Genomic DNA, 72,089 nt, shown 5'->3' with positions numbered 1-72,089 from the left:
GGCCGGATAGGATTGGATAAAAGAAGAGGGGTGGGGTGAGGGGGGGCTGTTGCAAAAAAAAGTTTTAAGACCAGGACCCTGCCATCTGCTTTTGTGGTGTTGAGCATCAATGCCTGAAGGAACCCTGTTGGGTCCCTCTTTCAGATGGCCATCCTACATATGGGCTTCATATTTCACCAGGACAGACAGCCAGCAAGGCCCATTGGGCCACAGCCGAGGCCACTATTCTGTTTCCCCGCATGGTTTCCAGCCTTTGAGAAGAGCAGCAAGATTACTTTTATTTCTCCTGAGAAATGTGGCTAATAAATGACCAGGCTTGGCCCAGAGGATTTGGGCTTGCATCCCCCCACATCACTAAATGAAGGTATGGAAGGAGAGTGGCTCTGTGGGAATGTTACTGTTGAGAAAAAATGATAGAGAAATGGGTCAGTGCATGGCTTCAACGACATGCCCCCAGGGTGATTAATTATTGAAGTGACTAATACTACATTTGCCTGGCAGCACTGAGGGCTTTAGTCCACATTGATGATACAATACAATAATCAGCCCTGCTGTATCTTTTATCTATCTACCCCTCGTCACTTCTCCCTGTCTCCCTGACTTCCCCTTAATTCCCACTGTTTCTGTTATTTTGCCTTCTGTTTTCCTCTTCTGTCTCTCCCACTTGCCAAATGCAGACCTAATTATCTAATTATGTCTTTTCACTCAGTCTCCCTATCTCTTGCCCTTGCTTCCTCTGCCTCTTTCAACCCCTTCTCTTGTTTCCCCTCTGTCAGTGGCATAGCCTCTGTCCATAAGTGTGCCCCTTGATGAGAACTGTTGAAGGCCAGACACATAGTGCTGATGGAAACCAGCCACTCTTGTCTTACTCTGCTTCTCCTCCGCCTTTTGCTAGACTTTGCCTGCCTCAAGGTAGCATATGGCATTCTCTCAGACTGCTGGACTTGTTGGCCTCCCACACAACAGTGTGCATCCATCTCTCCCGCACTCACAGCTCCTTTATGGGTTCTCCAAGAGTTTTTTTCTCCCATACCCCTCTCCCCTGATACTGTGCAGAGCCACATCCCTCCACATTCTATTTCACACAGCCACACTTCAGTGACGTTCACTGCAGAGATGGCTCAGGTCTGGCAGTTGGTGAGAGGAGGGCGGTCGAGTCTGGAAGGCACAGTCATTAGTTAAATATTAGCCAGACTGTGCTCTATTCCCCCAACAACCAGGGGAGGGGTGCAAGAGTCATACCCTTCCAAAAACAATGGGCCATAAGGGGATGGCTTTGTGCCCTCATGCTCAGATATATGAGCACACACAGTCACACACACACACACACACACCCACACACCCACCCACACACACACACACACACACACACACACACACACACACACACACACACACACACACACACACACACACACACACACACACACACACACACACACACACACACACACACACACACACACACACACACACCCACAAACCCATACAGATGGCGATCTCTTTGTTATATCTTGTACATAAGGTGCAGCACATCATACCCCCTGAGAGATGTGTTAACCTTACCAAGGTATAAGCAGAAGGTGTAACAACAATGAAGGTGGGGTCTCAAACAACAATAGACAAGGCCCACAATTACACAGGAAACCCTGCTAGACATGGTGGATATGTGTTGAGACTGCAGATATGGAGGTGAGGAAGAAAGTTAGGTCCCACAGCAAAGTAGAACAGATGGTTACACAAAGTGAACGTTATAGAAGCACATATTTACAGCCACCTTTTTTTATACTATGTCAAGGGAAACAGTCATTTTCTACCAGGTAAAAGTCACAGTCAAGTAGCTGATGCCTACATGGATGTACTGTAGCTATTGCTTGCTTGGGTATTTCTGACATCAAGCAGTGGCATCTTTTAAATTACTGCCGGGCAGCTGTTTTATGTTTCTGTGCAGACCATAAGGAGCAGCATAATCCTCGAAATGATCGGTCTAAATGGAAAAAAGTTTTAAAGATAAAGAGGATTCCTGTGTATGGTTTTTGTTGCCTCCAGATTGAGATGAATTCTTTGGTGATTATAATGAGAGCACTGTTGACACCATATCGGTCAGAGTTTGAGGTCTTGCCAGGAGCAATGCTGTGTGTGTGTGTGTGTGTGTGTGTGTGTGTGTGTGTGTGTCTCTCCTAGGCATGGTGTGTGGGAGCCAAAAAGCGCACACATGCAGTGCAAAAGAGTCATACTGTTTGTGTGGAGAAGGGTGTGTGGAATTCATGCTGTGAGACTCAGAGATCATCTGTGCTCTGCCCAGGAAGCCTCTGGTCAGACAACAGCTATCTCGGCACACGCGCTCTCTTCACATTTTCTTTATTTTGCTCATTTTCACCTCCTATTCTCTCTTTGCATATCTTCTCTCTATTGTCTCCAAATGTGAAGACAACAACATTCAACATGCGAAAACAGTAAATGAACGAGCTTGGAAAAAAGATAATTATGTAATGCTTGCAACATTTACACAGATAGCTGTGAAAGTAGCTGTTGTCGCTTCATGGAAAAGGTTGGCTATGTCAGCCTTAAAGGGATAGTTCACATCAAAAACAAGAAGATATATTTTTCCTCCTACCTGTAATATTTTTATCAATCTTGATAGTTTTGGTGTGATATGCCCAGTGTTGGAGATATCGGCCATGTCTACCTTATCTTGAATATAATGGAATAAGAGGGCACTCAACTGGTGCTCCAAATGCCTTACCCTGTTTCTCAAGATAATCTACAGTCCTGGGTGTGAGCAGTTTCATGTGGGAACTTTTTTCTTTCTACCCAACCACCACACAGAAGAAAACATTCTATGACATAGCTTATGTACATGAGCTAGCTAACATTATAGCTCAGCTGAGAAGGACACCATTAATGTTTACATCTGCCGATCATGCAATGTCAACAGCATGAGCTTCTCCTCCATAAAACTTTTACTTCTGCACAGTGATAGGGCGGTTGGTGTAGTTCGTTTGAAAGCAAATCTTTCCTACTTGAAACTGCTCACAACCTGTGGATTAATAACTGAGACATTGCTATCTAGTTCATCCATCTTCAACCGCTTCAAACAACCTGTAATGGGACTCTGCTTGAGGCAGGGTACACCCTGGACAGGACGCCAGTCTATCACAGGGCACATAGAGACGGACAGAGACAAACAACCTACGGGCAATTTAGAGTAATCAATTAACCTAACACGTGCGTGTCTTTGGACTGTGGGAGGAAGCCGGAGAACCCGGAGAAAACCCATGCAGACACGAGGAGAACATGCAAACTCCACACAGAAGGGCCCCAGCCCGGATTTGAACCAGGAACCCTCTTGCTTTGAGGTTAAAGTGCTAACCACCACACCGCCATCTGGTTTTATTATATTCAAAATAAGGCCGATATCTACAAATCTGGAAACTCACAACAAAACTGTCTAGAATGATAAATAGCGCTGCCGTAAGAGGAAAAATATGTACTTTTGATTTTGGGGTGAACTGTCCCTTAAGTAACAGAGCCCAATTCCTTTAGGATTTCTGTCTGAGCTGATATATTGTCCATCATGTGGTGCTCCACTTTCGGGTAACTAAAAACAGACCGTGCTATGAAAAAGTCTGATTCATAACTTAGTAGTCCAAAGTCAATGCTTTATTTCTGGCTGCACCTAAGCAGTCACCCCATGTCTCTTCTAGTCTTTTTGACAAAATAGAGGTGGTTTAGGTTGGGTATTTGATATATTGATATATTTGAGCTGGTGACAAAACAGGCCACTTACATTTGCCAGCTTTCAGAACCACAGTGAGCAAACCTTACACTTCTGAAGGCACAAACCTCCTGTTACTGACTGGAACCCGACACTGTTAAACACCCTTTCAAACACATCAATATAAATGAATAGACTTTTGGATAGATTATGATCTGTAAACTTTAACTCCTGTTGCCACACCCATATGTTACTAGCTTTACTCTTTACAGTTCCCTAGAATCCCCAGCAGTCCAGGGCAGGCACAGGTGTGAGCAATTAGTCAGATATAGTAATGTACTCGTCTGCTCTTAGCTCTTTGCTCTCCTGAGTCCCAGACGGGGCCCATTGGGCAGGCAACAGTGCAATTAGTTCAGTTTGGTAGCGTAGATTCATCCAGCAGCATCCCCCAATGCACATTCTCACTACAATAAAACCCAACAGTACTGTATGAAATAGGCCTAATCCTCACTTTGGCACAGAAGTTTTGCATCAAATTGAATGTATCCACAGTGTCAGCCTAAAATACATTTTCAGTCTGGAATTGTCTTTCTTGTTTTGAGAGAAAATAGCTACAATTGCAGATACATTTATATGATACATATCACCTGTACAGTGCAAAAAGACTTGATGTAAGACGCTATTGACTGCCAAAATCTTCACTGACTAATTTTCTAATAATAAATGTGTTGTAATGGGATTTGGGTTGTTTTAATTCAGCACCTAACAGACTGTATTTCAGGTTTATTGTCAAGATATACATATAGGAAACAGTTTGAAATTTGAGGAAATTCGCTTATTTGCTTTCTTGCCAAGAGTTAGATGAGAAGATCGAAGCACAGGAGATTTAAGCTTAGCTTAGCATAATAACAGGACAATCTATCAGTCAATCTTACTCACATCACTTTAATACAACAAAAACAGATAACAGTTTTGAGTCTTTTCCTAGTAAATTACATTAAAAAAAATTCTTTTTTCTTTTTAACTGAATTGACCTCATCTGTGAAGTCAAGTCAAGCTTATTTATATAGCACAATTCAACAGCAAGGCAATTCCAAGTGCTTCACATAAAACATCGCAAAGAAACACATGAAATTGCATTTAAATCACATATACAATTGCATTCAAAAAAAAAAAAAGATTAGGGCATTTCTGAAGAGGAATTTTCATCTGCCAATTACATGTAAGGTGCATTGCAATCAGTTAAAATGATTTACTGGAAGCCAGTGGCAAACAGAAAAGCCCTCCATCTTGATTTTAAAAAAACTAAGAGTCCCAGAAGAGCTGCAGTTTTCTGGAAGTTTGTTCTAGATATGTGGCTGTCCCAGACGATCTGAGATGATAGACCAGCTGTAATTTATCAGTATCTATATACCTGCATGTATGTATGTATGTATGTATATGTATATATATCACCTAATTGGTAAACTATTATTTTCCCTTTTAGCCTATGTTTATATGTATGTCTTCTTATCTACACATGATCAACGTAATACCAACATACCCTTGATGTCTGGCTTGCTTGAAGTAAGTTAAAACTCCTTTTTTTTATCAGCCCATTTATAGTTTAGCTTTTTCATTATATTGTGATGATAATATACTTTGTAGCAATGGGTATAAAATAATGTTGTAGCAACGGGTTTAAAATAATTTTGTAGCAGTGGGTAATAGAAATCCCAGAATGAGTGATTTCTCAAGTCAGTGGCCTCCGTCCTTATGTTGAAATATTTGGCATGACTGATTGGGAGCCAACAATATCCCAAACCTGTGAAGATTTAAGCATATTGCACATGAGCCAAAGAGGCAGCACTGATACATAGCACACTCACCCCATTCACAGTAATTGAGGTGCAATCCCTCTCCCATATGGCGTATATTTGCCACGCTCACATGCACACTCAATAGCCTCTCCATACACACATGTTCATAACCCTTTAATCAATTAGTCTGTAGATTGCATGGGAATGTCAGCTGGTAGCACTCAGGAACTCCTCCAGTTCTTCACACACGCACACACACACGCAAACACACGCACACACACGCACACACACACACACACACACACACACACACACACACGCAGATTACAATAAAACTCCAATCCTGTCCCCGACATCCCCTGACTCTTCTGGATTCCGTCTATGAGTAATATTTACATTGGTCCTAAAAAGTGACAAAAAACATAACAACAAAACACAAATTAGCATTTTGCACAAAATTAGCATATACTTGTAAATGCCAATGCTTTATTAACTACGCTTTATGCTTTTTGTTAATGCAAAATAATTAATGTTGTTTATTAAGACAGTGTTTAAAAATCTGCGTATTCCTTCGCATGTGTGGTCTCGTAAGATGCATATACGCCACTTGAGGTCACAACTGCCAGTATATGGACCCTAACCACCCACCCAGCACACCCCCTCTCATCACACTGCGAGATGAATGCATAGCCTGTAATGTTCTTTACTGTTTGCACTGTTTATGCAGCCTGCACTCATTTAAATAACCTTGATTACTTTATTTTAGTGTGTGTAAGTGGGTGCATGTGTTTGTGTGTGTGTGGGAGAGAGAGAAAGAGAGGGGGAAGGAGGAAGAGAGAGAGAGAGAGACAGACAGGTTGCAGTGGTAATCTAGTGTTCCATGGTACTTTTAATTTCTGTCGATTATGACAGTATGTACAGCCTGGCTTATTTGTTATTATACCATCAAGTCTGTGTTTATTTTAATAAGGCTTATAATGAATGGCACTATTAGAGTGCTGAATTCAGGAATGTGCACAGGCGGAACAGCACTGATTGCCCATTCAGGTTTTCCACCGTGTTTTCTTAAAGGGGGGTGCGCCGGGGAATGGTGGAGAGAACCGTCTCAGGACCGATTCACATTATTATTATTATTATTAAAAAAGTCCAACCATCCATGTGCAGTTTGTTTCGTTATTTATTTATCACTGGAAGGGAACAATTGCATGCCTGTGCTTGTTATCAAAAGTTATTCAATCCAGAAGTTGTTTATCTTTAGTGCATTTTCTGCCTCGACAGAATTCACACTTCCTGTTTTGGACCTGTCAAGATACAATCAGGGATCGGGAAAGAGGCTTTAAAATAAAAGAGTCTAATGATTGTAATCAATCTATCACACTTCCCCTGAGCATATTCAATGTACCTTTTAAAATTAGATCAGGCTCAAATGATGTATATGATTGCAAACACTGCTCGATGCGACTTTAAACAGCACATTCTCCTTTGTCTTTGCTAGTTTTCTCCCACTTTTGCAATTAAGCAAGAATTTCTTTTGAAGTTGATTGCCCCACTGTTTCCCATTCCTTTTGTCTGTAGTTATTCAAATGAGAGCAAAGCGACCTGGCATACCACCCTGTATTGTGCCTGGTGAGTTTATACCACTGCTATAGAACATAAACAAAGACTGTTTAATTAGGTGCCTTGCACTTTATTAGTCCTTAACTCATACTTAACACACATGCATTCATACACACATAGGCTACACATGCACACACACCATCATCCCTCTTGAATGCACACAACACTGCTTTACAGTCTTAACTTATTGAATAATGAGGCTCTTGCTTGGCTTGAACAAAGAATAGTTAAACTGCAACGAGGGCCAACTTGTGTGTGTGTGTGTGTGTGCACTTGTGTTTGTGTGTATTTGTTTATCTTTTTGGATGCTGACAAGGGGGAGAGCTTGTTAAGAAAAATGTTTTCTTGGCCAGGAAACAGCAGCTTTTTGCTAACTGGCCTTAGGATACAAATAACAAAAAAAAGCGGAAATATGCGACTTTTAAAATCTTAAACTGGTGAAACCACTTCCTTCTTTAAAGATATGCAAGCACATGTGCTGACGTATTTTATTTTAATTACTTGCTTTATTCTAACTTAGCTCTCTCCTTTGTCCCTTTGACAACTTTGGCCCACTAGACTCTTTAGGCTGGTCACCATGGAGACCCACCCTCAAGTGGCGTGGGAGTGGTGCGGGTCAGGGGAGGTCAAGCCGAGGGACTGTTTTGGCAAACGGAGCACGCTTCATTAGGCCTTTTGGCTTGGGGTTCATTAAAACTGAGAGAGGACATTCCAGGAGATTCTATTAACCAAGCAGTCTTGTGACATGCTGTCAGGCCAACAGATTCCAAACACACATCTTATGTTAAACTGCCACCCCCCAACAACACAAAGGCCACACATACAATACGTACTTGCACACGCACAATAGCAAGTGTAGTCTTCATATACACATGCACAAACACACACTCTCTCACAACTCCCTATGTCTTCTGTGGCACTGCTGCCTGCCACACTCTACCCCACACACCCTCAATCACACAATAGCCTCCATCTGTTGGCCCGTTCAACTTTACCTGGCAGTCCTCTGGGGTTTGGGAGTGTGCAGGTGGAGGGAAGCACAGTCACCCTGCCATTGCTCCTGTGACACCTCCATATCCGAATAGATACTCAGAAGGAGGGAGTGCTAGAATGTTATAGGAGGAAAATAAACATCTGTATAAAGGATGAAGTGTCATCGAGGTAGATGAAGGGTTGGATGATTAGGACACAGTGGGAGGAAATTGTATATGTGGGAATAATGCGATTGAAGGCACAGGGATAAAAAAGAAAGAAAGCCAGCAGTCCGTATATTTTTAATCTTATAGTTTTAGTGGAGCATATGCCAGATAATGCAGCCAAAATGACTTAGACAATCCTATCAGATTGAGCCACATGATATAAGTGAATCAAAACACTTTGTTCAGATCAAAATGCAAGCTATGGCAATTCAAAGGGACCCTGTCAGATCAGTGCTTTTAGCTGTCTGCTGTATAAGCAGGTATAACTGGATTATCCTTGTGTTTCAGTTGGCAAGCCTTATCATGTAGGCTCTATGGTTGGTCAGTTCAAACTGGGCAGATTACAGTTTTCAGAGAAGAGGTTTAGCCTCGTTTGGAGCCCTGATATGTTAATTAAAGTGGATTTTCCAAAAAAATGGGACAGGCAGGATGGCAAACTCCACCTCAACAAAGCCATAAGCCCATCTGTTGGCAGAGGTGTATTTGGGCCTGAATGTGTGTGTTTTTTAATGTCTGTGTGCTCTTGTCCTATCCCTGTGAGAACCAGTTTGAGCCTTTCAGAATGAGGACATATTTAAGGAGTGAGGTCATTTTGGAATGGGATCAGTTTTGTAAGAGGCTAGTTTAAAATAGGTATCAAGATACACAAAATCCCTTGCTCTGTTAAAAACGATGTGATAGACATTAGATGTACCACTCAAATAAGGAAAAGGAAAAAAAGAGACTTGGAATGGATTAATGGAGTTAAGATGGGCATTTCTGCAGCAAATCGTGTAACTTGATTGTTTTCACACAACTGGTTATCTGCACTGCATTGTGCTTTTGGTCATCTTGTGTTATGAAATGGCTTGGTCTGTAGCAGTTAATGTGTATAGGTCAATCTGCGGACGCTTATTGACTTTTTTTTCCTTGTAGCTTTCAGCCAGCGCAGCTGAAATAAAAGTTGGTCAGTTTTCTTTGACGGCTAAAGTCGATAAAATATGAGGCCCACTTGCAGGTAGCCAGCAGTTTTCTCCTGCAGCGACAGGGATGGAGCATTTCTTAAATATTTTGCAGTACATGGTTTACTTGTTTTGGTTAAATTCTGCTAAATTATTACTTTATAATAACAAGCACAGTCACAAGATGATAATCTATTTCATTACTTCTCATTATGCATATACATTACTACATTTCTTTCACATTCTGTTTATATTCACATTTAGTGACATCCATTTGCTATACTGTCTACACAAATTATACAACTTTATTTATATTTTATTTGTATTTTAACCCCATATCTTAACCTCTTCTTATATTAAGGGATAGCTCAGATTTTTGGAAGGGGGTTGCACAAGCTACTTTTCCATAGTCAGTGGACTATTAAAGTGGCTAAAATATGTTTAACTACGGCCCCATCCACATCGGTAGACTACATTTCTTTCCTGTGTCTGTACTCCTGCCTGCTTCTCCAAGCTGGAGGGGTGCTGGTTGCCATCTATTGTGGGTAATACACTGGCTATGTACCTCATACAGCCACACATAAAAGTGGTTAGTTGCCAACAACTACTTCTACTTCATTGTTGTACACATGACAAATAAGGAACCTTGAATCTTGAAATACTTGGCTATGCATGACAATGACTAACCTCTGGAGGCCTATGCTGAATTGCGTCTCTTAGTTTGAGATTCAGTATTAAATGCATAATGTATACTGACTAGAAAGCCTGTCTTACATGTAGCTTTGCCTTGGGTGACAAGTCAAGGTATCAGAACTCTTCCAGTAGAAAACTTGCTCTGCTCTATAATTGAAATAATTGAATCACTACTTAAAAAAAAATGTGTTACCTGACCATCTCGAGTAATAAATAAAGAATCCCATTCTCTTGAGAAAAAGATTTGAAATCTTCAATTCTCTGGCAACACTATGAGGGTGAGTTGAAGAGAACCATTACTGCTAACCTCTGCTCTCTATTGTTAAAGCTATCGTCATTGGCGGTTATTTCATTGATGAAGTAGTAGTAAGATGCTTGTGTGGGTGTTAGGCGTTATGTCCCCTGTGATTCTTTTCTATACTGTGTCTTGTGGGCTGTTTTCATTTTGAGAGATGTTGAGAGGCTGATAGCGCTGTGTGTGTGATAAGACGTCACTGTTGGAGTGAAGCATACAGTTACAGTTTTTCTCGATTGCTAAGACACATTTCTTGAAATCTTCTCTCCTTTTCTCTAAACTGTAAACACAAACCCCTATTTGTTTCAAGCTACATTCACAAAACCTCAGACTCTTCTTGCAAAACCAAACTTTCACCTCAAAACAGTTCAATCTGTGCCCAAAACTGAACTTTGTTGTCAAATCGTGCCCCAAGTCAATCAAAATTAAAAACCCTACTGAGCAGTCACTAAACACTACATAGAAAAATAGAAAACACAACGCTCAGGACATGAAGCTGAATGCATGTTGCAAAACAAAAAAACTTGCATTTAGCACTTTACACAAAGACAAAAAACAGAAATCTTGTGCATTTACATTTAGCACTTGTACAGTACAAAAAACAAAGATCTTTTGCATTTACAGTAAACATAGCATTTGTACAAAACAAACAGAAACCGTATGCATTTGCCACTTGTGTACAGTTTGGCATTGTCCTCACGGACCATATCAACAATTAGGGTCTCTTGGTGTGGGGAGAACATACCTGTCCTCCCACCCCCATGTGGCAGTCTTTCAATTCTACAAAAAGAGAACATGCAGTTACAAAAAATATACATGGAATACTAGGCCTACAGACAGTTAGACTAACCCTCCATTACAATACTACAGTACATTGGCACAGAGATGTACTGAAACATATAATTACTTACAGTATATACTGTGGTACAGTATATACTGTAATATGTCATACAGTAATTTGCTCTCAACATGTACATACTTTATTATAATGTCAAAAAAGATAATTACCTATTCTCTTCTCTAAATCTTCCAATTATGGTGGACACAGTGAATCTACCGATGTTTGGTTGTACACTTTGTCCGGCCTCCCTCATGATCATACCATGGACAAGAACATGGTCAATCACAGTAGCTCTGATTTCATCAGATATTACTGTTCTTTGTCTTTGCTGATCACCTTGACCACCTTGACCACCTTGACCACCTTGACCACCTCGACCACCTCGACCTCCTCTCACACGAACTCTTCCTCTCAGATTTCTATCCATTGTAGTGCCTCACAAATCAGTGCTCTCTGAACTGGCTTTATATATTCCCTCACATCATTAGCCACAAGTGTGATCAATTTTGAGTTGTTGTGTTCAAGTAGTGACAACCGTGCTTTAATTGTGTTTGACTTTTGCCACCTGTGCTCACAATTATGCAGCACAGGTGTATCACAATGAAAATGTGTTGGGAAGTTGTGTCTAAATAGGTGAAAAGTGCTCATGGTTTTGCCAAAAGAGTGATTGATTCAATCAGTGGGTTCAGGCAACAGAGAAATTTGTTCAGACAACAGGGTTTAGTGTTTTAGCAATTGAGAAAAACTGTAACAAGGCAAACGTGAAGGCCGCACAGAAACATTGGCTTTTGAGGACGCTGCTCAGACCACACCACTATTCTAGCCCATGGACACCTGTGCTATTGTTTTTGAGGAGCTATCCAACAACAACCTAATTAACTGAAGTAACGTGATGAGACCAGTGCTGGAGGGGCCTCCATGGAGAGACGGGATAAGCGACCAGCATTATCCAGCAACGGACCTGCTACTTGATAAGGAAATCTACCTTAGCTTACTCTGGTGTTTGAAAGCAGCCCTTATGTTTGTTTTCTTCATTTTCCATATCTTCAGCTTGCTCCAGGTTAGGACTAGTGGTAAGAGCCAACGCTTTACACCCCTGACCAAACTAGTTTGTTACAGCGGGGCATACACATTTGTGATTGTGCAGTGTATGTGGGTGTATTTCTGGAAAGCAGAACATAAATAATAGAACACAAGGGTTTTGTTTTTAAAGTGGCCTTTTTTATTGCTTAATAGCTTTTGTTAAAGGCTTGATTTGGATCCATTCAATATTGTTTCTTTCCATGCCTTGTTTTTGCCCCCATTTTAGCTTGGCCAGATTTAGCTCAGTTTCATCTGCTAATCCTTCTGTTTTGTTACTGACACTGGGAGAACAGCCTGGGCTGTGTGGCTCAGCCCCGCCTGTCAAAGCCTATAACATCTCTCCCTAGGATCAGGTTATTGCCTGAGCTCTGTGTATTGAATTGCTTGTGGGATGTGTATATATGTGTGTGTGTGTGTGTGTGTGTGTGTGTGTGTGTGTGTGTGTGTGTGTGTGTGTGTGTGTGTGTGCGTGTGCGTGTGCTTGTGCGTGTGCGTGTGTGTTTGTGTTTGTGTGTGTGTGCGTGTGGCTCCGAGTGGATACAACTATTGTCTTTTCTGACCTCAAATTCAAGTATTGTCCCCTCATGTCTGTTGTACCTTCCCTCCCTCCACATCCACCACCATGTTCTCCGCTTTGCTCTCCTTTCGTCCATCACCACAGTGGTTTGATAGATTGGGCTGTGGAGACGGGGAATGTTAAAGTTTGTGGGCCGTAGACGGACAGCTCAGCATGAATATCAGTGGGACAGAGTGACGCGCCGGGAATTGGATGAGCGAGAGGGTGGCGTCAGCACTTTCCCTCCCATGCATTTTCACTCAGCCAGATTGAGTCTTATTATCTGACCCTTCTTCTCTTCCCTCAGTGACCTAATAATATTGTTTCAGAAATCCTGTCCAGCCTCTGACCTCTTGGCTTCACACAGGAATCTGTTAGATGAAGAGGTTCCCAAAGAAGCCTGCTGATTTTTTTTTTTAGCTTTTGCTCCTTCCTTGGTCCCGGTGTGATCTTCTACACTATCAGCGACTTTGTGATATATATTTTTTATTTATCTAAATGTTGTTACAATTGAATTAGCATTATACAGCCATCATTTATATAGTTCCATCTAATGTTGTTTATTAGTGTGATGAAGGTTGTATCTAATATAGACCCTCTCACACTCGCACAAGTAAAGCTTCTCGTGTTGTATTTCACCAAGACAAAGATCTGTATCAAACCTCATCAACGAGATATCATTCGATTGGTCCACAGTGTTTGTTTGTTATTAACAGCCGAATCAAAGTCGCAGTATCAGTGAATTAACATGGTTATGTAGGAGCTTGTTAGGCATTTGAGGTAAATGGGGGAGATTTGGGAAATAATCCCTCACCAATCTGGACACCACAGCTGGTTGTCTCAAGCCTCTCCATCCATCCATCCTTACACACACACACACACACTCACACACACACACACACACACACACACACACACACACACACACACATGCACACACACACAGTTGTACGGACATGCACACAACCAGCATGCATAGGGACACAGGGGTGGGGATTGAAAGGGAACAGCAAAGAGTGTGTCGGTGTGTTTAATTGGGTTTTTCCAAATCCGTCTTAACCTCAATACATGTCCTTCCAGATGCTCCGGCATCACTCGGTCTACAGGTCAACCAAAGCGCTGTAGATTGAGAATCTTTCCTTGTAAAAATGTCCGCAGTAAGACAATGTTCAAGTCCTTATTCAGACTTCATCACGAGCAGATTGTTGAAGAAAGTGTTGCTGAGGGGGATTAAGCAACCTGTGCTGTCAGACTTTTTAAAGTCCTCTTATCTCTGTTTGCTACTTTTACTTTTGTGAGGCCTGTAATTGTCATTTCAGGTTTCTGGTGATGCATGCTCTCAGTCTGCGGCTGCCTGTAAAATGTCCTTCTCCTGTAGTCGACTGAGAGCCAGATTGGAGAGAGGAAAAAAAAAACATGTTGACCTTGTCTACAGATTTAGAACACAGAAGCATCACTGATATGGCAGCTGTACTGTGGCAGGCAACAGAAGCCAGGGCTCCAATCAGATCATCGGGTCAGATGGCTGTAGTTAATGTTGAGACTCAGTTGTGAATGCTGAGTGTGAATGTAATACTCTCCAGCTCAATGCGTAAATGTAATTTTGCAGGCCTTAGTCAAGAACCCTCAGTAGTCTTGAAGGGTTACTAAGGCCCTTTTTCATTAAATTAACTTTAACATCTTTTAATAACCGTGGGCACTAAAACAAGTTAAATCCTCTTCTTGTTGTGAATCACATATTGGATTTTTAATATCTCTGCCAGTCTAAACAGTTGGCTATAAACTGTCATATTTATTTTGTAATTAAGCATTTTTTCTTTACTTTGACAAGCAACAGAATCCAAGCTGCCACATTGCTATGGCAATCCCAATGATTTAAGTCAACATGCACCTTCCACACAAATGCTGTACACATACACAGCAACTCAAACACCGAAAATATTGCGTGCAGTCTCACTCCTACGCCACTTTTCTGAATCAATCTCCTGGACGTGACCCTATCTTTCCCTCTTCCACATATTGTGTTGCTTTCCGCCGTAGTGCTTATTGCTTTCTTTGATTAATCTTCCTCCTTGCTTTCCCTGCCACACTGGTCTGAGTCAGTAGACTTCCTGTTGGTTTTCAAAACAACTCCTCATGTCAGCCTTCCTTCCTCCCATCTTGCCCCCATTCCCCTGCTCCTCCCTCGTCTTCTATTCATCACTCCACAGCCCATTTTACACTATCTTTCTGTCTCTTACCTCCATCCGTTTCTTTCGCTCCATTACCTTGCTCGTTCATGTCCCCTTCGTCTCACCCTCTGCCTGTCCAACCACCTGACATGAATTCTTTTTACCCTCCTACTGTATTTCCCTCCACTTCCCTGCTTTTCCCCTCTTGCCATTCATCTTCAGGTCCTCTGTCCATCTCTCTCCCTCCCTCACCAACTCTCTGTCAGGCCCCAGCTCTCTCCCTCCTCTTCCTTCGTCTGGCAGTGGAGCGGCTCCACTCTTGCTGACAGTGCTGTTTGTGTGAACTGAGTGCTGAGCTTCACAGCCCCCTCGCCTCTCATTGCCCCCCCCCCCCCCCCACACACACACACACACTACCACCACCACCACCACCGCTCCTCCTTATCCTCCACCTCCCTCCCTCCTTCCTTTCCTCCAGCCTCCCACCTACATACCCCTCCAGGCGGGGGAATTAACCTTCCAGCCCTGGGCGGCTGGGCTTAATGTCTGTCTGTGGGGCCAGCTCTGAGACTATACAACCCAGCTGCTAACATCTGGGCCACACACACACACACACACACATGCTGACTGCACACATACACACTATACTGGATACTGGCACTGTGCAGCATACACAACATACGGTTACAGTCCTTGAATTTGTGCCACTATACTGTGAGCCATTATCATTCTTTCTTTATTGCCTGCTGCACAAATGTGGGCGTTTCTTAGCACTACTCTCAAAGACAGTGGTTGGTCTATCGTTACTGCATGGCTGACCCGTGGTGGAACAACAGATGCAGCAGTATAACAGCGTTTGTGTTTATACAGAGCAAATAGCTTCTACACATAGTCAATAGAGCCACAGAACAAGTGTGGACTATCAGCAGATCAAATGAAAAATACATGCACATGGAAAATAAATATGACCTTTTAAGTTGTCTTGCAAGAAGAGCTTTCAGTATGTTCCACTGAGCAAATGGTGGTATTCTCCAGCCACCATTCAGTTGGAAGTATATAATTGACAAAAGGGGGGGAGCAATATTCAGAAAAAAAAATATCCCACTGTTGAAAGTGATTTCTTCGGCCTGTCTGTCTCCATCTTTGCAGCGGAGTAGATCACCCCAGGAGTATTCCATATAGGAAATACAGTTATGTGGATACTCTCTATTCCATGCATTATGTATGAGCATAAATGTTACAAACTAGTAGCTGTGAAGACATCCATGTTGCATCTGTATCTTTGAGGGCTGCACTGCTCCTTCCAACCTGGCACAGTGAAATGCTAAATAATGGGATCCATGAATACTCCACAGAGAGGCAGAACAGAAAGATACTGCAGGCATGTTCCTCCGCTCTTATTACTGGCTCACTGCAACTTTATTACACTTTTATAGTTATTTATTAAATTCTGCTGAAACAAGAGGTCCAACAACTTTTTAAATGGTCATTTTGTTACTGCCTGGCCTTAAAAGTATTGAAACATCTCTCAATCGCTTGGGGAGCCATACCATTATTGTTTTTTGTCGTTTATGCTCCTATTCAGGTGACCCCCTTGTAACCACCACCAACACTTCTCATTTGTACACCTTCCTTCATTCTTCAGTCTGTGCCACTGCCTCTCTACCTCTCTTTATCTCTTTGCCTCTGTCTTAGGAGCAAGAGAAGGGGGAGTCCCATTGGCATTCCTTAACATCTCTGCTGCTCACTTGTGTTCAGAAAGCCATCTGTAGATCACGAAGACAAAAAGACGCTCCTGAGCCTCAGCGTCACTCAACAGGTAAGCATAGCTCTCTTTCTCTCATGCAAATCCACACACCTATTCAAAGATCCGTGGCTTTTTTAAGAAGGAGGTACCCCCTCTCTGTGTGTGTATGTTTGTGTGTGTGTGTGTGTCTGTCTGTCTGTCTGTATTCCTTACTCTTTTTCACTGTTCACCCTAGGCAGGCAGATGTGCTTGAGTTGGTAGAGGTTGAAAGAAGGTTTTGCCACTTTGTCTCTGAATTTTTTTCGAGGCAAGAGCAGGTGCGTGAGTATGTGTAGCGAAGTCAGAGTAATCCAGTAAACTTGAACAGTGAGCAGAAGGCAGTGGAAACAGAGCACACAAACACCTAACTTTGGTTTCTTTGAGTGCCTTGAATTTTCACTGGACAATGTCAAGCTGCTAGACGAAGCTAATACTTTATGTTTTAGCCTGCATATCCTCGAGGCTGCAATCTGTGACATCCAGCTAGGTCTCAATCATACTACTTTAAGAACGGCATGTTTAAATGCAGTGATTCGAATACGATTGAATTCTTTTGATAATCTAATCTGCATCTTTTAGAAACCCTCGTTATCAGCAGTTTAGTGTTAAAGCAGTAATGGTTCACAATGCAGAGCTACAAGCAACTGTTGAGATGGATAGAAGTTAGGTTAATATTAAGATGTAGGACCATATCTGAATTGGGTGGCTGCACAGGGGTTGAAACTTCATTTTCTGCACATTGACTGATTTCATGGGGTTTCACGTTAAATTGGTCTAGGATTGAGTGTATTGAGTCGTTTGATGATGTTATGAAAGACGCCATTAAAAATCTACCTGTCTGGTTCACGCTGAATGGTTCAGCTACTTCTAATGCCCTTGCAGGGAGAGTGGCAGCCTTGTCTCTGAAAGTGAATCAAATTTCAAATCAAACTTTCTAATTTGCATTTGTAAGAAGCTGGTGAAGAACAAGGTAAAAAAGAAAGTGGCTACTGAGTGGTGCTGTAGTAAAAATTGTGTATATGTCTTGGCAAATTAAATTGCCATTCCGTCTGGTTATATTTTAGGCAACTGTTTAATGACATATCACAATTATTCCACAAAAAACACCATCCCAGATTTGTCATACAAAGACCAACCACACATATCAGTGAATTACATCCTTGCTGTATTTTTAAAGCAATTAAGGCGGTTGTTTGACTAGGTAATGGAAAGGTGGTGGTGGTGGTGGTGGTGGTGGGGGGGGAGGGGGGGGTCGAGAAGAATGTGTCTGACTCCCAATGAAAATGATGACTCATGAGGCCAGCAGCAACCTTTCTTTGTTGGCCAAACATTTATCTTCCTCCCAGTGAATACCTCCTGTACCGGAGCTCTAACTCCCAAAGGAAGAGATGAAGTCCTGGCTGTTTTTATTGCACTATAGACATATGAAATAATTCCTCGTCTTATCAAGAGATGGATAACTTTAATGCATTGCCATGCAGAGAAATAGAGAAGCGCACTTTTAACCTCAGAAAATGTTTTTTATTCATTGAAGTGGGAAGTAATTGCCCCTGTGTGTTCAAAGAGTATGCAGGGGGCTTTGAAATACACATGTGTTTTGAGAGCGAAAAAATAATAATTGAGTGTGAGTTAATTCTTATCAAAGCCTGTTGGAGTGCAACTAATCGACTGAGGGGAGATGCGTCAAAGAGCTGTTGCCTTCAATTCATTTTGTCTATTCAGATGAGAAAATATTTAGTTTTCAATTAAGTAAATCGCTATTATTTGTTCCACTCCTGCAGCAGATAAATTGAAGTGATTACAAGCTGACTTAAAATCCAGAGAGGGCTCTTCCATTTCAAATAAAGAAGATTATTGGATGCAGTGGGCACAGAGCCTCAGCATGACTTATATAATCAATTCCAAACTGTCCCTGGGATCCGTACACAACAAGAGCATGGCATGATCCTGACATCTACTTACATGTATCAATGGGAAATGACCTGCCAAAAACAAATGCACAGCTGTAATTGGTAGAAATTTCAACATAACTTTATGTCTAACTTATCCTGTTGCTGAGAGTGATCATAATTGACTGGCATCATGTAGGTATAGTGCTGTAAAATGAATTGCAATCACATTCACAACAACTCTACTTTGCTATTTGCAAATCACATCATCAGCCAGCGCCATGAAGGAACCACCAGATCCATGCAGCTAAGGTTTCGGTGACCTAACATTAGCAAGCAAGCTAACGTTAGTCAGCTATCTTTAACTAAGCTATGCTGCATGGATCTGGCATCGCTGCTTTGCAACGTAAGCTAATGAAGTAATTTGCAAGCGGCGAGCTAACCACATCAGCCCCGGGAATCTGGATGAATTAGCTGATGTTTTTATTTTTTTTATTTTTTAAAGTTGACTTTATCCACTTAAGGCACTATTTTGCAGCTAGCAATCTGGCTGCAGCAGCACTGCATTAGCAAGCAAGCTAACATTAGCAGCTAAAGCTGAAGTTAACTTTTTTGGCGAGCAGTTTTTTACCAGACCAATTTTTTATGTGCCTAAAATAAAGGTGAACGAAGAAAATGCATAAAAATGGTTCTTGAACTTGTACAGAATACACATTAAAGTGCTGTTGAGTTATTGACCAACTTAATCTCATTAATGACTAGAATGACTTACAACTGTGTCTGACCTGGTGTGGCAGCATTTAGAATAGAAAATAACAATTATTTAGTGAACACCCAATTGCAATCAATTAGTCACTGTTTCTTCGTCACTGTAGTGTCATTAATTACCCAGGTTCAACTTTTTTTTATTTATTTTAGATTAACAATAAACATTACATTTATACCAAAAGACATATAGGTGTATGTTGTTTTTCAAGATAAGACATATTTTGACTGTTTTGACTGAATAACATTTAGATAAACAACAACAATAACAACCATAATAATTAACAGAAACCAAACTACAGTACACTGTAACATAAAGGTCAAACAATGATTGAAAAACCCTTTCACAGAGCATAGACTGAGGGCTCTGAGTCCTTAAAGAGGAGGAAGAGCAGACACTCCCCTCTGCTTCCTCCACTTGCCATACAGCAATCCCGTGCAGCTTCTCTGTTGTGGCGTCGTATACAAGCCAGTTGCACACCTTGCCATCCCTTCCCACTTTCCACTTTGTATTAAAACGTCTTTTTTATTTTGAACTGTCCTCCTCATCCTCTTTTTGTTCTGGTGCAGTCAGCGGCCTCTTCACGCCAGCAATATGCCGCCACATTTTCTTCTTTTTCTTCTTCTCGATTTTTATTTTGATAGTCCAAGAAAACAGCGAGGCTTGCTTAGCAACAATATGCTACCTGATTGATCAACAACACACAACACTTGCTCAGTGTTATGTTGTCTTATTGGCAACATGCCAACGTGGCAGGTAGAATGAGAGTTTCACCTGCCAATCACAAAAGTTACCTGCATTTGGCGTGTGGCTGCCAATTTCATGCCCTGTCCACGTCTGTGTTTCCTCTAGGATTTTTAGCAGGTTTTTTTAGCAGATGCAGAAGACAATACTTCTGCAAAATACTGACAAATCTGAGCAGAGTAGGCTTTTTTGGGAGGGGGGCTTGAAGAGACAGGCACTAAAATTGTTTCAGACGGATTGTGAATACAGGTATATTCAGACAGTATAGAAAATTTGTTTTTTGAAAATTTAAGCCTGTAAACATGTTCAGTTCAATTACATTTTATTTATAGAGCCAAATGGTAACAAAAGTTATCCCAAGACACTTTAAAAATAGAGTAGGTCTTGACCGCACCCAATGATCTATTTATTGTTTACAGAGACCCAACAATTCCTCCATGATCAAACAGTAAGAGCAATTTCTTAATTGTTGTAGTTGAAACCCAAAAGAGTAACTTGAAATGATCACAATATGTCCCCTTTAAAGGACCATGCCCGACACATGCTTTATTTACTCAACAAGTCACCATGCCTAAACAACAAAAGGTGACCTTCCGTAATGTTAAGGTATACTTTAGGCAACTAGCAAACAGTATTGTGACTGTAAACAAAATATGCTGCTGTTATGGTATTGTAAGGTCAGGCAACTAAAACTCATGAGAAATGTTAAGGAAGGTACACCAGCAATACAGAAGGAGACACCGTCACCTTCTGCATTGACAATAATTATACTTAGGGGAGAGTTGGTATCATTGAAACACCGGACGAATGAAACACAGCGACTCCTGGAAAGCCACACAAGTCTGACACGTCAAATTTTGTATTACGTTCAGCACGCAAGACTGACCAACCCCGTGAATTATCGTGAAATGGCGTCATACCGTTCAAAAGTTATCCCTGTGAACCTGTTTTTGAATGAGGTCAGTAAAATCTTTCTTGCAGTGTTTTTTGGTAATAGAACAGTTGTGTTTTTCGTTTCATGCCATTTCATGCATATATGACTATACAACAGATTAATTAGTACTTAAACATGTCCTAAAGTGTGCAGTTTCACAGTTTTTAAGTTTAGGGGCAAGAAAGGTTTAAATGTCAGTGGTTCCTGTCGGGATGATTGAAGCGCCACCATGCGTAATTGCAGTCACATTGCAAAATCAAAACCTGTATAAATCACTTAATTAATAAACAAATTAATGAATGTTTTGCGATGATTGACAACTGCTTTGAATCACATATTTTAAATGACATGTTTATTATATGCATCAACAGATTAATCACCAAAGAGAGAAAAAAATGCCAATAAATAACAGGATGTACAGCTGTGTATCACTAAACATGACTTGTGAGAGGGAAATAAGTAAATTAAATGAAAATGTAGTCGTCTAACTGGTATAAAGGAATTAACGTGAGTTTAATCGAAATGCACATCTTGACAATGACGCACAGGACAAAAAATGTTTTTGACCTATTTATATTATGAGAAATTTTAGCAATAACGAGTACAGTAGTATGTTGTCCGGTATGTTGCATAAAAACAAGAGTAAGGTCAATAGTTTCTGTTTTAAAATATGCTGTTTCATTCGTCCCACATCTGATTTAAGTGTCCCGACTAAGTGGGGCGATTGAATTAAATCACACCTGTAACTAAGGGAATACACATGTTAATCACATGGTACATTTTTTGTATACGTAATGTCATCATTGAAAAAGACGTTTAACTGACGTTTAAGTGTTTAAATTGACCCGGCTCTCCCCTACTGTAGGTTATTTTGAAAAAAAGAAAGTTGAATGCTGTATTCCTGGAGCAGACACTCTCTATTCACTACACTTTTTTTATATATTATTTACACTATTGATGTTTTTCATGTTATGTAACAATTTCTCTACCTTCCTGTTTTCCATGCAGCCATTTGCTTCCATTAATTTATTTACTGTGAAAATATATCATTGCAGAGACAAGGAAGACTTGCCCTGTACAGTATCAGGACATCCAAGAGATCATATCTGCTCTGTTCTTCACTCCTTCAGCTGATCCTGAGAGAACCCAGACAAAATGCCACAAGAAGCCGCGGGGGTCTTCATAATAACAAATCATAAATTCAAATGTACACTTCTAAGGAAACTGCTTGCCTTGTGACTCATCAGGAGACAAAAAACTAGCCGAACAAAGCAATCCACACAAAGTTCTTTGGTTTCCCATCTGAAACAAAAATTACCATCACCATTCTTGTGAAACTGTTTTTGTAAGTGCCATCCAAATTGTGATTAGACTGTCATGAAGACCTTTAACCCGCCTTCTTTTAACCCGACTTTTTAAAGTTGTTTAAGGGAGACCTGGGGCCTGTTCCATAAGGGACGTGAACAAAATCAGTGCTTTAACCCATCTTGAATGAGCCTAACAAATCAGGGCTAAATCAGTGCCATAAAGATAATTTCAAGCTCACTCAATCAGACTAATTTGAGACGGGTTCAGATAGTCATAATAACTGCATGTGCTTAAGTAGCCTGAGAGGTCAGACACAGATCCAATTGATACATCATGGCACCCTGGTTTGATATCACTTACTATATTATTTAACACGCATGTAGGTCGGGCCTATATCGTAGAATTCATCGTTGTATAATTCAAAGTCAAATAATATGGCAGCATGGCAGAAAGTCAAGTAAAATATTCAGACATATTTTTCCTTGTCTGGTCAGTGTTACAGAAAGTCATTCTTAGCCTGACAGTTAGCTTGCCCCGGACCAGGCTAGTTTGCCAGCATGAGTTGCCATAGTAACTGAGCTTTAACTAACCTAATTAAGCTGGCTTATTTAGTAAACTAGCTCTATGGAACAAGACTGGCAGCAGCACAAATACAAAAACAGTTACAGACAGAAAACACAAAAGGAGACACAGTCCATAGGAAGGAAAAATCAAGCAAAAGGGAACTCACAAAAGAGTCAGTTTGATAAACAGGTCAATTTAAAAACGCTGGCATGTCACTGACACTGCCTCCATGTCTTGGATTTGGAAGCCTTTAGCTGGATTGATTCACTGACTTTCAAGTCACTCTGCACAAATGCCCTTTTTCAATTTCTTTACATGCATTTGGGAGAGAAAGCATTAACAAGTCCTGAGAACATGCATGTGTTGTCAAGTACTTTTCTGCAAGGTAAGGGCACATAGTTAGTATGGGAGCAGACCAAGAATTGCCTTAAAGATAAAGATGTAACAATGACACAGCCTTCGGGTGGCCAGAGCAGGCCAGCCTACCTACCCCCACAGGGAAACATTGTAAGCTTTGTCGACCATATGAAGACACTGAGCTGAGGCATGCATATCTAAAAGATCACCATAATCCAATATGGGTAAAAGAAAAAAAAAGTAGGGTAAACAAGTTTTTGTTTTCTTACAATAAAAGAAAAATTATTTGAAAAATGTGATCTGATAAGTCTGCTGTCATGTTGTAATCGTGCTTGTCAGAAGCGTGTAAGACATGGGAGATGGATGCTAAAGTGAAGAGTAAATTGCAAATACAAACTACAATATTTTGTCAGAAAGTCAATCCTTGATAATAAGCAAGAATTGTCAACATGAAAATACTAATTTTAAATTGATAGCTTCTTATACTACACTGCTAGATTTAATACAAATGCTTCATAAAGGCATATGAATACCCTATTCATGGAGTGTATATTATGTGTTTCATGTAGGTTTTTCTTTTCATGGTTGTTCCAGGATTGTCGGAGGTCAGGTGTCAGTGGTGAAATGGACTTCTTGTCAACATGGATTGTGTCTCCTTCAACTCTACCCTTTCTCTGTCTCATCTGGGGTAAGAGACTCAAATGTCACCATAGAGCTATCATTACAGTAAGTGTGGCCTTTTCAAGTCCCATCCGTGCTCAAGCCATTCAGCTGAGCAGTGGTAACCTTGACTTTATGAAGCTTTAAGTGAAATTTCACTGTAATATAATAGGTATAGTGCTGTATGTGTATGCTGTCTTCTCAAGTCACATAGGTTTACAGTGATGCATGTATTGTGACCAGAAGTCAGTTGTGTCACTAACCAGGTTAATCTTATAGTTATCTCTTAATCTTATGCTATGAAAATCTTAAATGCCATATTTACTGCAGTATCAATGGACCTTTAGCTACAAGGCAGCTATATGGGCCTCGCTCAGCTCTCGTTTTATGCAGCTCATCTATTCTGCGCACATCTATACACACCTCCAACAGGTCAAAACTACATAGAATTGACTAAAAAGCAGTCTGTTTAAAAATGATTAAGATACATACCTCATTGTACCAGAGGGGAATGTGATGCAGTACAGCATCCAAACCTGTAGAATAATCTGTATTAAAACTCAATATGCACACAGCGGAGCTGGTAAAAAAAAAATCCTGCTGACCCTCCATTCCCCTTGTAGTTTAACTATTAACATGATATTAATATATGTTTCTCCTTTCTCTTTTTTTTAATTTCTGGATCTAAGCAAATCAGACATCAGCTAGCATATCAAGTTAGTGAACAGGACCAATTAAAGTAGAATTTCAATATTTTTTAACATGGAACCTTTTTAATCCTATTTTTCAATGTATTTTTATGTAAGGGGAACAATTTTTTAAAATTAGATCCAGTACTGAGAGCGAGCGCTGCAGCCTTGCCGCTGCGAAAGGGGCTAATGTTGATTCCTGAAGAGCTGCAGACATGATGGCCATATTTGTAGAATGAGATTTCAGGATGAGATTTTACCATCTTTCAATTATAAAGTTAGAAACTTACAGTATAATAACAATGTGAGCAAATCTGTGGCAAAAACAAACACAAACACTTTTAATAGACATCTACTCATAGTGTGCAATGCCTCGTTAGACTACATTGCAACCTGGTTGACGGCGGCCAGGCTGCAACGCTCTCACTAAATTCCAGGACCAATTTCAAAAAGTTGTTACCATTAGTCACTTACAAAGGAATAGGGTCCAGGTTAAAACAATACTAAAATTCCCCCTTTAACATCATCATCATCGACCCCTTCCTCTTTGTTATTGCTTCGTGATACAGAAAACCAGCAGCTGCATATTTTCACTCTCTTCCTTTGAACAGAATCTCAGGTAGAAAAAACATTTTGCTAACCAATTTATTCACAGTAAAGGGGGAACTCAGTCTCAGGGTATTAGTGTTCTATGCAAATAGGCTAATCTGAATACTGCCTAAACAGTATTATGGCCAGTAGGGTTAATCCATGTGACTATAGTGACTTTTCTAAGAGAGTTGTTTAGCTCAAGGTAAATTTATCCGACATGAGTTGTATGATGCTGTGTATGTTATCCTATTTACAGTGTACACTGTATATGTCCCTCTTAATCTTACCTCCAGCACTGACTAGTTTATACAGAAAAATAAATGACATAATTTCACTTCTGCTACTGGGTGTTATGTGCACAGTATTTCCTGACTAGTTTCCATGGTGATTAGTACAATGGTTTTCAAACCATGGGCTAAACATAACCCTTAATGATTGGACAATATTGTTGACAAGATCTCAGTCATACTTACATACATACACTGCTATTTTGCAATGGGAGAGGACAGCACAGCTTTGAGCTTAGTTTATGAGGTGCCTGCTGTAGCTAGAGAAGTTTTGAAATATTGTCTGCAAAGAATTTGCTGCTCTTAAACAAAATGTAGACAATATAAAAAAGTAAAAATGAATGTAGAAATTAGGCTTGAGAAATTTCATGCATACATAATTGTAGACATCCACTATTGGATAAAGAATTAAATCAATATTTCACAGCAGATATTCTGATAGGTCAGAGCAGGAAAGTGTGGCTGTAATTACATAACATTTCTTAATGATGACGGCATTCCTTTTAGGTGCTGCAGTTCCCACCCCCGGTGGTATTGTGCATGCTTGCTCACAGACGCGGTTGATGCAGTCACATAACTTTACAGGTGTGTAGTTGGTCGGGATCAAAACAAAAGCCAAGTTCAAAGATGGGTGTGGTTTGAGCAAGGGCGGCAGAAGTAGGGGGGTAGGACGCAGGGAGGGTACCACCAGAAAAGCATATAGCCTCTCTGCACTTCCCTATCCCCCCTCTATATTTTATGATCCTGTCCCCGAAGCTGGCGGGGAACGGCACTTACTGACTGTCAGTGAGTGAGAAGTGCTAGCGGCGCATCATGTCGCACCTTTCAAAAGTTAAAGAAGGTTTTCAGAAACAAAAAGAAAGGCAAGAAAATCAGGAGAGAGAAACAAAAGGCTGACAGTATATCATCCAGTTTTTCTCAAAGAAAGGTGGGTCAAGTCCACGAATGGTGGGAATTAATCTGCTAGCTTAGTGTTTGGTCAACATTCTGACTTTCTTTAATTTCCAATGTTTTGCAATTACATATATACTGGTATACTGAATATTTTAATGGACAAATAAAAAGGTAGATAAACAGCAATTCATACTGAATCAGGTGTCCATGCCTTTGTCTGGTGCCAGGCCAGACAAATACAGCTTCCAGCTCAGCAGCACTTTCTCCCCTTTCCTCTTGGAATGTGCCAGCCCACTTCAAACAGTGGAATTATTTTCCCCACACAATCATAATTATATAAAACTAAAACAGCATATGGTCTGTTTTGGATGCTGGGGAGTTTGAAGCATTAAGAGGCAGGGTCTGTATTACTGTAAAGTCCATTGTGCGTCGATACACAACTGTGAGTAATTTGGGTCAGTATTCTGCAGGGTTAACTGCTGTTTATTTTTCTTTTGAACAGTTTGCAGTTTGTGAAAATAAAGGTACATAAGGCTTTTTGACTACACAAGAGTTGCAAGCTTCAAAGCTTTGAAAGAGTGGATTTGGTTCAGGAGGTGTGGTAGCAGCAGTCTTGTACAGTGTTGGCGGGCCTCTGGTAGGGGTTCCCAAATGTGATGTGCGACACTTTACTCCCCTGGCCCCATTTAGCGTAATGGCTGGTGTAATCCCATCACAATATGGTCTTTAGTTAGTGGAAATGCTTCAAGCATATATAACCTATGTTATCCAAATCTTTATCGTTATTATTATTCTTCTGTACGTTTTTCAGTCGCCAACTTCAACTATCAAAATTAGCGCTATCAGCGACTTTCATACTTTTTTATAAATTCAGCCTTTTTCATATTTTTTTTATAATGCAAACCAATGGAGATCAGCTAAAATACTCTTAAACATGCCCTCTTTGTATCTCATCTAGTCCCACATACTTCCATACTACAGACTTCATTCTACATTTAAACGAACTGCAAGACCTTGAACTATTTCATTTTCTTTTTTTTTAATTATAGTTTTCCTATAATCACAGTTTATGTTTTATGTTGTTGTTTTTTTAGACCTGATCAGAGTTTATAATGAGTGTGATTGCGCTGGTAGAGTGAAGAGAATCTCTTTGATCTCTCCCCCACTCCGGCGTTAAGGTGTGAGTTTCATTCTGATTAAATCTTCTCTAGCTTTCACTACCTTTACTAATTTTGTTACGCCTTGCTTCTGCCTTGACTGCGCCTAGCACCACTCGACCATCTGGGATCGCTTCATTGGAAAGTGATTTCAGGTGGTTGAGCCAATCAGGACCGCTGGGTGGGGGTTTTATCCATAAGGAGTTGTTTCGAAGCAAGTTTCTATGCATTTCAGTGCAGAGACCAATGCTTTAGTTTGACATATAAACTGATCTCTCCATGGCAACCGTTGATTTGTCTCAGCCGCGTAATGAGGTCAAAAGTGCAGTGCTAAAAGAAATTGGCTAGGAACCGTAGGGTGGTTGGGTCGAATCCCTGTTTGGGGGAGTTGGCCCTTTGATTGCCTCTCACAGAGCTGGACTCTGATTGGCTCACACAGAGCTGGCCTCTGATTGGTTCTGACAGAGCTGGCTCCTGATTGGCTCTCACACAGCTGGACTCTGATTGGCTTTCACATAGCTGGACTCTGATTGGCTCTCGCAGAGCTGGACTCTGATTGGCACTCACAGAGCTGGCCTTTGCATATATTCAGCTTTTTTAGTATTATCTTTAAGTAATTAGCTTTATCATATGTTTTGCAAAGTCAGCTTTTTAAATATTCTTTTCAAATATTCAGCTTTTTATACTTTTGCAGAAATCCTGCGCTTTTAATATTCTCTTTAAATATTCAGCTTTTTTAACATTCTTTTTGAATATTCAAGTTTTTTTATATTTTTACTCCTTTTCACTGTAGATTCAGCATTAAAGCATAATGTATTTCCGCAGGAAATTTTTTCTAGTTCTAACTCGTTTTTCAATTTCTCACCTACAGCAAGCAAGCTAGGTCACTGTTACAGACAGTATTACTTAGTTCATATTTGCTGTCTTACACTACTAAGTACTGTAGGCTTAAGCTTTAGAGGCAAAACCTCTGATTGTCAGGAACTGAACAAGGGTTCCATCTGTTGCTCATCTTGTGAAGACTGTGCCATTTCTTCATTTAAGTTGCATGCTCTCATGTGTAGTCTTATCACTACATTTTGATATGGTATTTAGCATTTTTTTTATCTCAGAATAATTCAGTCTAACTATTTTGCAAGCCACTGTAGATCGCTGTCTAGTATTCATTTATGTAAACTGTATGCAAATGTGCCCCTGTGTTTGGTTGTTTGTATGCATCCTCGGTAATGGCCAATTTTGCCCTTCATATTTGACGTGAGGTGACTGGTTCAGCCTTGATCTGAGAGCTCTGCCTCTCACTCATGTTGTCAGACGCAACAGAGCATGCACTTCACAAACAACTTGGTCATTGCTTCAATGAAGGTCAAGATTCAAACAGCCCTAGCGGACTCAGGCTGGCTTATCCGTGGGGCATTGTTTAAATCCACGCTTAGATATTCGCCATTAATTGGAGTAGCAGCTCTGTTTGGTTCCTTGAACTGAATGTATTCATAAACCGCTATGTATAATAATCATATAGAGTAATCCTAGCCCCAGTGTTAGATGATCATGACTGGCCTGTTTTGAGGTTACCTTCCTGACTTAAGTGCACTACACCACAGACGGTCACCTAAGAGCCTGGGTGAAGGATGGCCAACCCCACCTATGACAAACAAGGAGGATTAAAGTGATAATCATTACTCTTCCCAGGAGGAATTAGCTGGTGGGACATCGACATTGAAGAAAAACCGCAGGTGAACGAGGTCTCTGATACCCCATGCTTTTCCCCTCCTCCCACTACCCTATCTGCATGGCCGAGGGGGGATTTAATTCACAGTAATTACTTTATTGACTCATTTCATGGCTGTATCACTGCAGTTTCCCATCAATAAAACATATGCCAGGATGAATAATGTGGCCCGACACAATGGGGTGCCTTCTCAAACAAAAGACCACAAGACTGCATCCCTATGGTGTATGTTTGTGTCATGTCCTCTCTTCCTTTTTACTTCCTTCACAGCCTCCACCTCTTTACATTAAATCCCATCACATTCCTTCCCTGCTCCACCATTCCACTTTAACTCATTTCCTCCTCCTCCTCCTCCTTTTATGCCTCCAGGCACACAGGCCCAGCAGGCCTTCAGGTCTGAGCCCAGGAACCTCACTGTGAAGATGGGAGCCACAGCTGTGTTGAGGTGTGAGGTGCTGCGGGCCTCAGGGACCGTGCAGTGGGTGAAAGATGGCCTTCTCCTGGGACCACAGAGAAGCCTGCCAGGCTTTGCACGCTACAGCATGATTGGAAACCCCAAGAGAGGTAAATGGGGATACTACTCACAGAATAAAGTCTATGGCATATTGGGCTTTGTAGGACCTATCCAAGCTAAACAAATAAACTTGTGTGACAAAAGCACCACTAAAAAGACAACAGAATTAATCACCATAAATTGCCTGTCGTCGAATGATGCCTGCAATTTATGGGTTTGGCAAAATTTCATCCAGTCTAGTGGAATAACAAACAATACCAATGGTCAAGGTTATGCTAAGTTCTAGTATTGTGCAGGCTAGAACAAAATGACAGATGTTGAAATGAAAGTATGATTTACCAAAGAAAGTAACACAATAGCATGCTGTCAGTTTTGATCCTACATACTCTGTTATGTTATGGTGTTATGGTGATACCTTAGGATTCACATAGTTTTTCATAAAGTTCTAATTATGATGTGCAGCTGTCAGCTCAAGAAGCAGTACAGCGTGATGCGACCTACTCTAAAAGTAAATGAGATGATGTTGTTGCTATAGCTTCAAAGTGCTGTAATAAAGCAGCACAGGCATTATGGAAACCTTATGGCACACTGGCTCTCTATACAGGGAGCATCTGGGAATGGGGAGGTGATGTGATTGTCAACAGCCTCTCACACATCCCCCTCACTGTCAATCACATGTTAAGACACACAAAAAAATTAAAGCAACCGAGTGTCAGCAAATCAGTGAAATGTGGCAGGGAATAAAGTGTGTTTCAGAATCTGCAACACAGTCTATAAAAAGTAATAGCCAATTAGAAGGCAATCCTGAGTAAGAGAAGAGCATCTGTTCCTGATCAGCCCGCAACTAGACAAGCCACACTTCACTGTTCCACAGTGTGGGAGATCGCCAGCCAGACATAAACACCACACAGATGCCTATCCAAACATTGTTCATGCTTATTAATGCCTAGAGTTTACATTAAAACAAACACACAGTATAACACATTAAAATGTTCTTTGTCAGCTGATTAGTTAGACAGTGAGAAAATGACTGTAAACATTTCAACAGGTACAGGGTTAGAAAAGAAAATACTGCCTCTTTTTATCACAAAAAAGAACATATACGGTACACATGAATAGAAGGACCACAAACACACACAAGCTGCCAAACACTCAAACATACACTTGTGAATAAACAGGTATACTTTACCAGGAAAGAAACTGCAGACTGATGTATGCAATCACTTTACACTGCAGGGAAAGAGCAAAATCATTTGAGATTGCACTTGACTGCACTTGATACTCCGCCCGTTTTCACTGATTGTCACCTTCAGTGATGTTTATTGATGCTTAAAAAAGACTGAAAACACACCTTGACAAAAACAGGAGGGCCAGTGTTGATTTAAAGATATACTTACACCACATTTAGTTTCCCCAAACGGACGCAATAATGTAAATGTACCAGGCAATGTGTATTAAGACACATACAACAGAAACAACAGCTTGTTTAAGGCACCAAAGCATTAAGTGAGTTTTTTTTAATTTATTTTTTAAGGATTGGTCCACAAGGTGTAATTGTAATTTGATTACATGGCAGTTTGACAGTCAGTGAGGCAAAATTAACTATGAATGAACATTAGTTTTTTACATGACATCACGTGTTACATATTTTTCTAACTAATATCAACTAACTTGTTTCAAACATTTATAAAGTGGTAACCCATAGTCACCTGTGAATATTATCACTGCTTGTGGCCTGTAAACAACACTAGAATAACTCTGCAAATTAAGGTGTAATTTCTTTTGTAGGCGTGTAAACATGCACAAATATTCTTTACTCCTAAGTATGGTATTCTGAACAGTGTGAGATAAAGACGTGATTAAGACCCTTTCAACTGGTTGACACCTGTCACATTGTTGGGATGTTGCTTGTTGCTAGAAATAAAACATAAAGTAGATACTTCATATTCAAATTTCTTTCAGAGTTGCATTGAACAAATTAAGACATATCAACTTTCTGAAGGAATTACTCCTCCTATGAAATTGTTGCATATTGTAGCCTCTGTAGCCTGATTTTCAAATTACAAAAACAAACAAACAAACAAACTTTTTCATGCTAAATGATTTCCAAGAAACTCACCAGTACATCTCTGGTAAACACAATATATAAAGGGGTGCCTTTGCATGATTCTTTGTGGAGGAACTCAGTTTTACAGATATGTTGATTAAGTCAACTATTTGATTGAGTGTGAATTGCCTAAGAACTTATTTAATCAAAGACAGTCCCAATTCTGACACCACATGAATGCAGCACGAATGCCCTATCTCACAATGTTAACGAAAGTAAACAATAATTGGTGTATCCTCCCTGTGATTCGGATCCGGTCCGAAATGTAATGGGTTCTGCCTTGGCCCATGCTACACCCTTCCACAAAGTTTCATGAAAATGAGGCCAAGATCAACAATGACACTTGTTAATTTTTTCCTTCCCTTTCTTTTTCCAGTGGGACTGGCTTTTCCTAATTACGCAACAATATACTTTTCCAGCTTTAGGGCCAACAAACAAATGCAGATTTGCAGAGGGGAAAATGTTCTCTTCTGCTGACATAATGACCATGTAGATATACTCTATCCCAAAATTGCAAAGGCCCTAGCTGAAATAAATACAGAGTAATGTACAAATGAGCAAATCATGTTGCAGCCATCCACCATCTCCCCTACCATAAATATACACTCTGCAACTTGATTGCACTATTTGTGAGTAATTCCAGGAAAGAGAAATATGATTAATAACATCAATGTCTCTCTGTCTCTGCACTCAATGATAACTTAGATGTGAAAATTGCTTCTGGTTGGTGTTAATTATCTTGCCAGCTTACTTGACACATGCATTTTTAGGCTTCGGTGGTTGTCAGACCAAGATACTATTTTGCACATGTTAGTAGGCTGTGAGCCAGAGAATCAGGAGCTGGGAAACTAGTGCTGAACATCATCTAATCCCCACAGGTTATGGCAATGCATCAAACAAATCAAGCCCTGTTGGCATGCCAGACTATCAGAAGAGAGTTACAGAGAGAAGGACTCTGCCTGGCAGTTTATTCGGTCGGCGTCGTGAATCAGGGATTGGATTTCATTTACCGTGATGAAAAGTCATTCTAAAACAAAATGCCTTTGCTATGAGTATAGACAATCACTTGCATGTCAATAGAAATGCCTGCAGCAGGAGGTTCCCAGCTAGTGAGATGTTTCCTTTTTACAGAAGTACGAAAATAGTCTATTTATAATCAAATTAAATACCCAAACATAAGCAGTAGAGCATATTACTGTATTGAATTGAAATGCCAGACAGTCATTGTACAAATTGCTTTTATTGTTAATTTTCCCATTTCCAGTGTTGAAAATTGCCTATAATTCAGACACTCTGAAATCAACACAGAAGAAATAGGGCCTACAGGAGGTACTTCGATGTACATTCAACAACCACACAGTTATATTCAGAGGAGAGTGCAGAAGAAAACCAAATGAGCTATTGTTCTTTGTAATAATTTACATGGTCTTATTGAACAGATCCTTATCACAATATAACATGTCTTATTAATCTCTCTCACTCTTTCCCAGGGCAGTATCACCTTCAGATTGAGAAGGCCCAACTGGAAGATGACGCCCTCTATGAATGTCAAGTGGGCCAGTCTGTGAGCAGTCAAGCAATCATTTCCAGTACAGCTTGGGTCAACTTGCTAAGTGAGTGCAGCCATCGAGAGTGTTGAACCGTAGACTGTATAAAACATGAATGCAGACTGCGACATCACCAATATGTTTCTCAAGAGCCGTTATGAAGCACACTGTGGGTTGCTCCAGCTGTTTTCATCTTGGCAGTGCCTGACTTCGCACTCTCCTGGCTAATGGTTGTAGCTGAGGTGGGCTGAATGAAGCCTACGGAGTACTATAGCCACCCATGATGGTGCCCAACTGTCACTCAAAGCAGCCATGCCCTTAATAATGCACAAACTTAAGCCTTTATATTAAACGGTGAGTTATATAAAAAATCACCCCCTGTATAGGGGAAAAATTTAGTTATAGAGACTAAAACCCTTTATTGTACCATGCCGTAAACATGTTTACTTCTGCTGTTGAGCATTTTAACATTGGGGTCTACAGGGATTGACCATAAACTGTAGAAAAAATGGACTTAGCATCTCCGTCGAGGTCCGTTCTCTCAACTTGATCCTATCATACTTGCCTACGGGAGCCGCCATCTTGTCAGACTTTGACTCCGCCTCATTTCCTCCTACCAAAAAAGGGCTTTGATGTGACATTGGGGGGAGGGAGATACGTTCATCTGGCTGACGTATATCTCCGAGGAGAAGTGAGGGCCAGCTGTTGGCTGTCACTCAAGAGGCCACACCCCTAATTATTCATAAACTTTAACGTCCAATAAAATAAAAACTAGCCTGGTACAAAAACATTTACTCCTCTCAGTGTTGTCATGGAGATATGACCTAAACATACAGACTCAAATTTTTTTCTACCAAGCCTTAAATAGGTTTAATTATACTGTGAAAATAGCCTGTTTAACAGTGGGGTCACTGAGAAATTGCTCTATTATATAACCTGCCCCTAGTGGCAACTGGGCAAACTGACACTTTTGGCACTTCAGTATTGGATCAACCAGGAAGTTGCTGTGGTTGGGGCTTGGGATTGACTCACGTTTGGAGCCAGCATCAAATGGCAGGAACTGCAGTTTTTCGCACTTCAATGTTGGCTTCATTTATGCCACTTGGTTTGAACGGAGGGGATGCACAAATATCTTGTCAAAGTAAGAAAATGATGTATATAATAAGGCACAGTGAGGTTCCTTAGTACTCCAGTAACATACATAACCTCCTGACCAGCAATCAGCATATAAAGACCTGTTAAATATTCATCTCTATTGATAAAATAGCACTAATTTGCTTAAGATGAGGCATTTAAAGCACTGCACACTTGAATTGAGAGACTAAATTTAAATTGGCCAAGGTACAGTAGAACTCAAATCATATTTGAAACACATATGAATCATGAAGAAAGTCGCAAATTTTTGAATGTTTTTGATGGTAATAATTCCATAACAAGCACTATACCATACATGTTCCAGTAGGTCTGTGGCTTTAATAGGGATTTAACCAGAAGCTATCCACTGCAAAATATCTGAACAGTCTGGATTCCCTTGAAAGCCTCAGGGCGATCCGTGTCTGTCCCTGGCACAGGAATAAATTAAAACAAGTGATTTAAAAGTTTATATCCAGACATGGGCTGGAATAGATGTAATTGTGCAACTACATTAGACCTGACACCTGTTACTGTCACTCTATAACAACCGGTATCTCTCTCCTCCTTTTTAATTTGCTTGTGGGAGCAAGCCCATATGTGGCAAGGAAAGGACTCCAAAAGAACCTTTCTTCTCCAGGCGCAGTTCATTTACTTACAACCCCCTCCCCATTCTGCACAATTTCTCCCTCTCTCCCTCGCTTTCCGGCTTTCTCTTTGGTGACCATGGGGGGGGGGGGGCTTCACTCTCCTCTGGGAAGAAAGCAGGTTTTTTTGACATCAATGGGCCGATGGGAGGGACGGCGGGTGATGTGGGATAGGAAGAGGCATACACCACAGACGTCTCCTTTGAATGCTTACGTTCTCTTCTACCCTGCAGCAGTCTTATGTCCTACAGCAGGCCTACACCTGCTGTCACAGCAGGCCTGACTCCCACATTTATTACCTCTGAGATGCCTATTGCATGTGTGCCCACATACACAAAGTCTACAAGATTGCCTTCAGCTTTGTCGATAAGGTCAAAATGTGTGGGAATTCTATTTGTGTTGCATCAGGGATCATTGGTAGTCGTATTTACCATATTGAAGCCTACTGCTGCCCCTGAGTGCCAGACATACTCAGATCTGAATCTCAGCTGGTGTTTTTGTTCTATGTCTTGGGAACACTTTCCAGCCGTTGACTGTTTTAAGATAGACAGTTGCAGCTGTATTGTTGCAAGGGCCAAAGAGTGAAGCAACGGACTTCAGCAGCACTCTGTAGCCCTGGTCCTAAAGGGTCATTCGTTTCAGCCCGACAACTCAACTGATTCAAAATATGTGACTTATCTGAGGCTTGATAATGAGCTGATGAATTCAATCTGCTGTTAGTGCTGAACTGGGACTGGCAACTGTGCATCCTTTTGAAGAGCATCATCTCTGATGAGTTCCCCACAGACTTCTCCATCACTGAACTACAGCTCCCAAGGCCCCACACCCCTGGCCAGTCAACCATGGCCATATCCCATCAAGCCCTGCATCAAATCAAAACACTATAAAGTCTTTATGAGGAGATACAGTGGGGGAGAGGAGAGGAATGTGAAAACAAAACAGAGATTGCTGGTCGTATAATTGGATTCTTGGGTCAGAGCGAGTGCTATCATGACTGGCTAATTCAAGATGGATCACCACAGGCAGTGAATAGCAAGGACAGAGGCAAAAAATGTCAATAAGCCCCATCCATGAGCTTACAAAGATATGTTTTCAAGACATTTCCATTGGTGCAGCATAACTCCTGTGTGTTTTTGCCTTCCTGCGGAGCTTAGATAGGGGATTACTGCAATAGGCAGATCAAGTGGCAGTGAGTAATCCATGACAATAACAACCTCTACCCCTCTGCTGAAACCCCCTCCTCTTCTAAAACTTACCCCGTACTGTGCCCGTCACATACCTGACACATCCTGTGTCTCGGTTTATACCATTAGCCTTAGCATTTAATCCTATTAATGAACAACTCTCTCTCTTACTGCTTTGCATGCCTGTACAGATGCCTACTGCAAATGTTTAAAACCGTTATTTGATGTGTTCTGGTTTTAGACTGCGTTACTCATTGAGTTGCCATAGTTGGGTCTCACAGAGGTGTGTGTGTGTGTGTGTGTGTGTGTGTGTGTGTGTGTGTGTGTGTGTGTGTGTGTGTGTGCCCATGTGTGTAAGCTTATTATCAGTGTTGGTTGTAGGTTAGAGGACATTTTAGGAACCAGGGCTATAGTGAGGTTTTTGTGGTAGCTAATGAGTTTAGCACTTGAAGAGTATATAATGAGCCTTCATTTTATGATTCCCTGTTATGAATAATGGAACAACTTATAAATGGGGGCACAAGCAACGTAGAACATGGTGACTTTATTCATCTTAATTCATGAAAAGTTCTGACAGTTGCCCAAGATATAACCCCATCAGAGGACAGTGTGTTATACACTGGTGTAACGGTGTGTATATTACAGTGCCAGACTGATGTTACAGTGTCAGGGTCTTTACAATTAGCAAAGGAAGCTCTGCTTAATAGTAAAATGAGACACTAATGGGACAAGTGAAATGTTCTGTCTCCCTCCTTTGTTGTTAAAGGTCTCTTATCATGCTCATTTTCAGGTTCATACTTTAATTTTGGGTTTCTTCTAGAACATGTTTACATGCTTGAATTCTCATACCTTCTGTATTCACCCTCTGTCTGAGGGCATACTCACACTGTCCTTCCGTACCGCGACCCGGGCTTTATGGTACTTTATGGCGCCCCAGCCCCGTTTGTACTCACACTGCCAGGGCCGGCCAAATCTTCTTGCTGTCCATACGCCATCACGCCGTAACACGTCACACACATTGATCGCGTGTGTGTGGCTTTGTTTACAAATCTTTCCACAGACCTCGGAGTTTTTGTGCGTCTTGTCCACTGTTTTTGAATATTTTCATCCAACCAAATCTGCAGTAAACACTCCACCTCCGCATCACACCAACGTGAACCTTTCACCGCCATTGTTGTTGTTGTTAAATGTCCACGCATGTTCCGTCCTTCTATTTACATGTCCGAACAGGCGGACATAACGCTACTGCCGTAGGGCTCGTGCTCGTACACGTGCGCACGCTCGTGCTCGTATATGTGCAAACGGCTCCGCTAAAGCCCACCTCGTGGACGGCCCGCTGGCCGTGGACGGCCCGCTGGCCGCAGTTATGCGCGGAGCGGGTGCACTCACACTGCTTAAAGGTACCAGGCTTTAGCTGAAAAAACGGTTTTGGCCCCGGCCAAAAGGACAGTACGCCCTGAGACACTCCCACTGAGTGAGTTCAGACCTTGTATGTGAAATACTTTCTGTAAATGGTGATTGATGTGGTAAAAATGTAACTGTTATCAAATGTACCCAAACAAGAGACAGTAGTAGTGGGTCAAGAAAGAGTGGTGTGACAGTGGGCGAGGGGAGGTGGACCTGCTGCTCTACTTCTCCCCCAGAACAGAGCAGACGGGAAGGGGGGAGCAGAGGGGGAGGGAAAGGCTGAAAAAAGATAACTGTTTCAGAGGCATTCATTGCCAGAGATCACACACCTGAGACCTTGTGTGTGTGTGTGTGTGTGTGTGTGTGTGTGTGTGTGTGTGTGTGTGTGTGTGTGTGTGTGTATGTGTGTGTGTGTGTGTGTGTGTGTGTGTGTGTGTGTGTGTGTGTGTGTGTGTGTGTGTGTGTGTGTGTGTACGCACATGCGTGTTTATATGCACATATGAGTTTAAAAATATATCCTTCTGCATGTGCACGGATGTGTTGCTTTAACCAGTCTTTGTCTTCCAGAGATAAAGGCGATGAGTTGTGTCTGTGTGGTATTGAGAAGTCTCATCTTCTAGTCTCTGTTGTGTTTTTAATTCTGCATAATAAGCTTTTCTGAGACTATTTTATTCACTGGGCCTTCTCTGGTATTTTCTTAAGAATCAGCTTGGTATCACATGTGCACACGCTGGCGCCTGTTTTTAGATTGAAGTGAAATGAATGTAGCTTGTCTGAACACACTCACTCACCTGTGTCAGTGTGTTTGTGCATGCAAATCTACATGCACTGTAGACTCGAGTTTATCTGTGGGTGTTTGTGTGCAAAGGAGGAAAGAGTGTGTGTGCATCTGTATATGAATGAGAGAGAAAGATAGTTGGATATGCATATCGGATGTGTGTCTGCTAATCTGCTTCTTATCTGCCTTATCCATCCATCCGTCTGTATTTGTCTAATGAATCGAATTTTGCGGCTCACTGTTTCCCGTCTCAACGGCAAGAGCAAGGTTTTGCGTGCCTATGTATTGTTGTGTTCATATATGTACCGTAATAAGAGAGATAAGGCTAGAATGCAAAGAGGAGGAAGAGAGATGGGGAGAAAAAACATAACAAAGCCGATGGCAAAGTAGACAAAGACGGGGTAGAAAGAGTTAATTAAGAGAACAGCTTGTTTGCTGTCTCTGGCTCTCTGTATGTGTTTTGTTGTTGTCCACATGTGCTATTACATTTGTACAAATGTTCATACTCACTGGGCTGATTGGGTCACATGGTTTGCAGATGTGATGGATGGGCAGCCTTTAATTCCCAGTGCAAGCCGGAACACACCTTGCCCTGAACAATTTAACTGCAGTGGTCAAGAAAGATAGCGTGCGGAGGAGGGTGGGTGGTGGGCTTGGGGTGCAAGAGAGGGATGATGGAGTGAATGAGAGATGAGAGGACGGGGCCAGCATGAGCGAACGAGGAAAATATTAGATACCTGCCTGCCTCATTTGCGAACATATCATTATTCTTATTTTAAAATATGTTAGGCTGCCAGACACTTCTCGTGTCAAGAGATGCGCCTATGTTGAACCGTGCGGGCCTGAGTAGATTGAGAGTGCACGGGCTGTCAATAGATGCATGGCCCAGTCATCTTCTCAGGAAAGAGGGGGGGTTGAGACAAACAAATGCATCTCATTATTGCAGCGTGCGCCTCTGCAGTGCTCTGGGTAACCCATCACAGTCCACACAGATTCAATTGCTTCTTTTAAATCAGTTTGAAGCTGCAGCCACATCTCATCTGTCTCAATAGCAGACTGGAGCCAATGGGTGACTCTGCACACAGCAACAGCTCCTCCTAGTGGCCAGGGATTTTTTGTATGTGCCAAAGAGATGGAAGAGGAGTTGGCTGGCTTCTTTGGTCGCTTGTGGTCCAGCTGTTTACCCGCACATTAGCAGTGGATTTATCTCAGAATTCAGCAGCAGCTATCCTCCCACCCCTTGCTCTCTGCAGCTTGTCTCACAATCACTTTTCATTCTCGCCATATCTCTTTTTTTCTCTGCCACGGTCTTTCATGTTTCTCTCATACACATGTATCCTCCCTGTACTTTCTGTCTCTCTGAGCTCAGGCAGCCTTTGCACTTCATCTCTGATGAAAGAAAAACAACCTTAACAGTAACCGTAGTTTGTAATTCTACAGGCTCACCCACTCTCTAAAAGCTGGCAAAATAGACAATCAGGTTTCTGTAGCGTGTGCATGATTGAACTGATAGTCTTGGTAAAGAGTGGCTCACGGATCCACAGAAATCTCTTTGATGGTTAGTTGGTGACAGATTTCTCAATTTACTGCCAAACAATTTCCGGTCCCTTGTGTTAAAAGCTATGTTTTTTTTTCCTATTTATGGTCAGATGAAAGGATTGTAGAGTAGAACAGTGGAGAAGTGAAGACTGCTTTGATCAGTCCAGAAAGCACATATTTAGCTCGGGGGTGATCTGAGAAGAGAAGTGTTTGGTGTTTGCTATGATAGATTACGTGGATTGGTTTCATCACTTTCTCATCTCTGTGTTCTCTTATTGTCCAGCAATGTGTATTCTAACTCAACAGAACATCAAACCTCGCTGTAGTAATTCACGCAAAAGCTGACAGCGTGACATTCCAGTCAATCCCAAATGTTGCAAGCGCTTATTATTATATCATTGCATAAGCTAATATCCATCTGTGATAGCGCATGCTTCCTCTAGAGTGATGACTATTAGATTAATGATGTGATAAATATGAAACTTCAGCGAGGGCTTTTCAATTATGGTAAAAATTATAATCATGATAATCATTTGGCCAATATTGAGATTATTTCACATGATCACTCATTGACTTTGGAAACAAAATTCACTATTGAACTTTTGAAAAAAAAAGTGTATAAAAAATGAGATAAATAATAACTAACATAGATCATATAAATACATAATATAGAAAGAATAAATACAATCAAAAAAACAGCAACAATTGTTTCCACAACATACTGAAAACTACTTTATTATTTTAATATATTAAACTTATAAATAAAAATAGATTTCATCAAATTTGTTATGATGCCCTGCCCCAAACTACTGAAAACTTCTAAACACATAGTCAACATTTTAATAAACTTTATTCAACATGTTCCAGTCAGAGACTCAGCAAAAATGGGGAAAAGCGCCGCTTCTAAAGAAGTGTTACGTAATATTTAATTTTCTCTAGACATTTTGGGTTTAATGTTCAAGCCTTTTTAGTATAGTGGGCTTCTGTTAGATTACTTCTGTGTCAGTTAGTCGGACCTGAAAACTCCCTGGAGCCTGCTAAGGTCATGATTCCCTTGGCGCCTTCAATCTGACTCTGCAGGCTGCAAGATACAGCTGCAGACTTAAATGATAACACTCATGTCACTTCCTTAATGTTATGTTTATGCATTATAGCCAATGAGATGATAGCACATTTCCTCTTGCTATAAGAATCTGATCTTTGCTGGTTGAGGCTTAGAATTGAGACTTCTTCAGCATCAGTCATACAGTACTGGCATTTTGTCTTCCTTCTGGCCCCACAATAAAGTCTTCCCTTACAAGAAGCACAACAGGAAACCAAACATTTGCATCATTGTGAAACAAATTTCCCAGCCCTAATTTGAGCTATCGTTTCTTATGTTGAGTTCCTCCTAGCAAGCCATACTTTGAGGTGGACATGGCAACACCTTGGGTGGCAGGGGAGCAGTACGCCGTCACCTGTATAGCCCCCGATGCAAAGCCTGTGGCTGAAATCACACTTTATAAAGGTGAGTCACCCCTTTCAACTGCACTAAAAGTGACAGCGATGGTCAGCTTGACTGTTTGGAACAGAGAGAAACAGCCCTTTTGACACTCTACATTATGGTAACTCTATTGGTCGCAACCTTACCATTCAAACATAGAATCAAAAACATGTTGCAGAGAATAAAATGTAAGTTCAGTAAAGATATGTTTTTTTGTTGTGTTTTCCATTAGTAGAGTTGAAAGGAGAAGACTGTGTGGGAGGACATAGCCAGAACATTTGAATTCCCAATTTCCACTGAATCCTAAGTTTGTAGTTGTTTACAAAAACATCTGCAATTTTTCCATTTGCTGCTGTTGCCTTTTGTACCTCGGTCACACCTATCATACTGTATATTGCTAAAACAGAGAGGAAGTGATGTACTATTGTTTTCCCTTGGTCTGGATTTTTCTACAGAGTTATGTGTTAGGTCGGATATATTTTCTTTTTTTTAACTTGTTCAAATGTACATCTTTATTATATTAAATTTGTTTTGGTGTTATTGTAATCGCAACACTGTTTTGTTTTCAATTTAACCGAAAAGGTGGAGACAGTGGTATATACCATTTAATGTATCGCACAAAGATACGCATGTTCATCATATTCCAGCATTTACTATTCCACACAAGAATAACTTTTATGTTTCTGTTTCACATGAACAAGTTTACACACATTATTCTCCCTCTTTGTGTTCCTTTGTGTACCCTATTGTGTCTGTTAGATGGAGTCAAGCTGACAGGTGCAGAGTCTTTCACCATGCCTGGCTCAGAGGATAAGCTCCTGAACACGCATGCTGAAGTAACGTATGTGTTCGCCCGCCTGCCAGATTCATTCTCCTCACCGACCTGCTCAATCTTTCCAAGTCTGTCTTTGTTTCTTGTTTCCCTTGTTTTCACCCGCTCGTATTTGCTCCCTCTGTCTTAGTGAGTACAATGAATTTCTGCACACAGTGAACTGCTACTTGGCACTGTGCGATTGAATTAGCTTCTGTCAAATGCACAAAATTACATTCCTGCAGCGAGACAGATCCGATCCTCACAGGTTCGCCAGGTGCCTATACATTAAACAGGGCCATAGATTACTTTAATCCTACTTGTCTCCTCTGTGTCAAAGATAATAACCTCTTGTCATATCCTGAGATAACATTGGTACTGAGGAGCTGCAACGTTCTTCGCCTCTATTGCAGAACAGCCAAGGTCTTAAGTAATATTGATGCTCCTTCCTCATATTCACACTGAGCGTACACAGCAGTGGGCCATGTGTGATTGTTACGGTTGACATTGTACTGTAATTTGATATAGAAGACATCAACTGAGAAAGTACACTACACTCAGAATAAATCCACTGCATTCAGGGGACTAGTGGATCTTTCAATGTACATCACAAAGTGCATTTTGGAATTTATAGTCACACAGACAAAGTGTTGGAAAGTGCACTACTTACTGTACTGCACTAAAATACAATTTTGAAGTGCTTGCACTCTACTTAAGTATTTCCATTTTATGCTACCTACTACTTCTACTTAACTACATGTCGGGGGAAAATATTGTAATTTTTCTCCACAACCACGATCTGACACATAGTTTACCTGTTATTTTTCAAATTAAGAAATTTAAGGGTGGTCAAAGGTCACGGTAAAGGTAGAATCCCTCGGTTAATCATGACAACATTTCACACTAATGTCTTAATGATAAAATTACGACGTGATAATTTTATAAACAAAAGGTAACTCTGAAACAGAAGGGGACATTGCGACCATATTTCACATTTGGTCCGATGCTGAATTGGTGACACTAATCACTAACCGTGAAACTGTTGTGATTGTTTGGATCTTCTGTGCTCTCTGATTGAAGCGTCCACATTTAAGAATTGGTAGCTTTTTTTCAGCAACATCCTTATTTGAACCATTGTCCTATGTTATTGCTGCAACTGTGTGTTCTATCCTGTTCCTTTTGTTGTCCACCACAAGCTCATTGGTTTGTTGAGCCTCAGGAGATTGTCATTGCCTCAGGTGATTGTCATTGCACCATTTGACAAAGCTCCCTATCAGTCCTCTGTTGTACTCCAATGTAAAAAATAGTCTCTAAGTGAAGACAGCATGTTTATCACTGGTTATTATTCACTGGAACCACCCATTTCACCAAAAATACACTTAATACCTCATATTAAATTCCTTCATAGTCTTTGCTACAAATATTAGAGTCTGGACAGCCATGGATGTAAATAGATACAACAACAAGGCGGCAATTCTATTTTTTTCAGACTTTTAGCAGTTCTACCAAAGAGATTTTTCCGCTCTAAACTCCTCAGATAGTTTAATTTAAAGAAATGTTTTCCCCTAACTGTCTAATATTTCACAAACAGCAAAGAATAGAGAAAAAGTCTGAAAAATGACTACACATTTGTGTACCAAAACTGTTGTGGTTTTTCTTTCTTTCCTACCCCATTAATCATCCCACGACCCCTCAGAGTTATCTTGTGACTGCTAGATTGGGAACCACTGGACTAAACTACCAAGCTGTATATAAAGTAGTGAAAATGAGCTCCACCTCCACCAGCTGCAGCAGTAACATGCTACTTTCAAATTGATGCACTAGTATTAACATTCTAACAAAGGCATATATAATAAAATATCAATCACTGGACGCATTTTACTTCAGAACAAGTACTCATACTTCGATATTTATAAGTAGGATTATGACTGCAGGGCTCGTACTTGTAATGGAGTATATTTACATTAATGTGGGGGCGGTCAGTGGCTGAGTGGTTAGAGCAGCCGCCCCCATGAAAAGAGGCTGAAGGTCCTCGAGACAGCGGCCGCCGGTGCGACTCCGATCTGTGGCCCTTTGCTGCATGTCTCCCCCTCTCTCTCACCCCATTTCCTGTCTGTCCTATATAATAGAGGCTTGAAAAAAAAAACCCCAAAAAATTCATTAATTGATTGGTACTTTTACTCCTTAGCTCTTTGTATGGCTCAATACAGTCTAAAGTCTTTTACCCTTCTCATTTTATCTGTCTTTCTTTTACCTCCCAAAGGGTCACTGCTCTGAGCTCTGACAACGGGAGGCAGCTGGCATGCCATGCCAAGAACCCCGCCCTTTTCCGGCCCCTGGAAACCACAATGACCATGAGTGTGTACTGTGAGTGTCTCAACCTGTGTGTAAACTGACAGTCAACACCTACTCTCTTTTTTTCTAAAAAAAAAACATCCTTGTGTACAAACACGCTCAACCACACAGGAACCCAACTTCGGGGAGGCCCAGGGGTATCCGGTCTTGTGCACTCAACCTGCGTTAGTGGTCCACGGAGAAACATTCAACCTGAAGGCAAACTCACACCTACTTCAAGACAACATGAGTGTGACCCCCTGGTGGGCTGAGATTGATATGACTGGAGCAGGAGGCCGTTTTCTTACTGTAAAACCCAATCAGTGTCCACAGTGTTAGCTAGCAGCGTAAAGTCATACACCAACCCTGCAATTAAATTTGAATTAGTTTAGATTAACTGTTTTGTTCAGTAATCTTAAAATGATTTGAACCCTTAGTCTTATTTTTTCAATGTTAACCAAAACCCATAAACCAATTATTGAACCAACTGAGATGGATTATATCAGTGAGGCTTCAAGTACTGAATTTTTATCATTATAATAACTAATATGGGAAGCAAAGGGCACCACAGTTAATAATAATAATAATAATATTAATGAATCCTACAAAACTAACCCAGCAACTTTTTATGCTCATCAGCTCAAATTAAATTCAGAATCCACTGAGGCAGGAGGGAAGGGAGTTTCTGTTGCTTTCTTATCACAAACCACATGAAATTATATAATAAAAGTGTAAGTGCGACACACAACGAAGTGTTGACACACACACACACGCTATCTCAGGCTCTCATTGCATTTGACGTTTCTTTTTCCTCTTTATTTGGCGAGGCAAGAAAGAAAACTATTGTTGCTGAATGCACAAACAGTGTGACACCGCAGCTACTGTTTACTACAGTTGGTTTAGTATTTTCCACTCTGTTGATCAGTTGAAGTAATTGATTGTTTAGGCCGGAGAGTCTACCCACCTGCTTCTCCCAGGCCTAAATCATGTTGTTGATTAAAGTGGAGCAGGGCTGCTGACACCTTCAGCAGTGAGCGCTCCCTCCAGCTCAGCTGCTGTATTATCTACAGGCTGACTAGACACCTTAATGTTGTCTCTATATATATACTCCTGCATATTAGAAGCCGCTGCTGCTGTTTTAACAACGACCAATAACCGTGAGCGCTCCTCTTTTCCTCTCTGCTCTCTCTGCTCTGTATTAAACAACATGTGCTCTGTGCTAAGTGTTAATGTTACAGAACTTGGGGCCTCCACTGCAGTCTTGCTCAGCATGCCAGCCCATCAAAGCCAGCGCGGTGGCCATTTTCAGCCAGCCAGATTGTTAGCAAGGTGGCAATTTGTCACACTGGCCCAGGGTCTGCAGCCTGCTCTCTGAAACTGATTGCAGCAATAACAAAAGCCCATCCTCCTCTATTTACTGTGTACATTTTATTCAAGGGGGCTGTAATTTATTCATATTTCATGTTGCCTTATTACTGTTTGAACATCTGTTATTTTTCTTTATGGACTTGATCCAGCTCTCTGCTCTCCTAATACTTAATGCTTTCATCAGATCTGGACCTCTTATCCCACAGTCATGTTAAATGTGTCCAATTTATTGGCCCTGTCTCAACAAATAGGGATGCTCCCTACTCAATTGCCTAGAGTGCTCTCATCGCAGTGCATTTCTTTCTTTTATCCTATAGATGGTCACTCTACCCCCATTTCCCCGAGTTACTATATCTCTTCTCTTCCCTCAACTTTTTCTATTTTACTTTTTCCTCTTTGCCGTTCCCATTCGTCACGTCCATTTTTATCTTTGTCTTTCATTTCCTGACAGTCCCACCTCAGCCTCCAGTTATTTTAGGTCTGGAGAGAGAGGGAGTCAAAGCGGGGAGAATGCTCGTGTTGAAGTGTGTGTCTCATGGTGGGAACCCCCTAGCCAATCTCCACTGGACCAAGGTAAATTTTTGACACCATCTGTTAAGGAGGCTTGACACACTGTCACACTGGCTATTTTAGTTAGAACGCTTTCAGTTTAAGTATCCCAATGTTAGCAACTTCCGTACTTAATTGAGTGCACCATATGTGGCCATGCAATTATTCAAACATATTCTTGTTGTGTCCTTTTTTTAAATTCCATGTGTCCCTCTGTGTGTCAGAATGGAGAAGTTCTGTCCACGGCTTGGGAAGTGGATGTTGTGGAGCAGAAGTCCAGCAGTATCCTCAACCTGAAGATCACCCCTGCAGACAACCAGGCAGTGGTGTGCTGTGAGAGCGTCAATTTGGTGTCCCTCACACCTCTAACTGTCAGCCACAAAATCACTGTGTTCTGTGAGTGAAAATAATACTTGATACAGCGCACAGTGTTGGAACACACACACTTAGACACTTGCACACTTGCACATAAAGTAATGGATATATTCAGAATATGGACATGGGGCAGAAGAATATATTAGGAGTCTTACCTCCAAAACCAATTATTTTGCTGTCCCAGCATAAATTCTAATGATAATATCATTAATGAAACTAATGGTTATTGTGGCTGCAGCCCATATTTCCGACTGCCTCTAGATCAGTATCACACCATGCTCTTTTATAGCTGCTACACTATAATTTAGCTGAATCGGTCCAATGCACATCCTGAGGCAGTAAAGCCTACACTTTTTGCGATAGTAACGCCCATTGTTAATAGATTAAACCTTTCTCTCTGAATATAAAATGTTTGTTTCAGCAACAATAAAACAAATACAGAATTAATATCCAGCAGCCTTGGTGCATTGAGTCTAACAATAGCCTGATTTACACTACAGAGCCAAAGTAAGTCAGAGCTTTAAATGCTGTGGGATTGATGCACTTATATTATGTAAATATGCTTTGAAATATCTTGCTCATGCTATGTAAAGGTGGCTGAAGTTACACCAGTGCTCCTCCTCTCCTCACAAAGCCCACAACAGACCCTGGTGCTATGCCTCACAGTCATCCATCCAAGGATGTTGAAAATGAGCTGCTCACTGCCTGACTGCGCTCTAGGCACTGGCAGAAGCTGGAGGGCACAGAATACGTATCACTGGTGTAATATGAATGCTCCTCTTTTACCACATGGCACCTGCTCAATTTTAACCGCCTTTGTGTGTGGCATGCACAAATGCACCCCGTTCTGTCACATGTGGGAAACACAAACCATTTACATACATGACCCCTCCTTCCCCACGTCTGCCAGCTCAGTCTCCAGCCTTTGTATTCCCCCGGAAGGCTTTATGCAGCAGCAACACTTTGCCTGCAGCTACTGTACCCTGTCTCCCCCTGTGGTTAAAACGAAATAGACTTTAGAAACCACATTGAAAACCTCCTGAGAAAACAAGTTGCCACTCAAAGTGATTTTCCTTCTCACCCTTGATACAGCTCTATATTTCGCATCCAAAAATAGTTGTGCTGGCACTGTGATCAGAATAGGTAGCTGTTGAATGTACTACTCATGGGCGGTATTTTTACTGACTAGTCTTTTTATGTGTGCATGTACAACAGTTGAGCCTGCAGAGGTAACACTTTTGGGTTCGTTCACGGCCGTTGAGGGGCAGGACTTGAATCTGGGCTGCTACGCCACCTCCAGTAATCCACCTGTCCAGATTCGCTGGTGGCTGGGCTACAAGGAGCTCAACACCACCGTTGCAACTGTGGAAGAGGTGAGACTACACAGCACACAATTAGCATGAGTTTGAAATCTATCTGTCTAAACAGGTAGACAGATAGGTCGATAGACAAGAGACCACACACACAGCGAGTTATAATTGGCGATCATGCTGGTTAGTTTAAAGAGAATACTGAAAAAGGGTATGATTTTGATACGTTTTTGTGAACGCAAGGCAAAAAGGCATGAAAGATAAAGTGCAAAAGCATTGCCCCTCAGTCAAGCTTGCCTTTAGGGTACTAACAAAAAAACTTTGAAAATGCCTCCCAGTGAATTAAAAGAATCTTCAAAATGAAATGTGACCTCATGTGAACCTTTATAGATGAAAGAAAACGGTATGACCATGAGTGCAGTGTGTCTGAATACACCTGCTGCAGCTTTGCAAATGAATTGGCAGCCGATTCTAAAAGGAGTATTCTGCTGCTCTTCTCCTCTTTTGTGTATGTTAATAAGATCAAAGTGAATAAAAGCTGACACAGAAGATGAACATTATTAAACAAGCTCTTTATTCATCTGGCAGCAGCATTTTCATTTGATCTTACACAAGGCACTCAGTGTGTGAGCTTTAATGCATCTGAAACAGTGTGAGGTTAATAAAGACTGACGCTCCTGTCCAGGGTCTTTGTTAGTCTTTCTGACTGTGGCTTTTACAGTAATCACCACAATAATGGTTTTAATAACCAGATGTGCTGCACAGGCATGACCACTATCAGGCAGGTGCAAAATGAGGCTTTGCTCAATTTATAACCATGTGCAAAGCAGGAGAGTCAGATGAATATGCTTATTTATCACAGACCATGCACAACATCAGTCATTACAGCAGCTAATTTGCCATCTGTATTTGCCAAGACAAAGCAGTGTGGGTTGTTTTTCTCCCTGATTTTTCTCTCCCTCTCTCTCTGAAGACTGAGAACGCCAGAGACCAAGGCTGTTTGTCTCTTGACTGAACTGATGTGCGTGGGTGTTGTTTCTGCAGGGTGACAATGGCGGGATGACAACCATGTCCAACATGACCCACAGGGTCTCCCGGGAGGACGATGGCCTGAAACTCACCTGTGAGACTTTCAACAAGGGCACACACTTCTCCAAGACCCAGATCACCATGCTCACTGTATACTGTGAGTAAGCTTAAAGCTGCTTTCATACCACCCTGCGGCAACTGCCCTGACAACAGGCTACCTTAAAGAACATTTCCCAAAAAAGCAAAGCGTCGGCACAGCAAAATCTGTGCACATTCATGAGGGCCCCATCACTTCATACTCCTGTTGCTGTAATTGAAACCTGCTTTCCTCTGCGGCCTCCCTTCATTGAAATGACTCGAGGCGGCAAGTTACCGCTGATAAAACCCAACCAGAATAAAAAAAATTGCCAAGGAGAATATTTGATTTGGTACGAAGATTTACATCTTAGCAAAAACCCATCCATCATGGTTAAAAAGGGGTCAATTATAATTACAATTCTCAATGTCAAGAAACACAAAAAGGTAAATATAGCTCTTGACCAATACATATAAATATTGAAAATATTCTGTACAGCTGGTCTATAAATACAGTATAAACAAGTCTGCTAAACACGTGTGGTGACTAAAGTTAACTAACAAATCTTCCAGATTCAAAACTCTAACTGCTTCTTTTACAACAGACCCTCCTCTAAAGATATGGCTCGATGCTCCTCCTCAAGATGTCCCCCTGCGTTCAGGGACCACTGTTCGTCTCACATGCTTCTCCACTGGAGGGAATCCCACTGGGACACTGACTTGGTTTAAGGTTAGTGTGTACTGTCGTATGGTAGGTGTGTTGAACCACATTTCTAGAGCACATACACTTCTCTGTATAATATCCTTCCTTTCCTGTTTAGAATGGAAGGGTTGTGACTGATGCACTGAAGCAGACATCCTTTGATCGGGGTGTGGCTCGAGAACTGATTCTGGTCCTGACGGCAAGTGACAACATGGCCGCGTACCGCTGTGATGCCACAAATAAAGCAAAGAAGACCATCTCTGCCCACACTAAGGTTATGGTTCACTGTGAGTTAGACTTGAGCTCTAACACAGAATGAGGGTTATTTTAGAATAGCACAATATCAGATAAATTGATTTGATATTAAAACCATTCACACCGATTTTCAGCTACATCATTTTATGCTCTTCATCTTGATATTGTCAGTGAGTTCAGATTGTTTTTTCTACATGGTTCTCCAGTTCCAGCAGTGAATATCAAGATTTCAACTAAACAGGAGGTGGTACGTCGGGGCCAGATGATTTATCTCGAGTGCCACTCTGGAAGCAGTAACCCCAAGGCCAACATCTCATGGAGCTTGGGCTCACTCAGGTTTGGCAGTGGGTGGAGGTATCCATAGCAGACAATGACACACGTCAACAGGGTCATTTTCCAAGTGGTAACCTCTTGGGCTGAAAAATTAAGCCAACACGAAAGTGCCAAAAAGTACAATTCCTCGAATGGCCACTAGAGGCTCACTCCAAAACAGAGCAAATCCCTGTAGAGCTTTACAGCCAAAATAAACATGTAACCTGGTACAAAAAAGGGTTTTGGTCTCTATAGTTAATTTCCCCCCTCATAACAACTATATGGGGGGTGTATTTTTATATAACGCACCTGTTTTAAATTATATTAAGACTTAAAGTTATTCAAAATTAAGGGATGGCTGCTTTGAGTGACAGTTGGGTGCTGCCACAGGTGGCGAGTAGAGACTATAGGCTTCATTCAGCCTGCCTTAGCTCCACCCACTATCCACCTCTTTGCCCATTTTCGGGTAGTAGGGAGTTTGGGAGTTAGTTGGGCACTGCCAAGATGGCTGCCCATATTTGTTCCCTATATGTGTTACCTATCAAGAAGCGCTACTCAGCGGTACTGTACATGCGAGGTAGCATAACATAAAGATATTATCATAGAGTATCAAAATATATTCCCATATTCTTCCAGTATACATGTAGGGAGTAGTGTTATAATAAATTATTATGTATTAGGAGCATTATTTGATAGGGGATTATGCTACCCCTGACAAAACAAAGGATTTATAGTAAAGTACTAAAGAATAGATAAAGATAGATGTATAAAGATACCTCTTATACTTAAATGCACAAAATCACACACAAGTACCCTTTTTTCGATAAGGCAGCGTAAATCGTCAAAGCACTGAGAGCCACCCACTTTGAGCTTCATTTTGGCATGGCTTCTTTGCCATTTTCCTGCAAAATTATTTGACTAATTTGATGTCAGAATAACTCTGAATTACTGTTTTTCCTGTTAAATTTTGCAATATTTATGATTGTTTGGAGAATGGGAAGCCCCCTTTTGAGTGGATTTGCTGGGTGCCACTTGTGTCCTAGGTTCCAGGGAGTGGAACAGCCACCCAGGAGGGCTCAGTTTGGTGGTGTGTCTGTGCATAGTTCTCTGTCCCTGAATCTGAGTTCACAGCATCACAACCAGAGGGTCATTTGCCAGGCCTACAGTGCCGTGCTAGCAGAGGGGGCTAACACATTCTTCAAACTCAATGTGCTTTGTAAGTAAAGAATGAACCGTCTGTTTGTTTCCTTCTTTCTTCTTGGCGATTGACCAGGAGATGTGATTTTCATAAATCTTAAACAATTCATAAGGATGATCTATGATCGTGCAGATGTAAGCTGCTTTTCTGGTGTAATTTTCTACAGAAATGTCAGTGTATACAGTATGTGTGTGTTTGCTTGTTTACTGGAAACCTTTTGTTGCGATTGCTGGGTCTGTTGAGCTCTGTGGCAGTGTGTCCTAATTGTGCATTTGCTTTGCTGCATGGCCATGTTTGTCTTTGATGCCATTTCACAGGCAGCAGCCAGTTGCTGCTTCAAAGCTTGAAACTGTGTATGAGCATGAAGGAATGTCACTGTGTGTTTGTACAGAGCTGCAGTCGGACAACAGTACTGTCACTCGTTGTTTTAATGCCTGTCCCTCTCCCACCCGTGTTCCCTTACTCCCCTGCCATCTGAGTATGTGAAGTTGGTTAGATCTGGAATTATTGGTGGGATGTCGACTTTTTACTGGTTTGACTCTCATTAGTGTCTCTTCCTGCTTTCATGCTCAACACGTTTTGTGAGTCTTTGTGTTTTCTCTTGCTGATTCTTGTCATTTTGTGTGCTGGAGTTTGTATTTATGCCTCTGCTTGTGTTTTTTGGGTGCAAACCAGACTTACTGTAGCTGATTTTTTTTGTGTGTCAGACCCACCAGAGTTTAGCCCAGAGCAGCCAGCACAGGTCCAGGTGGTGGAGGATGACATGGCAACCATCCCACTGCTGGTCTCAGCTAACCCAGAGGAGGTCTCCTGCATTTGGCTGCACCGCAGGGAGAAGCTGGTCAAAGGTGATCCGGGGCTGTGTGATGGCTCTATAAACCAGGTCCTAGTTGAGCTGAGCCAGCAAGTAAGCACTCAGCTCTGCCATTCAGGGTCTGAATAAAACATGGCAGGTTAGCCAGCATGGGACCCTGCCAAATGTGATTCTCATTATGGCTCTAATGTATGCAGTCTAAATGAGGTTTGCTGTCTCCTTGAATACAACACAACGGTTTTAAACCTGGCTTCTTCTCCAGGGCGGTGTCATCAGGGCCTTGCTGCAGCCACTCTTTTTACTCTGTTAACTCTATTAGCTCCATCATACGCAGCCCCAACCATAACATGAATGTATTCCAGAATGTGGAAACCCACCTATTACATTTTGACTGCTGTGGTACAGGAGGTGTCTCTCATGCAGCCCATTGTTGGCTGATGTGGGAATCCAGCCAGGCCAATCAATAATGCAGGATTAGATGTCACTTAGAGACCAGTGGCCAGAGGGCACGCGGTTGATGAGCATGTAATGAATACTTAATTTACCGTTGTTTGTGCGTGTGTGTGTGTGTGTGTGTGTGCATGCATGTGTGTGTGTTTCCATGTTTTTGGAAAGAGGGGGATCTGCGCTACCACTGGTCAGACGAGAACACACTGGAGATCAAGAATGTGACGAGAAAAGATGCCGGAGTTTACACGGTCAAGTGTACAAATGATGAGGGGGTCAACCAAACCTCCATCATGCTGGACGTTCAATGTAAGGACCTACATGCAGACACACGTTTCGGAGTTTTTGTATTTAATGCTGAAGGCAGTACTGGGTTAGTGAAAACAAAATAAATTTCAAAGTTTAAAATTTTTAGAGACTAAAGAATGTTTATATGCTTGAATGTTCAAAAACACACCATGATATGGCTGGTAGCTGCACCAGAAAGCCGTTGAAAGCCAGTTTAATTATTTACAATAATAAATGGGGATAAATTAATGTGCCCCAGAACAACTATCAGAGGAAAAATGGACAAAACAGAAAGAAATGAAAATGAGACAAAAGAATGAGCGAAAAAATAAAAGTACTGTACTTTTCAAAACAATCTCTTTTTTTCACCTTCCTGCAATCCATTCATTATTAATCTCTCCTTTTCAGATTCTTATGTGCTAGATTTGCAGGTATACCTGTGGGCCCTGTGGGTCACAAGTCAATCACATCGTTTATCACTGTTTAATAGTTTTCTACCTTTAAATACAGAGGATGAGCAGATTTTTTTGCGGCATATAATTGTCTATTTTGCGCATTGGATATGAATCTGTTGGCTTCTAACATGTTTTCGAACTTGTCAAAAGCTGCTCAGTATCCAGACCATCATTGCATCCTCACACACAGACCCACACACCCAGACATTAACATTGAGTTTTAACCCTTACCCAGCAAACATGCCACATTCATTAGGCCTCCATGCAAGGCCGTGCATCTCCACTGCTGCCCCAGGCCCAGCCTCGAGCTTCAGGCCCTCTGCCCCGATACTGATGATTTAATAATGGAAGTGTTGAAAATGTAGGTCTGCCTGTTTCAGTAAAGCCCATGGTACACGCTTAATGGATTCTGCCGTCCTGATCTGACTGTGCTTGACAGTTGTAGATATTCATTATGTATGGGAGATTGTAGTAGCTTTTATGGGTGGCGGTGTAACCCACTTAACAATGTCGGTCTTGGTTAGCAGGCCAACATAGGTGGATCCCACCAACCCAGAGTTTTGCGTCTCTCTAGTGTTTCCCACCACTGTTCTTCAAGTGTGAACATAGGTTTAGACAAGCAGGCACTAATGGCCTTATTGTTAAGTATAAAAAGCTTGTGAGTTAGAGGGGAATAACGACAAGAAGAGGAGCCGTGCAGCCAGGAAGCAGAGGCGACTTAATGAAGTGAAGGGAACTGGTCAGTCTGTCATAGTGCTGTCAGTGGAGGGCCTTCTGGGTCAAATAAACTATTCCCAGTTTGGTTGCAGAAGCATCTGCAATCCTACAACATATAGAGAGGTTAATGGCATTGTATCTGAAACAAAGAGGCCAATTAAGACAGGGTTATGAAGTTCAAAAGCAAACAAGTGTAAGAGTAATTATAGCAATGCAGCATGTCTGTTTAATGGGTTGGCAAATGATTTGTCCCACGTTGGCACTTTAACCTTTGGTCCTGCCTTAGCCTTGTTCTTTTTTCTCAGATTCTCCCAGTGTCAAAGCAGAGAAAGACCGTGTGTTAGTGAACCTGGGGGAAACAGCAGACCTGATATGTGTGGCAGATGCCAACCCCATTATATCTGACATGTTCTCTTGGAAATGGCTGGTGAGAGCTCACACACACACAACACCCAACAACCCTGTCTACTTAAAACTGCTATTCCCATACAACTAAAGTGCATCTCAATTACTTTTCAAGGGAAACGTTTTTTCGCAAATTGCTAGAGTCACAAAACTACTTTGTTCGGTTTAGGAAAAGATCATGGTTTCAGTTAAAATAAGGTTTTAAATAAGATTTTAAAATGTGTTACATAACAAAATATTATAAATATGCCTGTTTAGTAACAGCATCGGCATTTGGTTTAACAGAGGATATGAAATGTGGTCTCCTGGGTGAAAGTGACGTAATCTGGGAGAAAAATGTCAAATGAGAATGCAGTTGTTGTTTAGTTGAGTGGTAACATCCTTTTTAGGAGACACACACACACACATTTCTATTATTTTGCCTGTTTTTACTGTTCATCCCTGGCCTTTCTAAATACACAGATGCACCATATTTCACTGGCTCTAACTATCCTTCCACCCCACCTCTTCCTGCTTGACACACACCCCAAATCCAGAAAAATTGCTTTCATTACAGCTGCGTGACTAAAGGGCACATTCGTCAATGTGGCGTGGTCTCTGTATCTACTGATGCCTCCTCCGGTCTAACCCACCCCTTGGCAGTATTGCGTGTCTCGCTTACAACCTGCACAGCCCCTCCTTTTCTCTTTCCCTGTGGCTCTCCAACTCTTGGCATTATCTTTCTCTGTCCTCAGAGCGCGTTCCCCCCAACACCCTTACCATTCCTACACCAAGCCCTGATGGTTCCCCTCAACTCTCTCTCACTGTCTACCTACCTGCCCTGCTCTTACACAGCCCCCCCCTCCAACCTCCATCCTTCACCCAGGAGGAGGGGAGTGTGTTTTGAGGGATAGCTGCTGTCTGCTGCTTATTCTCCCTCGCTTTGTCTTCCGCAGGGAGAAGGGGAGGTGGAGATGGGACAAGAGACCCAGGAAGACGAATCTGGCCTTCTGACCATCTATGATGTGACTCGGGCTCATGCTGGTCTTTACCAGTGCACAGCCAATAATGGAATAGCACCGTCTGCCATTATAGATGTGCAGCTGGTAGTGCAATGTGAGTTTGTAGTATGTATTCTCAGTGTTAGAGGGGAACAAAACATACATGGAGACCTATTTGTGGGAACATGCACACGTTTTTGTACTTGTCAACAAATACCCGTGTCCATTTTCTCCTGTATTGTGTCTGGTTTCTGCATGAATAACCTCCACGCCTATCTTGTCTTGTGAAGTCAAACCAGAGCTTCAGAAAGGAGCCCAATGGAGGAAGGTGGCGAGCAGAGGGGATGGCACCACTACAGCTGAGGTAGTGTGTCAGGCAGAAGGTATTCCTCGTGTTGACTTCTCTTGGGAAAAAAAAGGTGTACGCATGGACTTTGCAAACCCCAGGTCAGAGAGTAGGCACTATTCTATTTTGAATTATTTTCACAACTTCTGCGTCTGTCAAAATGTGGTTACATATTGATGAATCCTCACAATTAGATTAGGTTTTACCCTAATATAATATATTGCTATTTCACTACTAAATCCAGATTTAGTGCATTTTATACTATGCTTTTCACTATGCAAATACCTGTTTAATGTTTCTTTGATGTGTGAAATTGGGTGACTTAGTTTGTTCTGCAGGACATCACAATCCCTGCTGTGTGTGTGTGTGTGTGTGTGTGTGTGTGTGTGTGTGTGTGTGTGTGTGTGTGTGTGTGTGTGTGTGTGTGTGTGTGTGTGTGTGTGTGTGTGTGTGTGTGTGTGTGTGTGTGTGTGTGTGTGTGTGTGTGTGTGTGTGTGTGTGTGTGTGTGTGTGTGTGTGTGCGTTGCAGGTATGAGGAGCGGACCGTGAGGGAGGGCTCCTTCCACACCAGCACAGTTAGAATTGTAAATGTGAGCGCAGCTCTGGACTATGCTGTTTTCAGCTGCACCGCTCGCAACTCTCTTGGGGAAGATACGCTAGACATCCAGCTCATCAGTACAAGTACTGTATCTATGTACATTTGTGGTTTCTATGTGTATGGGGGTGTGTCTCTTGTTGACTGAGGTTGTACTGCAAAAATGTCCTCATGAGCTAAGAAAAAGAACCCTATGTCAATGTTGTAGCAATTCAATTTTCAGTCAATTCAGTGAGTCGTTCAAGGGTTTATATGGTTCCAGATGTGGGGGAATGCTTCAGTTTATTTTCAACATCACCAATTTCAGAGTTATATAATTTTTATTTTTTTAATTCTAATTTATTCAAATGACTCATTTTTGTCTGAAAGGGTCACTATACTGAGCCACTGAGAATTAAAACCCGACTCTGCAGTTCCACAAAGCTTGAGCTACTTTTTGCTCATTAGCAGCTATTTCCACCAAAGAAGCAAAGTGTACGCAATACGCTGAGCATGAAGTGGGAGAGTCTAATTCAAGGAGTGGATTGGGAACAAAGTCAAGCATTGAGCAGTCTCGGAACTCATTGGCTATGGGTCCAGTCATATGGGCCTGACGATGATTTAATCTCTGTTGGGAATATTTCTGGGCTTCTGATGTAGCCAGAGGCTAGTCTGACCAAGACAGCTGCTTCAATGCGCTTAATGCAATAAGCAACTTGATACGCGAGAATGGAGTTGAAATAAAATAAATATATATAATATGAATGGAGATTAATTTAAAAAACTAATGAAAATTAGTTAGAGATTGCTATTTCAGCCAATGACTTCTGCCTCTTTACTCTTCACTGTTGGACTGTTGTGATTTTATCAATACTACCTAGACTACAAATGGATACTTGAACTCCTCCAATACCAAAATCTTATCCTGTTTCCCACAGACTCTGCATTCAGATGCAATTATCTTATAAGCGTCTAGTGATGAAAAGACCTAGATATAGTTAGCGGACTAAACCAGAGCTACAAGTATGTCGTATAGAATAGATCTGTCGTTTGCTAAAGCAACCTCCTAATCTAAAGTATTGTAAGGTGTGTCAGGCCTGTGTTGCTGTCAGTTTTTGTTATAGCCTCCCTGCTCCTTTTTAAGGTCAAAAGTCACCTACAGTAATGCATCTTTAAATGAATGGCAAATGATCAAAGTCAGTGGTCGGGGGCACAAAACATATACAGATTATGCATATCACGTACTTGGCAGTGAAGCACAAACTATTCCTTTGGTCCTATTTTGGCAGAATCTCAAAATAATTGTGTCAGCACTGCTTTGTCCAAGGTTTATCAGCCTTTTCCAGCAGCAATACAATAGGGTGTGAGGGCCATTGAACATGCAGAATTCTGTAAACTGGAGAGAGCTTTTTCTCCTGAGTGTCAGCCCTTTAAGGAACTTCTTCAGTTGCTCTATCTCTCCCTTATCATTTAGCCTATAGCAGTACTTCACTTCTCCCTCCGATAATGCTGCAGTGATATGCTTTGCTCTACCATGCTTAGACTTTTCTGCCTTTAAGCTACCAGTGTATCCTTGCACCACCAACATTATCAACACAGTCTTGCTCTCAGCGGAGGCCCACAGCCATCATTGGACACATTTAATGTTTACTATGAAAACCATAACATACATTCCAATATTGGCCCTGTTTTTCCCCAGTCATTTTGTCAGTGCGGTGAATATTCATGATTTATCTGACGCAGTGATAATAAATTTTATATGCTTCCTTATCATTTTAGAGCTTGAGAGGAAGAGAGAGGCTTTTTTTTTTCTTAGCACGGTGCTTTTTGGATTTGAAGGAGACGAGATCCAAATAAGGCTGACCTCTTTGCCCTGGAATCTTATGAGTGGAGCTGATAGTGGGAATTATTTACTCTGCAAACTGGGCTGCAGCCTGAAGTCAGAGACGAGAAGAGCATCCCCTTCTTATGTTGCTGCTCGACTATCTCTCCTCCTTCTCTCCTTGACTATCTCTCCCTCTGCCCCTAAACCACCCATCTTTTTTTCCATGCTCTAAATGCAAAATAATCCACTTTCTCTTCACTACCCTGACTGAAGCAGTGCCTCATGTCAGACTGAAGGCCTGGTTAGCCTCCTTTTGATCTTTGCTCACAATATAAATAATAATCAAGAGGCTTCATCCATCATCGCTTGACTCTGGTTTGGATAAATTGGACAAATCAGCCACTTTGTTCTGGGAGGGATCAGCCATGGCTCTGCCCATGTTTCGTGACCATTCATACAAACAACAAAGAAAGCGCAACCTTAAGAAAAAGCAGAAGAGGAGCGTTGAGCTGTTCAAAAATGCAAAGCTGTTGCTGTCAAAATGTTGTTCTTTGGAAGCCTGTTGGATAAATGGTGATTTAGAAGATATTAACTGTTCAAAAAACAAAGAGGCTCACTGATAAGTTTTGACCATGGTGATCATCTCTCCTCCCTGATTCCATGTTATTCGCTCTGTTTTGTTATTTTTTATTAGTGTTAATTATCAATTTTCTTCATTCAATCCTCCAGACATAAAATGCTGTAGTGCTTAAGAATGTATCCCAGCCCGTTTAGACCAAGTCCACCCACGAATCAAACATTTTCCTCTGATGTAAATGGTTATTACTGCTCATCTGATACACATATCTAATAATAAGAATCATTTTGTTTTCAACCACATTTGTGTGACCAATGGGAAAAGCAAGAATATCTCAAATTGTTTTTCTTCCTCTTCTATTTCTATCAGGATGAACATCAGATCTGCACTCTCTTTTAGTAATATCAATTTGTCTATTTATAACCGCTCTAAAGCAAGAGAGGGAGGCTTTAGGAGAGGAACACTCCTGTAGGCCGGCACGGCCTCAGATGTTATTTCATATATAATCACTATCTCAAGACACAAATCTCCATTTCTTAGCACCCTAAAGCCGTTTCAAATAGCCACCTGTCGAGAGAAGGTGCTCTGCTCTTCAGTCTTCTCACAGAATCAGGGGCGCACGTTTAGCTTTTTTTCCCCCACAGTTCTTCTTTTTCATTCACCCTTAGATCACCCAGATCCTCCTTCCTCATTTCGTCAAGTAGGCGTCTCCCACGACTCAGTCACTCTGGAGTGGATCCCTGGCTTCAACGGTGGTTTGTGGCAAAGATTTCGTGTAAGGTGAGAAATCAAGAAAGCATGTTGGTAAAAGAATAACAAAAATGAAGAACTGGTATTCTCAACTCAACTGTTGAGGGGAGGAGATTGGGAGAAGAAACTTCTCAAAAAAGCGCCTTGCTGGATACAGACTGTGCTTCCTTCCTCCGGCTTAAATGATAAATTGCTGCTGTCTTCTTTTTTATGAATAGAGAGGTATTATTAATGTTCTGTGTATGCATTTGTATTTTCTATAGTGGTTCTGCACATGATGACTGCTTACATGGACATGCATGCATTTTCTTATTGTGAGCGTGTAATTTGGTTGGTCTCTTTTCGGATTGTTGCAATAACAGAATGCAGAATACTTTGTTTTTTCGACCAGTATTTATTTATTTTTTATATGTAGGTTCTGATTGATGAATGTACTGTGCATATTTGCATTTGCTATTGTAAGTGTCATATTAATTGTTCATCATCTGCAAGAACATATTAGGAGATATTTGTTTTTTCGATTTTTATTTTCCCTACTAGTATTTGGTTGTTGGTTGACTATATTGGTTTGATAATCTTTTATCAATCTGTATCGGCTTGAAACCCCCCCCCCCCCCACCCCCCAATATTAAACGCATTGCACATTGTACATTGCACATTGCACAGTTGACATAGCCTGTCGGTTGGCAGATATCGTTGGGATCAGTCGGCCAGTTTCCTCTACATGGACGTCTTTCCTCCTGGAGCAACAACCTTCACTGTCACTGGTCTGCAGCCTGTCACCACCTACAACTTCTCTGTCAATTCCCTCAACGCAATGGGAGAGAGTGGCTATGCAGACAACAATGCAGTACTGACCATCACCACCAAGGGTCAGTTTTGAGTAACCCCATCTTGACACTGAGAGGACTCTACTGTACAACCATCTGATAATCTATAATGCATTTAACATAAGATTTTTTTGCATAGATGTGTGGGATGTAAGTTTCAGTAATTCCCTTTCTTTCTCTACAGAGAGGCCAGCCCTAGAAGAAGTCCCAACAGATGATGACTCAGGCTCACAGAGTACGTCTTCTATCACAACTCCCTGAAAAAGCTCTTAAGGGCAGTTTGAAATTGCTGTTTGCACAGCAGCTAGCTTCATTTGGCTAAATCATGTTAATGTATGCACCTCCAAGGCTGTTAATGTTTGCTTTACAAGAGTAGTGGTTGTCATGGCGCCCACCCATACTTTTTTACCCTCTGCTTGTCTTAAAACAATAAAGACAATTGCGAGAGTGGTTGGGTCTGTCTCAGTCAGTTTTTATCTTCACACATTTCCATATAACATCCTCTTAACTTTCATTGTTTTGCATCAAGATAATGTTTCTAATGTTTTATGAACTAGGTGCAAGTGGACTACCAGCCTATTTGACAGTAGTGTTCACAGTGGTGTTTGGAGTCCTGCTGGTATTAAATTCACTGGGTTGCTTCTTTGGATTGAGGTGGAAAAAAAGACGATGCAAGACAGGTAACCATAATGATCTTTTCATCTATGGACGTGAAAGTGTTTCTTCCATCACTTTCTGGCATTATAATGTCCCGATTCCTCAACAGAACTCTAAAGAGATTACTCCAGAACCATGATGCAATTGTCAGCTCAGCCCCTCACTCTCTTCTCATCTCTCCATGTCCCTCTTTTCTATCTGTCTAACCTGCCTCCTCTCCTCCTGCTTATTCTCTAAGCCTGTACCTCCTGCCACATTCATCCTTCAAAGCTGTCACTTCTGTGTTTCGTCCATATCTGTTATCTCATTTGCTAGCATTATGTCTTCTCTCTATCTCTCCTTCTGTCTCTTTCTATTTGTTCTCCAGTCTTACTGTCAAGGTTCTCCCCTCTCTATCTTTTATTTTCCCTTCCTCACCTTCCTTTGCCCTCTGGTTTTTACATAGATGTGTGCAACGTATTTGTCTTCAATTGACTCTAACTCTCCAGCCGTTTTATTGCTCTGATCAATTTCAGTGCTTATGAGATGATGCACCTCTCTTCAAGTTCTAATTTCCTAACACTCTGCCTCTTTCCTCCCGTGTCTGTCCCCCCCACCCCCGTAGGGGGTAGAGGAGGCAGCGTGTTGAGTGGAAAGAAGAATGAAGGGGAGGGGTAAGTGAAGGCCCTGCAGTAGAAGTAATAAAGAGATACACATCCAATCCACTCTAAAAAGTCTGAGGCCTGATCCACTCACTGACCCGGCCACAAAGGCAAAACAAGCCTATGTCAATATCCATTTATACTGGTGTTATCACACTTGCGCCACAATCCTGCAAAAAACATGTACCTACATCACATGAAACATTGGTATTGCGATCTTAATGAATGTATTAAAAAGTATAGCTATGCTGTGCTGAATGCTTTGCATCTCTGGTAGTTAAGAGTTGTTTGGAAATTAATCGATAAAGTAGATGACAGAATATGATTTCTCCATGCAGGTCCAGTCAATCAACAGCAAGCAACTCCAATAACTATGAGAGCAGAGAAAAGATAAACGCCGCAGCCCAGCGCACCCTCCTCATCGACTCTGGATCTGAAACTGACAGCAACGTCTACGAGAGCTATGCAGTGGTATGAATGGGAGAAAGGAGAAAAAAGGGGATGAGAGAAAGAAGAGAGCAGTTGAGAAAATATGCAGACACAGAGAAGGCTGAGTAAACAGATCAGGGTGGGAAGAGGTTAGGCAGGGGGTGATGGGATTTGGCAGAGGAGGAAGTGGAGAATTCAGCCATAACAAGGAAAATGGATAGATAAACTAATGGAACCTTTAGCTGTGCATAGAGATGGAACACAGATCAATACCTCACAATTAGCATTCAAAATGCACATCGATCCCAGAGAAATTATCATTTTGTACTTTAAAAAGGCCAACAAGGATTTGAACCTTGAAGAAAACTGTTGAGTGAGGTAGAAGAAAAGAGATAGCACTGTGCTGTCAGGGTGGGGTATAATGAAGCCTCAAATCCCCACGGAGACAGGCTTTATCTTTGTCCTGATTTAAAACACTACTTGTGAGGGTTGGTTCTGCCATATGACCAGAAACATCCTTTTCCCAAATCCCTGTAGTAGTAGTATCTGGCCTTGAGTGCAGATAGTTTTGAGTTTATTTATCCTTGTTTTGAGATATCTGTCCCTGAGAGTTTTGCCTACACCCCAATACAGCGGAGGTGGCCCTCCCAGTATTGAAATCAGCAACATTTCATTCTGCTATAAGATCTACAAATCCCCATTAATCTGGATGTTCCTCTTTCCACCGTTCAAGCTTTTTCATAGGGGCCATATCTTCTGTCTTATCAGAAATTCCTATTAAAACTGTTCCCTGCAAGTCTATTCATCTCTGTTGTATTAGAGAGAAGACAGACATTCACCACAAAAATCAATATGTGCACTATAAATTAAAGAGAAATAAAACCAAATGAGGCTTGTGAGAAAATGATGTTGGTGAACAAACTACCAAGAATTCCCAGCAAAACATGTGGCTTTGTCATTCTCCTGATCTGATGCTATCTCTTCTGTTAATTTCAGGAAAGTTCCCATTATTATTACCCCACCGATGACTACATGCCGCCTCTCAGTCCACTCACTGAGGAAACGCGTAGACCCGGTGAGACACAAATATACTTCAGAGTAAACAAGGCAAAAGTAAACGACTCATACCCAGTGCTATCTGAGCCAATTAGGAGCAGAATCTGTTGTTGTTGTTTGAGGCAAGCACCTTGAACCTAGGTGAACTGAGTTTGCCACTAGCAATTATTAATGTTTTGTGTATGTATTTTCATGTGCTCTTCAAGATGTCACCCACCTACCAGTGGACTCTCACAGACATCTGTATGAAGACGTAAGAGATGGGGGCCTGTACCAGGACATCCTGGCTTCCTCTCTTCCTTCCCGTCCGTCCTTGTTTGACCACAGATTTCCTCATCAAAGGAATGAGCAGAGATCACCAACCTACCCTCAGGTCTGTAAACAAAACCCTGACCTGTGATGAGAGCTGCGACTTAATACATTTGTTGATATTACATTTCAGTTGAAACATAAATTGTTTATAAAGATTGATGATGCACTGCAGCTCTGTCCCATATATATTGGTGACTGAGACCTGTCTCTCAGCAGGGTGCTGAAAGAGTGAGGGAGTTCATGGATGTTCGACAACTGCAGAGAGATGCTGATCTTCCCTTTGAACTGCAAGGCGAATTAGTCTAGAATAAGGTCAGATACGCTATGACAGGGCTAGTGACTGGACAGTCACTGAGTACAGTGTTGTATAGCAGATACTAAAAACAATGATCTTTTTTTAAAAATTTAAAATGTTTAATAGTATCTCACAGGTTGCCTTAAATGCATCTGTCAAAGTAGAATGGAACTGAATGCTTGATGTAAAATGTCATATAATACAGTATTTCACTTCAATTTTTTCTGTATATGTTATATTATGTATATTGTGACCATTGAGTGTTTTCCTCAGACTGAGTGGAAATATAAAATAAGGTATGACACACTGAAGACGCTTAACAGAAACAAATTGGAATGGCAGAATTCTTTTTTCTTGTAACACAGGCCAGTCACCAGCTTGTTTTCTTCCCCCTCTGTGATCTGATTTCTCCCTTGAACTTGCTTCATTCTTTCACCTTTACCCTCTCTCTTCGGGCCAAGTAACAATCACCCCACGAACAAACACACACACACACACACACACACACTCACACACACACACACACATACACACAGTCACACACACTTTGGCCTGCAGGTAGACATGAATCAGTCAGTTAGAGACAAAAATGGACTGACAACTCTGCGGGTGGCACTGGGGCAGAAGCAGCACAAACTCATAGTGCCACCAAAGCAGACAACATCCCTTTTAACCCATCCAGTGTCAACTTTTTTAAGCATGTATCCAGATGACAACCTGTGACGACAGAGGCCTGTCCCTCCCCTCTGTGATACAAAGAGTTTCATAGCTAGTCTGTCCCTACAATGGACTAGTACTGGAATAGTGGTATTTAGCATGGCTATGTCTTAAAGAGGTAAAGCCATAGGGCCAGACTCGAATCATGTTTTCTCCTGAATTGAGGTTTAGCAGAGAGAGAGAGAGCGAGAGAGTTTGTGTTTCATTATTCTTCAAACTGTAGTTTGAAAGAAAAAGTAGTTCACTGTATCATTACACTACAGCAAAGAGCAAATTAAAAAAAATGAATCGAATCAAATTATAATTTTTAAAGGAGATTAAATTGATTCTAAAAATGTAACATAAAAGACCATTTAAGTAAATAGCACAAGACTAAGGGGCAAATTCACAAAAAGATGGTGCAGATTTTGTGGCAGCACAGATAAGAAAAAAAATCAGTGTAATTCTCAAAGGATGAAATGCACCCCCAACTGCACTGCCATATTGAATCGATGCTCCTGTGCTATTTGCATGTATTTGAATTAGGTAATATGCAAACATTTGTGCTGTATGTTTGAAAACACCAACAGCACTGACAGACTGGAATATTAAATCCCAAATACGGTTTCTCTCCATCATGTTAAAATTCCTTGACTGAAACTTTGCGTAATGCCTCATGACCCAATCCGTTCTTCTACCAACTGGTCACATTACGGCCGCTTTTGTAAAGACCCTGTGCATCGAACTGTGACGCTCCACTACGGCCGATGTTTTAAACACATGGTTAGTGCTGGAATGCTGGGAATTCAAAGACAAATACATGGTTGGTTTTAGGTAACTAAACCACTTGGTTAGGGTTATGAAAATAAGTGAGTTTGTGATGTAGCTGCAGTGACTTACGGTGGATCTTACTTTTGGAGCACTTGCTCTGAGTCTCTATTATCATGCCACTGATGGGTTTGCAGTTGAAAGCCCAGTGCGTTTCATACAGACGCTTCCTTGTGCATGTGTAATGTAGAGGGCTGGACAATACAACGGTATCTGATGCCCTGGGAATGAGAGCAGGCTACTGCACATGATTCATTTTTCTTTTTCTCTCTGCCATTGTTCTGCATACTGTGTTCTTGGCGCAAAGGTAACATTTATACTGTGCCACATGGATCATTTCAATCAGCTGCAAAAAAAGGCAAATTTCATCCAGCACAGCAGTGCCTTGAGCTAAATGCTAACATACTCACAGTGACAATGCTAACATGCTGATGTTTAGCAGGAATAATGTTAATCCAGTTCACCATCTTAGGTAAGTGTTTTAGGAAGATAACATTTGCTAATTGGAACAAAAGACAAAGTATAGCAGAGGCTGATGGAATGACATTAGTTTTGTTTTTTAATAAACTAAAGTATTGGGCAAATTGAAACTTTGACCTGATGACACTGCTTGGTGGAATGTCAAGGATCACAGAAGTTTGTAGGATTAATCCTGAAGGGAACATGACTATTTGGACACACTTTCATGACAATTCATCAAATAGTTGTTGAGATATTTCAATCTGGACCAAAGTGGTGCCACTGCCATAGAACCATGCTGCTAGCTAACTAAAGTAAAATAAGGATATGCTTTCTGATATAATCAGAGTTGGGGGATACTGACTAAACCCTCATTATTACTTCTGGCAGGTCACTTTAGAGGCTCAAGGCCGCAAATATATTTAATTTGACCAATATATATTTATTGATGTACATTTTAAGCTGCAGTCTACTGCTGTCATTTATACGCCAGCCTAAGAACCTACAGAACGCATGCAAAAAGTAGATGTTGTCTTCCTGTATTACAGCAACAAGGGTTGAGTGCTCTGTGTGTTTGTGTAACTTCATCTTTTAATGTTGACTGTGCAAAGATCAGAAACCTCCTCAAACTTCCCATGGCTCTTTTATATTGCTGCTGCCTTGTAAAATACATAAATTGTGACTGGGATTTTCTTCTTTCTTGTTTTTTTTTTTGTTTTTTTTTTAATCTGAACAAAGAGCCGTTATGCAGGCATCTAATTTCTGCTTCCAACTTCTGCTTTTTCCTCAAGGGTGATTTGTCACATCCGTCTCATGAGTACACACATGCACACGCAAAACACAGAAGCACAGCACAGGCAATACAAATAGTCCAATGAGACACGCACTGAATAAAGGAACAACTCTAGTTGGAAACCCAGTTTATGGTTAGACCTTGCAGTCAATGTGCTAACTTGTGGCAACAAATTGTTAAACACATAGTCAGTAGCAGTATCTATAATTTAATTCCTAAATTTGAAATATTACGTGTCTCTGCAAATGCTGAAAATAAATGCCCTGGTTGAACAAATGGATTCTGTCCACTGAAATGCTACAGGGCGTTTAATTTGAAATGGATACAAAAAGTGTTGAGTTTGTATTAACAGCATAATGTCATAACAGAAATTTTACGGGGCAAACAAGAGCAGATCAGAGAAGAAGGAAAGTTCATTTTAAAATATAACCAAATATACTTATACTATATATACTATAACATGGAGTGAATTGGAAATGAAGGCCTGTTTCTATTAGAAGTCTGCTTCCGATAAAGTTGGTACCCTCTGCAGTTGAGGTAAATAAAGGCTCCAACAACTTTTTGAGACTTTAATGTAATATAGTTATATTTCAGTGACCGTAATAACTTTCAGAGCTAGGTTAGCTCACCCACATCCCAACTGCACTAATCCTGTTCAGATACATGTTTTTTTTTAATTATCTAGATATTTTGCACATTTCAGATGTCAGTAGAGTAGGTGGTCCTTCAATTTGGCCCAGGACACAGGTCTGAACAGGGCTAGTCTCTCCCTTTTTAATTTTTTTCATAATTAAAGTTGATGGGGGGAAATAACAGATCATGAAATGACAAAAGTGTTTTTGTTGTTCAAACTAAAAATTAATACAGTTATTCAACAGAAAACAAATCAAATACAAAACTGCAATGCTGGTGGGATGGAGATGATCAGTCCGTCTTCCCAGTTGGTGGATAGGCCGACACAACTAAAGAGTTAAATGACCTATCTTTAAATAATCTCAAAACTTCTATTTGTATTATTTTTCATTCAACACCTAAATTTAATGAATCATTTAAACTTTACCTCTGTCATGCATGGTCTGCTGGAGGACAAAGTGAACTGTTCCATAGTGTGTTAAACTGTAGGCATTTAAGATCTGTTGCAGGCGGCCTGTTTCTAGTGGGATACAAATGTGTACAAGAGAGATGAAACATCATGTCCATGAAACATTTTTGTTCTCTCTTGGATGTTTGCAACACAGTGTGTACTACTGTACATTCAAGAATGGCCATCAGGTGCATTGTGATACAGCAAGCTTCCAAGAGAGCTTACTTCACATGAAACATTATCATCACCATCAGGCCATGTATGACCTTCAAGTATTTCCATAGTATAGTCATTGTGGACAATTCCAAAGAGGGTCACATTGATTTTTCTACCTAAAAAAACATACTGCAATGTAAACAGTTTCAGATTCATATTCAGTTCAATGTTTGAAAGAATGTCCATAATAAAAGACAGAAGGGTTATTGTAGTACATACACAGCCACACTTAAAGTCAAATAACACATTCCTTGTGTGACTCATAGTGTGCTATAATAGCCCATGTCATATCACAAGTAGTCATCATTTCATTGTTGGTGGGAAGTAAAATGATTGCATTGGAGAAAATCTTTGCTGCATCATAAGTTATAATTATACAAGAAGTCCATATACAAAAATCAAGTATAATGTGTCTGCACATATTATAAATCAATCTTGATTGTCAGCTATCAACTCCCCCCACACCCTGGTGACCTTCTGTATTTATAAGCCTGCTAGTGAAAAACACTGCTCAGTGTGTATATGCTATAGCACAACCTTACTATAGACAGGAGAACAAGACTCTTTGCAACGGGCTGCTCCAGGCCAACCAGGACGTCTGCAGTTTCTGTGGCGAGCCATCCGCCAGTTTTTCCAGTGCATGTTGATGCGCGTGAAAACACACCTCAAACCAGGTGACAAAAAATGATAAACCGTTTACTGTATACTATCTAAAGTGGTCTTAACTATTTGATATTCTTACATGGGCTCTAATTTCTTTGTATCTGTATTTACAGAGGCCTGCTGCTGGTAAACACACTGCAGACAGAAGAGAACCAGAGACAGAAAGGAGAACCAGAGACAGACAGAGGAGAACCAGAGACAGAAAGGAGAACCAGAGGTAAATAGAGGATATCAAGAGACATAGAGAGGAGAACCAGAGACATAGAGAGGAGAACCAGAGACAGAGAGAGAAGAACCAGAGACAGACAAAAGAGAACCAGAGACAGAAAGGAGAACCAGAGGTAAAGAGAGGATAACGAGAGACAGAGAGAGGAGAATCAGAGACAGAGAGAGGAGAACCAGAGACAGAGAGAGGAGAACCAGAGACAGACAGAAGAGAACCAGAGACAGAAAAGAGAACCAGAGGTAAATAGAGGATAACAAGAGACATAGAGAGGAGAATCAGAAACAGAGAGAGGAGAACCAGAGACAGGGAGAGGAGAACCAGAGACAGACAAAAGAGAACCAGAGACAGACAGAAGAGAACCAGAGGTAAAGAGAGGATAACGAGAGACAGAGAGAGGAGAATCAGAGACAGAGAGAGGAGAACCAGAGACAGAGAGAGGAGAATCAGAGACAGAGAGAGGAGAATCAGAGACAGAGAGAGGAGAACCAGAGACAGAGAGAGGAGAATCAGAGACAGAGAGAGGAGAATCAGAGACAGAGAGAGGAGAATCAGAGACAGAGAGAGGAGAATCAGAGACAGAGAGAGGGGAATCAGAGACAGAGAGAGGAGAATCAGAGACAGAGAGAGGAGAACCAGAGACAGAGAGAGGAGAATCAGAGACAGAGAGAGGAGAATCAGAGACAGACAGAAGAGAACCAGAGACAGAGAGAGGAGAACCAGAGACAGAGAGAGGGGAACCAGAGACAGACAAAAGAGAACCAGAGACTCAGAGAGGAGAACCAGAGACAGACTTTTTTAATGAAGATGATTGGGTCTACTTCATGACGTGTTTTTTAGCTGGACCAAGCTTCATACAATGTCACTCTTTTTTCGTGTTATTAATGTAAAATACAATGGACATATTTACTGAGAGAGGTATATTTAAACCCTGGTGATGTTTGTACAAACCTGCAAAATTCTGTTTCCCCAACGGGGCCAAACTGTCTGGAAATAAATCTCAACTTACAGAGCTGCATGTGTTCCCTCAATTAGGCTCGCTATTCTCCATCATGAGCTGTCAAGGAATGTTTGTCTCATTACTGAACAATTGTTTAACTTCCTGTCAAGATGACTGCTGTGTTTGTACTAAAGCCTGCTCCTGATGCATCATTTCAGCTCAGGCAGGAATGGTAATCTGGTAAACTGAAGACTTGACAGCTCAATACTGTATGTCAACTTCTATTTTTCCTCACTTGCCTCGTGAACGTTTTGATATGACGCATTCAGAAGAATCTCGAGGGAGCTTGAACATTCAGGCCGCACGAGTGCACAATTAAGTCAAAAGAGAAACAAATAAGAGACTTTAATTACCACCGCTCTAGGAGTGTTTCCACATCGTTTTTACCCCACTCCTGAATGTTTTTACGAAAACAAATATGAGATTGAATAACACTCCTTTATCACTTTAACAGGTTGTGCTACCAGTGGGTAGCTGACTGAAATTTCTGCAAACCCTGTCATTGCTCTCATTATTCAGATTTTTTTCAATTTGAATTAAATCAAATCAAACCACAGGTTTTGCAAATTAGAACATGATTTTATGACTGACTTTGTGGATGTAGTCTCTTGTTGTCAGTAATGAGGATGTAATTTGCCCTCTAATGTAGATGAAAGAATGCAACTGAATAAATATAACAGCGAGCCATGAAATACAACTAGGAAGAGAAAACACAATTCATTTTTAATTTTGACAAGGGCCGATCTGAAAGCATTAAAGAGCAGAGAAACTAAAAGAGCATCTTTAATTATAGATTAGTATTGTGACTGGTCACAGTGAACCTGTACTACGCCAGACCGCATGGAAAGGCAAGAGTCAGAATAAAACTAAAACTAACACAAACATGCTTACAGATAAAATGAAAGTAAAACAACGAAGATTTAAGTTCTGGATTTAGAGCATTATTAAAACACTGCACACTTAAAATCCAAATGCAGACAAACAGTACTCTCTTGGTATCCCCCCCCCCCCCGAATGTATACAGTATAGTCAACACAAGAAAAATATATTTATTTTTCAAGTCTCATTTAAACCTGGGTGTATTTTTGTTTTCCATATGCAAGCACATTTAAATCCTCATGTCCCTCTCTGAATCTCTCTCATTTCAATGCGCACATACTCCCACACCAACACTAAGATAAGAGGGACAAAAAAGAGAATAACAAGCTGTTATAGTCTTATATTACATACAGTACAGTAAAAATACATTTTCACAAATTTTTACATTTTCACATTCATTAATCCCTGCATATACTGTGATTGCTATTTACAGTAGGTATAGGTCACTGTTTTTGAAGGACCCCATTATATGTATCTATTAGAGGTGCAACATTTCAACAAGCCCACAGTTCAGTTTACAGGCCCTTTACGCGGACCACACCCAATCTCTACCTTCATTTTGATCTAAACTACACACCTTTTACATTTTCGTGGCTGTACCTAATATTAACTGGAATAATATTAAGCCTTAAAATGGGCAAGTCAACAGTGTGTTTTATATTTTGCACCTGAAAACCTGTAAAAAATAGGACTTTTTTCGAGGGAGGGTCACGATGCAAACTGTATTAAGGAGGCTCTTTATAAATCTTGAACAATTTCTTTAGTAAGCTTCAGTACAAGCTGATCCAAAAGCATCCCCAGCACTCTGGACAAAGACTGTCCTCTGCTAGTGTGGATGAATCGCAGGCTTTGTCTGCTGTAACAGTCTGGAGGTTTGTGCTTCTCGGTTGGGTCATGCTGTTGGGTCACAATCACACACACCAATC

General features: G+C 41.1%; 1 protein-coding gene across 1 annotated transcript; it reads left to right on the top strand.

The window, feature by feature from the left end:
• Nucleotides 1-23,885: 23,885 nt before the first annotated feature.
• nphs1 (NPHS1 adhesion molecule, nephrin) lies at nt 23,886-64,333 on the top strand (the record flags this gene model as incomplete). Its single annotated transcript, XM_083918985.1, has 29 exons — nt 23,886-23,949; nt 29,638-29,832; nt 33,380-33,502; nt 41,507-41,629; nt 42,365-42,446; nt 44,680-44,783; nt 46,570-46,691; nt 46,892-47,063; nt 48,258-48,415; nt 49,397-49,538; nt 50,062-50,186; nt 50,278-50,446; nt 50,621-50,750; nt 51,770-51,942; nt 52,632-52,772; nt 53,381-53,494; nt 54,951-55,072; nt 55,986-56,145; nt 56,321-56,477; nt 56,906-57,057; nt 60,021-60,132; nt 60,793-60,974; nt 61,117-61,167; nt 61,490-61,612; nt 62,194-62,242; nt 62,569-62,701; nt 63,656-63,734; nt 63,940-64,088; nt 64,241-64,333. 29 exons carry the CDS (start codon nt 23,886-23,888, stop codon nt 64,331-64,333), a joined length of 3,699 nt encoding a protein of 1,232 aa, XP_083775111.1.
• Nucleotides 64,334-72,089: the final 7,756 nt, after the last annotated feature.

This window comes from Echiichthys vipera (genome assembly GCF_963691815.1).
Source record: "Echiichthys vipera genome assembly, chromosome: 8".
Classification (NCBI taxonomy): Eukaryota; Metazoa; Chordata; class Actinopteri; order Perciformes; family Trachinidae; genus Echiichthys; species Echiichthys vipera.
The sequence above is the reverse complement of the archived record's forward strand: the minus strand, read 5'-3'. Positions and strand labels throughout refer to the sequence as shown.